The following is a 70,247-nucleotide window of genomic DNA, read 5'->3' on the forward strand; positions in this document are numbered from 1 at the left end:
TAGCTATGAAGTTCTTTGACATTGTGAAGGATGCTAATTTGAACCATATATAGTATGACTTTGGATCAACGTATTTTCAATAAACATTTACTGAGTGATAGCTTTATAGGTTAGATATGTTTGTTAAGTAGTGAGCTCATCAAATCAAATTAATCATTGAAAATCGAAAGTGCACATGCTAATGATTGCTATTCATACCCTTGTCACAAACACTCTTGCATGCTAGTACAGAAATGGCAATAACACACTTTCTTTTTTTGGTGCAGTAGGGGCCGAATTAGCCCTCCAATAACACACTTTGATTAGTGATATTTCTACTCCCCGCATACATATAGGGAAACATGAATAATAGCACTTATATATAATCTTGATCTCTAAGTTCCTTAAAATAATATTACGAGAGTAATGAAAAACTTGTCAAAACTTTGTTGGAATTTTAGTTGAAGTACGGATTTCAAAATACATTTTCAGATTAATGCATGTTAATTAGTGGAGTCATTTCCTTCCTACATTTATCAGTAAATCAATTTGTAATAATTAAAAGCAATTGATTTGCTTTATCTCCAAACGGCTTTCTATTTAACATTGAGCTTTATAACCTATATCGTTTGATTCTTTATTGCAGCCATTCCATTTAGACGTTGGCTTGGCAGTTTTGTTTGCCCATTAAATTCTAGTCTTTTAATGTCCAACGTCTAAATGATCATCTACTTGTATAAATGTAAATCCAATAGTGTATGTGGTATGTGATAGAATTAGAACATCCAATTCAAAATCAATTGGCAATAGGTGGAGAGGCCCAAGACTTATAAGCACATATGCTAAGCTATAGTTTTCCGATGTGGGACATTGCTCCACATTACTCTCAACACGCCCTCGCACGTGTGGCGAGATTTTGAGTCTTACACGTGAACAAATTGTATTGGGTGACGTAGGAGCACGTGTGGCCGTTGGGCCTTACACGTGGATAACCAAGCTCTGATACCATGATAGAATTAGAACATCCAACCCAAAACCAATTGGCAATGGGTGGAGAGGCCCAAAACTTATAAGCACATATGCTAAACTCTAGTTTTCCGATATAGGACATTGCTCCACATTACTCTGAACAGTATGTGGCCGAGCTGATTTTTAGAGATATTCTCGTTCACTCAGTTGTCTTCCCTCTTTTCTTCTTGAGTGTTCTTTGTTTTTCCTATTGTTATTCAATCTATTGCATCTCTTCAATGCCAAAGAAAAGAATCAAGTTGTTCAGAATGATCTGAGTATTGTGAGTGTACATTTATAAGGATCACTGTTGTTGTATCCAAGAGGGTAGGGCGCCATAACATGCTACACTGAAACATTGTCTTCGAGGGGCGAAATCTACTCTTAAGGACAGTGTATTCACATGCCTCAACCTATAAGTTTTATTTACACCAAGATAACTATACAATAATTTGAAGGGAAATATTAATGATTTCTATTATTATTTAATTTATTTTAGTATTATTTTAAGTACTATTATCATTTGATAACGTTCGATATTTGTGGAGTTTTGTAGGAATTCATTTTCAATTCCAAAGTAACATATGTATCAACAATATTTCCACCAAATTCAGACCTATATTGTGCCATTGATAGATCTCTTTCAACCAAAGCTACAACTATAATCTTGAATGACTTGATTTATGTATACATGTTTTCTTTAGAACCATCTGCAACAGGAGTGGCCATGACTCATGAGGGTATGTAAAGTAGGATACCGTCTCGGGCCTAGAAAAGTTGAGGGCTCCCAAATTTTATAGATGCCTTATTTATTTGTTTTTATGTTAAGCGCAAGTAAGGTATATGAATGATGGAGTGTTTCATATTTATGCATGGTTCACCTCGGACTCCCAGAATCTCAGGGCCGGCTCTATCTGGAAGGATTGGAAAGAATATGCATGGCGGTAGGCCTCACCAAAAAGCCCAAGGCCCAAAGCCCACCCGAAGCCCGCCCGGCCCATTAGGCCAGAAGCCCGATTTGGCCAAAAATTTGGGCCGGCCCGGCCCGGCCCGAAAGTCTCTTGGGTTGGGCTTGGGCCATCCCCTTGAAGCCCATGGGCCGCCCGAAGCCCGGCCCAAAGCCCAATTTGGGAATCATAACATATTTAATAGGTTTTTCGTTTGTTTACTCTAATAAATTATTAATATGCTTATTAAGTTATTATATAATACTATAATGTTAGTAAATAGTAATAGTGTAAACTATGTAATACCATAAATAATAAAATAATAAACTTTTAAAATTATATATAACATTACAACTATTATAAAACATAAATGTATATGTGTATATACAACTATAATTAAAGTTTTTAAACCACGATCGTCAATTCATTAATTCAACGATCTGAACCGTTCATTTTCTATTTTCATAGTCAAAGATTATCCTTACAAAAAATCGGCTAAATCGGAATTCATCTACCAACTCGATTATCATTAGAAAAACCACGACTGTTCATTAATTCGACCACTGTTACGCCACTTTTATATCTCCGATTAAGCTAATTTTTTGCAAAAAATCTATTTGAGTGGGGAACTAAAACTTGAACGGTTCGGATTGTTGAAAACACGATCGATATGTGAGCTTGTACATATAAATACACTTGAAGAATATAATTCTAATAACTGTCTCGTTGAAACCTTGTTGTTTCCATAATTATGAAGACCACAACGTGATTTCAAAAATCTGACCCGTTCATTTTCTATGTTCATAGTCAAAGATCATTCGTACAAAAAATCGGCTAAATCGAAATTCATCTACCCATTTGATCATCATTAGAAAAACCACGATCATTCATTAATTAGATCACCATTATGTCACTTTTACATCTCCGATTGAGCTAATTTTTTGCACGAATTATCTTTGAGTGAGGAATTAAAATTTGAACGGTTTAGATCGTTGACAACACAATTGCATCATTGGTTTATAAAAATATGTAATAAAATACATAATAAAACATATGTACATTTATGTTTTATATAGTTGTAATGTTGTATATAATTTTAAAAGTTTATTATTTATGGTATTACACTATTACTAACATAATAGTATTATATAATAACTTAATAAACATATTAATAATTTATTGAAGTAAACAAACGAAAGAGCTATTAAATATGTTATGATTCACAAACTTGACAAATAAACTAGTCAGCTCAGTTGGTTGAGAGTTGAACCTTGTTATGTGAGGTCCCATGTTCAAATCACAACATAGCCAAAATTCTATATTTTTTTTGAAGATATATATGTCTAAACAGGCTTTGGGCCCATTTTGGGCCGCCCGTTCGGGCCTAGCCCGGCCTGGCCTTCCAAGCCCGATGGGCGGGCCTTGGGCTTGTGTATTAAAGCCCAAGCCCGGCCCGGCCCGGCTTGAAAATCCTATTGGGCTTCTATAATTCAAGCCCGAGCCCGGCCCGAACCCGAAAAATTTGGGCCAGGCTAGCCCGGCCCGGCCCATTGCCGACCCCTACATGGCGGTAGGCCTCACCAAAAAGCCCAAGGCCCGAAGTCCGCCCGGCCCATAAGGCCCGAAGCCTGATTTGGCTCGAAAATTAGGCCGGCCCGGCCCGGCCCGAAAGTCTCTTGGGTTGGGCTTGGGCCATCCCCTTGAAGCCCATGGGCCGCCCGAAGCCCGGCCGGTTTAGGCCGGCCCAAAGCCCGACCCAAAGCCCAATTTGGAAATCATAACATATTTAATAGGTTTTTTGTTTGTTTACTATAATAAATTATTAATATGCTTATTAAGTTATTATATAATACTATAATGTTAGTAAATAGTAATAGTGTAAACTATGTAATACCATAAATAATAAAGTAATAAACTTTTAAAATTATATACAACATTACAAGTATAATAAAATATAAATGTATATGTGTATATACAACTTTTATAATACAAATATAATTAAAGTTATTAAACCACAATCGTCATTTCATTAATTTAACGATCTGAACCGTTTATTTTCTATTTTCATAGTCAAAGATCATCCTTACAAAAAATCGGCTAAATCGGAATTCATCTACCCATTCGATTATCATTAGAAAAACCACGATCGTTCATTAATTCGACCACCGTTACATTTAGAAAAATCACTTTTACATCTTCGATTAAGCTAATTTTTTGCAAGAATTCTCTTTGAGTGGAGAACTAAAACTTGAACGGTTCGGATCGTTGAAAACAAGATCGATATGTGAGCTTCTACATATAAATACACTTGAAGAGTATAATTCTAATAACTTTCCCGTTGAAACCTTATTGTTTTCATAATTATGAAGACCACAACGTGATTTCAACAATCTAACCTGTTCATTTTCTATGTTCATAGTCAAAAATCATCCGTACAAAAAATCGGCTAAATCGAAATTCATCTACCCATTCGATGATCATTAGAAAAACCACGATCGTTCATTAATTTGACCACCATTATGTCACTTTTACATCTCCGATTGAGCTAATTTTTTGCACAAATTATCTTTGAGTGAGAAACTAAAATTTGAACGGTTTGGATCGTTGACAACACAATTGCATCGTTTGTTTATAAAAATATGTAATAAAATATATAATAATACATATGTACATTTATGTTTTATTATAGTTGTAATGTTGTATATAATTTTAAAAGTTTATTATTTATGGTATTACATTATTACTAACATAATAGTATTATATAATAACTTAATAAGCATATTAATAATTTATTGAATTAAATAAACGAAAGAGCTATTAAATATGTTATAATTCACAAACTTGACAAATAAACTAGTCAGCTTAGTTGGTTGAGAATTAAAGCTTGTTATGTGAGGTCTCATGTTCAAATCACAATATAGCCAAAATCTTTTTTTTTTTTTTTGAAGATATATATGTGTCTAAATAGGCTTTGGGCCCATTTTGGGCCGCCCGTTCGGGCCTAGCCCGGCCCGGCCCTCCAAGCCCGCAAGCCAAAGCCCGATGGGGGGGCCTTGGGCTTGTGTATTAAAGCCCAAGCCCGGCCCGGCCTGAAAACCCTATTGAGCTTCTATAATTCAAGCCCGAGCCCGGCCTGAACCCAAAAAATTTGGGCCGGGCTAGCCCGGCCCGGCCCATTGCCGACCCCTACATGGCGGTATCCTTCAACCTTGCTTCAATACATGACTCTCTCTAATTGATGTATAACTTGTCGAAGCACTAAAACAAGGTTGTCTAACTTGTAGTTGTAGTAATCAGACTCTTGAGAGTCATGTAACTTACACGGGATGGATGGACAATTGCTGCTCCCTCCCTTCTAAGCACCACATGGAAACACAGAGAAAGATATTTAAGCCTGGGCCTCTTTAATTGGTACAAGTGGGGGTTGATTATGATTGGCTATGCCCTTATTCATTGTTTTTTAAGAGACCTAAAACAATCGGATCAGGGTCAGGTTGGGCCTCTACTGAGGCAACCACCATAAGCCCACAAAATTCTTTGGGTAGTCAATCCTATGGGCTCCAAATCCGAATTCAAAAGTAGTTGGGTTACTCCTAGGTGTTTCATGTTTGGGTTTGCAAAAAATAAAACTAAAGTAATTTGAGGAGGAAAAAAGGGGAAACGAAGGGTTTTTTATTTTTATTTATTTTTTATATAGGCCAAACAAGGTAAATACAGTTGTAAAATAGGTAAGGTCCTGAAAAACATTTTCCCCAATAACTGAATACGTTTGCCTGTAAATATTGCATATTTGATTCTATCCGTGTATCTATTTTCTTTCTTATAAATTTAGAACTTAGACTTGTATGTTGAATATTTATTTGTTCGGATTTGGGATGCATGGATGATGATTGAATGTTAAGGATTTGTATGCTTAAAGCCTTAAAGTATGTTTAATGTGGGAATATTAAATGTACTATGATTGAACGTTAGGAATGGGCCTAAAAAAGAGTTAAATGTGGGTCTTCCTAAATGTCATACCAACCATGACGGTTTGGTGATGAATTTAGCTCAAAATCCAACCAAACCAAGCAGTGCCCACACTTAACTCCCTAGGCTTGACATTACAAGATTGTAACTCAAAAAAATAAAACGACGTAACAAGTTAACAACCACCTCTTTGCTTTGCTTTGCGATCAATCATGTATTCATGTCAAACCCAAAAAGTAAAAACCAAGCCCACTCATACTCACTATTTTCATCCAATAAATAAAGAATAAATAAATACAAACCATAGACTCAGAAAACTCCGCCTGGGCTCCCATCCAACTACAACCCATCATGAAGAAGAAGAAGGACATCCACAGCACCACTTCTTTTTGTTCCAAGCCAATAACCCAAACACCAAAACTCACTCTTTTACTCTTTCTCTCACTCTCACTCACACCCAGCTTGTCTTTCTCTTCTTCTTCTATATCAGCACCCAAAAAGCCACCTCCTCTTCCCATTTTGCCCCTCCCCTCAGCTCCCCAGCTCCAATGGCAACTTGGGCACATGGCCATGTTCCTCCATTTCGGACCCAACACCTTCACGGACTCGGAGTGGGGCACAGGCCACGTTGACCCTTCAGTCTTCAACCCCACCAAGCTCAACGCCGCTCAGTGGGTCAAGTTCGCCAAAGACTCGGGCTTTTCGCGCGTAATTCTCACCGCAAAGCACCACGATGGGTTCTGCTTGTGGCCCACTGAGTACACCAACTACTCAGTCAGCTCAAGCTCCTGGAGGAATGGTGGTGGTGATGTTGTGGGTGAGCTGGCTATGGCTGCTAGGGACGCAGGTATCGGACTGGGGCTTTACCTTTCGCCGTGGGACCGCCACGAGCCGTCGTATGGGAAGACTTTGGAGTACAATGAGTTCTATATGGGGCAAATGACAGAATTGCTCACAAGGTAATTTTTGGTTGAATTTTGGATGTTCATAGTTTTTGTGAATTGGGGTTTGTTTGATTTTATTCATCCATTCTCTAAGCCTGGTTTAATTGTTTTGTTTAGTTCTGATCAATATTGCATCTGTGAATAATGTTCTGCATTGGGTATATTGAATTGTCTGCATTTTTGTTCATTTGGGTTTAGCATTCTTGTTTCATGTGAATCATGTTATGTTATGGATTTCAAGTGTCATGTGCTTTTATGAGTTATCTACAATTTTCGGTTTTCTGCCTGATAGGGTTGTGTTTTAGAATTTCATCTTCTGTATAATTCATTCATTTGTGTGCTCTCTTGAATTGAGTTGATTGGTCTTTTGTCACATTATTGACTATAGTTGTAGAGGCTTTGTTTCCATATCAAGGTTTATATTTTAATTCATATGTCTTGGTTCAACTTTGCTGATTCTGCTTCTTAGAGAATTCCTATAATTTTTTGCTTCTTTGATTTATGATGGATTCCATGGAGAGATATTCAAAAACTTGGAGTGGTTTTTACATATTGGAACAGGTATGGGGATATCAAGGAGGTGTGGTTGGATGGTGCAAAGGGGGACGGGGAGAAGGACATGGAATATTTCTTTGACTCTTGGTTCAGTCTCATTCATCAACACCAGCCTGGGGCTGTCATTTTCTCTGATGCTGGTCCTGACACCAGGTGGGTTGGGGATGAAGCTGGTATTGCTGGGTCTACTTGCTGGTCTCTTTTCAATCGGAGTTCTGCCGAGATTGGTGACACTGATTCCCAGTGAGTTCACTTTTCTACCTTCCATTAGTTTTTGTGTGTATATGTATACATGCATATAAAAAACACACACATTTGTTTATCTACAGTGGTGTCCTATGTGCTTCAAGAACACCATGACACATGACAAAATAAGAGGATAGAAAGGAACCTGTGAGCAGAGGCTTCCTTTTTATGCTCTATCTTCTCCTCTCCCAAGTATTAAAGAATGCTATGAGTTAATATGATCGACATATTTAACAGATATTCAAGGGGAGGAGACCCAGTTGGTCATGATTGGGTACCAGCTGAGTGTGATGTCTCAATTAGGCCTGGTTGGTTTTGGCATTCATCAGAAGTTCCAAAATCTGCAAGGACTCTTCTTGACATATACTACAAGTCAGTAGGCAGAAATTGTCTCTTGTTACTAAATGTACCCCCAAACTCTTCAGGTCTCATATCCGCGGAAGATGTTCAAGTGCTTCAAGAGTTCAGTGAACTCCGGAGGTCCATATTCTCGCATAATCTGGCTATGAACGCCCTTATCAGCGCAAGCTGTACACGAGGAGGAACTAACAATTCTTGGTTCAATACTTCTAATGTCCTTGAAGAAGGCATTCATTCCTATTGGGCACCTGAGGAGAATCGGTCTGATTGGGTTTTATACTTGAACCTCCAAGAACTAATATCATTCAACATTCTGCAAGTTCAAGAGCCAATTCACATGGGGCAGCGGATTATCAAGTTCCACCTTGAAATCATGAATGGAGAGGGGGAGTGGAATGAAGTAACTAATGGCACCACAGTGGGATATCAGAGGCTTCTGCAATTTCCAACAGTTAAATCTCACTACTTGAGGTTTGTTATTGATGAGTCCAGAGCAGATCCACTTATTGCCTACCTGGGAATCTATATGGATCAATTTTCTATTTTGAGCAACGTATCTCATACAACCTCACAAACAAGCATCAATGGTAGTCAAGTTCTTCACCATTTTGGATTCAACCATTCTCAAATTGCTGTGGCATAGCCGCATAGCGTTGTATATTTCCAATTGCATGTAAATCTTTAGACACTTTCATATTCATTGTTTCATGTGTAATTTTATTATGAATATAAAATTCATTGTCAAAATACTCATATTTTGAATGTTACGTATTTTTTTCCTACATAATTTGATATTGATCATGAGTCTTGTTTGGTAAATATGGAGAAATGTTTTTCAAAAATACAAATTTTATGTAAAACACACATGTAGATTTAAAATTTGGAACTAAGAGAAAAGAAATGGCATGACATTAGTGAAGGCTGATAACTTCAGTGGTTGTGAATGAACAATACTTTATTTCTAGTGCTGTTGGAGGAGCTCCTCCAACCCCCTCTTACAAAAGCACATGCTTTTGTAGTTTTCCATGTATGAATTAATTTTTGGGCAGTATTTGAGTACTCAAAAATGAGTACAAATTTGTTCTCATAATCAATCATATAAGTTCATATAGAATTCACCACAAGAGAGCAGGTAGTGGGCCCCATCATAAGCTCATGTGATTGGTTGTAAGGACAAGCTATATTCATTTATGAGTATTCAAGCATTTTCCTTAATTTTTTACTTATGTGAACTATAAAGACTAAAAATGACATGCTTTTGTGAGAGCCTCCTTTTACATAAGCAGGTCATTTATTAGTTAATTTTACTTCAGAAATATTGATTAAAGCGAGAAACTTTTCTTGTAATCTAAAACTGTAGATTTATTTTTAAATTGAGTTCAACAATTCATCATACAATCAAGAAAAATCAACTATTCATTTTGTTTAAATGAATTTTAATAGATAGGATTCTACTAGAAAAAGGAAAAAGAAACTAAAAATTGGAGAATCCAACTCCATTAAAAAAAATCAGACCAAAGAAAAAAAACACTCCGTTAGAAAACTATACTTATGTAATAGTCACATACATAATAAGAATTGGAGAGAAAAAATCTGTCACTAACTATATATGGCGAAGAACATGCACAACACCACCTCTCACTCTCATTCTCACAACCCAGCAACCCATACACCAAAACTCACAAATCCCATTTCACAGTTTACCCTTTTGATCCTTCTCTCACTCTCACTCACACCATTGTCTCTCTCTTCTTCTTCTTCTTCCCCAACACTCAAAAAGCCACCTCCTCTTCCCATTTTACCCCTCCCCTCAGCTCCTCAGCTCCAATGGCAACTTGGGAACATGGCCATGTTCCTCCATTTCGGACCCAACACCTTCACAGACTCAGAGTGGGGAACAGGCCACGTTGACCCTTCAGTCTTCAATCCCACCAAGCTCAATGCCACTCAGTGGGTCAGAGTGGCCAAAGACTCAGGCTTTTCACGTGTAATTCTCACTGCAAAACACCATGATGGGTTCTGCTTGTGGCCCACTAAGTACACCAACTACTCTGCGAGCTCCAGCCCCTGGAAAGGTGGTGGTGGTGATGTTGTTCGTGAGCTGGCTATGGCTGCTAGGGACGCAGGCATTGGATTGGGGCTATACCTTTCGCCATGGGACCGCCACGAGTCGTCGTATGGGAAGACTGTGGAGTATAACGAGTTCTATATGAAGCAAATGACAGAATTGCTCACAAGGTGAAATTGTTGAATGCTTTTATGAGTCATCTGCAATTTTTCTGCTAATTGGAGATTCTGAGTTTTTCATGCCTATTCATTCATGTGCTCTCTTGAATTGAGTTGATTTGTGTTTTGCCACATTATTGATTACAAGTTGGAATTATTTGCACTTACACTTGCTGAGATTCATCGTTTTTTTACATACACCCTATGAGATTTTAAAAATTACACATACACCCCTGAGATTTCAAAACTGTTACATATAACTCCCTCAAGAGAAAACAATAAATAAACAAAGAAGAAGATATTTGTATCGAGCTTGAACCTTACATCTTGAGTAATCTTGTTAGGCCATTCAACTCCTTAGCATGCCTTTTTGCATATCTTCTCATCATTTTTCGTCTCACTGTAGGGAGTTATGTGCAACAGTTTTGAAATCTCAATAGGTGTATGTTTAATTTTTGAAACCCCAGAGAGTATGTGAAAAGACGATAAACCTCAGGGACTGTAAGTGTAAATAATTTCTACAAGTTGTTGGATTTGATGATTGTTTTCACTGCTTGTTGAGGCAGTGATTGTTTTCAATGTGATGAATAAACCCTATAATGTTCATATGTTTTGGTTCAACTTGGCTAGTTCTGCTCTTTACAGCTTTAGAGAATTTTTATGGCTTTCTGCTGCTTTCATATTTCATAAATTGGACCAGGTATGGAGATATCAAGGAGGTGTGGTTGGATGGTGCAAAAGGGGAGGGGGAGAAGGACATGGAGTATTTCTTTGATTCTTGGTTCAGTCTCATTCATAAACACCAGCCTGGAGCGGTCATTTTCTCTGATGCTGGTCCTGACATCAGGTGGATTGGGGATGAAGATGGTGTTGCTGGGTCTACTTGCTGGTCTCTTTTCAATCGAAGTGCTGCCAAGATTGGTCGCACTGATCCCCAGTGAGTTCACTTTTCTAACTTCCATAACATTTTCTGTGTTATCTAGCTGTTGGATGCTGTATATAAATAAATGTTCTTTTACTACATGCTATATTGCCAAACTATCAATAACTTACACAAGTCGTTGAGAAAACTACAGGAAAAAATGGAACCTTTGAGCACAGGCTTCCTTTTTATGCACTCTCTTTTCCTCTCTAAAGTATCAAACAAAGCTATGAGTTAATATGATGGGCATATCTAACAGATATTCAAGAGAAGGAGACCCAGTTGGTCATGATTGGGTACCAGCTGAGTGTGATGTCTCAATCAGGCCCGGTTGGTTTTGGCATTCATCAGAAGTTCCAAAATCTGCAAGGACTCTTCTAGACATATACTACAAATCAGTTGGCAGAAACTGTCTATTGTTACTAAATGTACCCCCAAACTCTTCAGGCCTCATATCAACAGAAGATGTTCAAGTGCTTCAAGAATTCAGCAAGCTCCGTAGGTCCATATTCTCACACAATCTGGCTATGAATGCCATTGTCAATGCAAGCAGTACAAGAGGAAGCACTAATAATTCTAGGTTCAACCCCTCTAATGTCCTTCAAGAAGGTATTTATTCCTATTGGGCCTCTCAGGAGAATCAATCCAATTGGGTTTTGAATTTGAACCTTAAAAAAGTTGTATCATTCAATGTTCTTCAAGTTCAAGAGCCAATTCACATGGGACAGAGGGTTATTGGGTTCCACCTTGAGATCCTGAATGAAAAGGGGGAGTGGCATGTAGTAACTAATGGCACCACAGTGGGATATCAGAGGCTTTTGCAAATTCCAACAGTCAAATCTCAGTACTTGAGGTTTGTTATTAACAAGTCCCGAGCAGACCCACTTATTTCCCATCTGGGATTATATATGGATCACTTTTCCAATTTCAGCAAAATTAATACACCCTCACAAATACGCTTCAATAGCAGTCAAGTTTTTCACCATATGGAATTCAACAATTCTCAAGTTGCTGTAACTTAGTGTTATTATATTTCCATTGCATGTAACCATATACTATCAAATTCATTGTTCTCTTTTTGCCCTTTTTGGATAAATAAATATTCATTGTTGAAATACTTCTAATATGCAATGGCCAAAAAAATACTTCAAATATGCAATATTACATTTTTTTTTCCCCAAATTCCTATATCCTACTCACACCTCCAAGTGTGAAATCATACATCCTAGTTGATATTGTAGCTAGTTTTTCCCAATCACTTTAATTTGATTTGTCAATGCTAGGTTTTCCTGCTCATATTTCAGACTCAATGACCATGAAAAGTTGTTGACTTTTACACATAAGAAACATCTTTATATTCTGAATAAAGTCCTCAAGTTATCAAATCAAATGCACTTCAAAATTAAAAATAAGGAATCCATGAAGATAATTAGTGATCGCTTTATATATAAAACACAACATATACATCAAGACTCTTTGGAGAATGGCATTCCACAAAAACTGAAGGAAGCCGTTCTATTTTTAACTAATGAACATTATGTCTTGATATCTCAAGAGCGAACAATAAAGCAAGAAACTAGAATACTAGATAAGTAGACACAACCTGGAAACCAAGTAAGCAACATGATGGCACAAGATAAAATAAAAAAGACCAAACCTGAAAATTAAGTAATTTTGATATCATGCAGAAGCCGTGCAGCCATTGAGCCATATCTTCTAGCTTCCCAATCAGTAAGTTTACCATTCTGAGGTATTGTCACCGACTCACCATCCTCCTTGACCTTTTCAACAAGAGTATCATTTTCGCCATTGTCCTTGCTTGTCTCGACTTCAACAACTTCCTGATCAATTTCCTTAACAGAATTTTCTGCACTTGTCTCCACTTCATCAACTTTCTCATCAATCACCTCAACTTCGTTTTCTGCAGACCCCACTGGAGGCTTTAATGTCATAATGAAAAGTTGTATACTTGGATGTTGGTAGGTACTGTCCATCTGCAAGGGTTTGAGAAAAAAACAATCTTGTATTTAGTAAAATTAACAATTCAATCCATATACTACCATGCAATCAACAGTCCATAGCTATTATTATGATATTAACTGCATGTCATAGGAACCTGGAAAATCACTTCCAAACCTCATGCAAAAAATATAAATACCAACAAGTATTTGAATTTAATATATTGCATTAACAGAACTAAGCTGTACCTTAGAATTTGGAACAATTTTAACCTCAAAGTTTCTTTTCCACATTTGAAGCATTTGCTCGTGGACACTTGTAGAACGAATCTCATACCCCATCTTCCCAAAAGTGAAACAAACCAATGCATCAATTACAAATTTTTACAGGAAAAAAAAAAAAAAAAAACCCACAAAATGAAAACCTATGAGGTATCATACCACAATTGTAGTTTTAGGCCCTGATAATGCAAATATTGTCTGCAATAGTAGCTCTAAAAGATCTTCTTTATAAACCTTGAATCAAAGGAAGTCAGAAATTGATCAGCTCAGATGAAATGGTAATTTGGTACCAACTATAATGTTAAAAAGACTATAACATCATACAGATGACATTGAAGGAACTCAATGTGCATATTTGTTTGTGTCATCCCATAGTAGTAATTAATTGTCAATGTAGGCCCTGAAATTACTGAAGAAACTCAATTTTAAAATTTTCAGCTGAAACTCAATGAACTTACAACATCAGTGCCAATGATGAAGTCAAATGGGGGATCAACAGCTCTTATATGATCATCATTTCCCCAGCTCAACTCTGCTACCTGGACCGAACCAAATGAGTCTGCAGAGAACATAAGTTTCATGAGTGGTTTGGTCATACTAACATTTCTTGTTAAATTCAGTTTCTTATACTCAAAAACTGAAAGAATCGATACAAATAAAAGACTTTTAAACAGCCTAAACAGAACTGACTGACCAAAAATAAAATCCTATCTACACCTTATTCATTCTTAGCATACAAATATGTATGTCAGCCTAACCCTAACACAGCTTCTCACTCATTCTCAATCTATCTCTCTTCCTCCCTATTAAAAAATAAAAAATAAAAAAGGCTCACAAGCGCAGATGCAAGCGAGATCCAATTAATAGGTGAATAAGGTCCAATCTCATCTCATCCATCCCTGCCTACTAGATGCAAGATTCAACATCTCGGTAAACTAAGAAGAAAACTAATCCAACCCAACCTCTCTTCAATCTGGTATCAGTTTTTCATAGTGATCGGTAATAGAAAATAGATCAACCTCATTACAGTGCTTGATTTCATTGAAATCTAGTCAAAACGACCAATGCTCACCCTAATTTTTGTGGAAGATATGAGTACTACACCTACCCAAATTCTATGATGACATTATTGGGTGCTCCAAGTAACGCTCTCTGTCTGACAGCTAAATAATTTAGTAATTATTAGAATCATCATCAATCAACATCCAAATTATAGTCAAGCAAAGTTACAACAATATATGTATATATATCACACACACATTATGGTTCTGCCATTGAGCATATGGGGAGTAATACATGCACATGGTATTGAAAATTGTTTCAAGAGATTCAAAGAAAACCAGAACCAGAATTCATCTGCGTGATCCTTGAAGTATTCCGCTCAACATTTCTCATTAGCAATGGCAAAACTTCCACTTGATCTGTCATAACTACATCACACCCCAGCAATGCCATGCCTGAATGAGAAAAATGAGATAAGACTAGGAAGTAGGAACATAGTATCTGAGAAAGCAAGGTAAACTAGACCCATCTCAAGCAGGAAAAGTATTAAAGGCCATATAGATTAACTCCAATAAGAATTCAACAGAGAAAGGAAACTCACCAAACCCAGCTACTCCACAACCTGCTCCAAGTTCAATGACACGCTTTCCTTTAAGTTTAGATGGGGAGAACCTTCCCCTTCTGCAATTCTTTTCCTGGAAAAACCAAGAAAGTCACATGTAGATTTCTAAACAAAAAACTCTACAAAAAATGTAAAGTATGAACACAATCTGCACTGGAAAGTGCTGGCAACAACAGAAAGGAAAAGGTCCATGTAGCTGCTGTGCCTGCTCCCTTCTTAGTCAATGGGGCCACAGGTTCGGCATCTAAACCTCTTCCGATTAAACGATGTAAAACGTAAATGTAGAGTCCTTTGCCCCCAAAAGGAATGAATCAGATATCCTTTTTAATTCTTAGGAACAAAAAATAAGTTAAATAGTAACTGCACAAAAATGATTGTTGCAGTTTTGTATCACTGTATATTAGTTTTCAAATTTACAACAAATTGTCTAATGGGAAGATCAATCTGAGACTTCTATGTCCTAAACATCCTGCCTTCTTTTCTGTTCCCTTGATCCAATTCAGATTCATCAATGCATAATCACATCTAGATTCTATATAAGGATGAGTACAGCCTTGCTGTTCCTTCCATATCCAAATAATGCATTCAACTGGGCCCAAACAAAGTTTAAACCCAATCATAATAAGTCACCTACATACATCATATCCCCAGTGTAGAGTTAACAACATGTGGAAGCTAAAAAATGGGAACTTTACAAGAGTATCTTGGGGAGATAACAGTCATTACCAGAAACTTGGCAAATACCAGTGATGCGTCCCAAACAGTAGTTCCTAAATGCTTTGAATTGGGATCCTACGGAAAATGATAAAAACTAGCCACTGTCAGGGAAGAAGTTATTAAGATAGATGCGATGACGAAAGAACTATTGTAGTTGATAATGGATAACTCATGCAACAGATATAGGATACCTACATGCTATGGTATGCAATACACATGTAGATGGTAGATCGGTAAAAATAATCATACAGAAAAGTAAACAGAAAAACAGTTGTACGCATAAAAGTAAACAATAAACATATAGATGGTAGATCTCTATAATATCTGATTCTAAAGATCTTCCTTACCATGATAACAATCCCAAAAACAGAAACAAACAACAAAAAAGAAACAGAAAAAACCTGAGCGAACTGTAAGTCATGGCCCAAAACTTCTAAATTCATATTAAATGTAGTCGGCGAGTTTAACCTGAAACAGAAAATCTGAACAGTTTTAACAAACAATTCTTTAAAAAAAGGAAAACTATTAGCTCTTCGGATATATAGACAATATAGTACATATATATATATATATATATTGGAAAATGGGAATAGAGAAATCATATCAAAGAGACTGCCCAGGTAATTCAATCTTCAAACTGAATAAGCCTTTTTTTTTTTTTTTTTTCTCTATAATAATTTAATAAACCTTACAATTTGAAAACTAGACATAAGTAAGTAAAAGAATTAGAAAGTAAAGAATGCCCATAATACCTGTCAGCTTCCATTTGATTGCTATAATACTCCTCAAGAAAATTGATATTTCCAGAGCTGAACTCAACTCAATAAGCCAACTGAAGTACCACCCTATAAAAAAGTATTTAAAAACAAAAAACAAAAAATGAGCTTCAAGTGTAAATAAGTGAGAATATGTGCTCTCCCCAAGCAGCAAGAAGCTTTCTCTAAAGGAAAAAAATAATAAAAATTTAATCACTTCTTTTTTGGTACAAAAACTTAATCACTTTTAGCTGTAATTAGAGAGTGTGATATGTTAATTCAAATGTCAATATATTAGGCAAAATGTCATTAATGCTATATTTGATTATTCTAGAAATCTTTTTATTTTGCACCTCAGGACCCAGAAAGAGAAGAGCAAATTTAAAGTAGAAGTGAAGAAAAATAAAAATTGACGGAGGAAGTGCTTACCTGAAACTGAAATGGGCGATCTTTTACAGCAAACACAGTTCGCACTTTGCAGTGTTCAATGCCTTCGAAACTCTGTATTTCTGAAGAGACCTTATGTATAAATGAACCGAATTGATAATGCCAAGGCCATTTTTGATAGTCCAGGCAGCCCAAGTGCGGCCTTGTACACAAATTTAGGGAGGCTTTTTTTTAAAAAAAAACCATGATGGGCTCTTTTTTTGGGCCGGAGACCGTGGGCATGGATTGCATATTGCAAGCCAACTCAAATATGGGAGAAAATTTTATCACCAAAAAAAAAAATATGGGAGAAATTTTAAAAAGGGCAAACTGCAATTTAGTACCTCAAGTTTGCCCTTTTTTTTAAAATAATTTCTTTGTATTTTATTTTTACTTTTAAAAGTTTCTTATAATTTATTTGTCCACGTGGCTTTTTCTAACAAACTATATTTATGTCAGCAATGCGCCACGTCAGCATTTAACAACCCTCATGACGGAAGATCTAATGGAGATATGTATTTTCCAAAAAATCAAAGTTGAGGTATGCGAAAATTGAAATTTAAACTAGGGGTACCAAGTTGTAAAAGGAGGTAAAGTTGAAGTACTAAATTGCAGTTTACCCTTTTAAAAATTATAGTAAATGTTAAAATATTATCCTCCATAGTTTGAAATGTTAGAAAAAAAATTATGTTTTAGACCATTTTCAAACCAATCATGTTTTAAGTTGAGTTTTGGAAGGCTACTTATGAGCATTTGAACATTGGTGTAACTATTGCTTAATTACATTCTTATTTTAGTATAACTTTGAAGTGTAATTGTTTGTCAATAACATAGAGCATTGCTCCATAAAAAAATTGTATTTGTCGAGTTAAAAATGGACTAAGTTGTGCTTTTTCTTAAAGGTTGATTTTTTTTGTCAATCAACCTCATTCAATCTTACTTAAGAATCCCAAAAGAGAGAAAAAAACCAAAAGTTTTGTCTGTGGTGGTCTTGGTATCTCGGTCACCGCAGGCTAGCGATTTGGAAGTCTTTGTTTGAAGAGTCCCTTTTATGATTTTAGAGAGAACTTATCTATAAACTCTATTTTTGTTATGGAGTCCCTTTATTGATCTTAGAGAGGATTTGTCTAGGTTTCATCATAAACTCTAGTTTTTCTAAGCCTCGCAACAGCTATGGTTATGTCTTAATCTACTCCTATATCACATTTCGTAGCCTTGATGCGAGAATGAATAAATGTTCACGGATAGAGAGCAAATTGACAAGGAGCCTATTTTGGTTTTCCATATTGAATCAAGAATGATTGCGGTTCAATTGAGGAAACTACGTTCATCATTGATGAAGGGTTCTTGTTTTGGATTTCTTAGTAGTCAAACAGTGCGTGCAATTTGTTGTAGGTGTGAGTTATTTGTCTCTATCATGGAGTCATCCCATCTTCAAGCGTTATCAATGATCAATCATTCGGCGGAATATTGGGTCCCAACATGAAACGTAGTTGAAGCGTTAAATAAAGCTTGCTTGTCGGTGGAATGTACCCTTGCGGAGGAGGTCAAATCATTGTTGGCTCAAGCCAATCTCTCAGGTTTTTTTATTAGCCAAGAGAATGTAATATGATTGCTTACTTTTTGTTGAATGAACATGGTATGTTCTTTTGGTTACAAATTAGCCTTGCATGGCTTATGAATTGTATTCAGTATGAGTATCTTATATATTCAATATGGGGTGAGATCGAGGCTTCTGCAATATGTGTCCTCCTTTTTTCTTTTTTAATTCTAGTTTTTTAGATGTGAAATGACCTAAAATTGTCCCTCATTATTTTAAGAAAAATAGTTATCTAAAGTGGCGATTTTACTCTTAAAAATTGATCACGTGTGTTTATGTGGTCAATTTTAACACAAAAATTATAACAAAGTTGACGAAATATCCATATTTGACCTAAAATAAAAATTTTAATTCCCAAGTTCAATCCTCCCTTCACCTAACTCAAAAGAAAAAAATGAAAGTTTTAATTCTACACAATGTCACATCCAAACTTGCAACATAAGGCCATTTTTGCTAAAATTTTCCCCCAAAAAAAAAAAAAAAAGCAAAATTTTAGTTATTTTTTAAAGTTTTCTCATTTTCCTTGAACTTCATTTTGAGAAAAGAAGGAAGCGAGGATTGAAGAGAACCCTGTGTCAGCAGGCAGAAGCCATGGAAACAAATAAGCCAACAACGATGATGTGCACAGTGCTTGCCATGGATCACACCGGCTTCTCTTACAGAGTCTGCTCCATCTGCGAGAGGACTCTCCCTGACAACCCCACTTCTCTTTGTAAACACTGCAACTTCAATGCCTTCGACCCTCGCTTCTCACGCTCCAAACGCCTCTTTCGCCTTCTTGTAAGCACTGCTTCTTCAATTTTTAAACTTCTCTTTACCCTTTTCTTGGAAACCTGTTTGCTCATTTCAATTGGGCTTTTCAAGAATTTGCCTTTCAAGCTCTCTTTTAATGCAATTCTTTTTGGGTTTCATTGGGTTGCTTTGGCAGATGTCAATAGCTTCAGATACAAAGGTGTTCACGGTGATATGCTTTGATAGGGCAGCTAAGGTTCTGTTTGGTTGCTCTGCTGATGAGTTTTTTGACTTCGCCAAACTTCACCCTTTTGCTGGTAATCTTCTTTCCCACCTCAATTTTCATTCTCATATAACTCATTTACATTGGAAATGTGAATCATTGTGTGTACTAGTATAACTAGCCCTCCAACCTCAGCCTTAATGTTCTCATTTCATGCTTTCCTGTTCAAGTGCAAATATGTTATGCTTCTTTGGAGTTCTAGGAGATGTAGTTAAATCTTCTGTATATACAAATTAAAGCAATTTTTTTCAGCAACCATAGCCTACTTTCTTTCTTTTTTTTCTTTCTCAGTTTTATTGTATTTCCATGAATGATTTCTTATTGTCATCTCCGAGCAATTTTCCTTTTGGTCATTGGCAATAATACAGCATATTACCATGGGCATACTAATGAGTTCAGGTTGTTGGTTTGCTCCATTTTTTACCTACTTTTTCTGGTTTTGGGATATTTTATACAGCTGTTAACGCTAGCAAAATTCTGGAGGGAGAGATGTTTAAAATGACACTATCCAAACCAAAGAATGCGAATGCACAACAACTGCGAGCGGTTCAAGTTATTCCATTGAGGTCTGGTTTTCAGCCGGCAATTGTGACCTTAAGGCAATTGTATGGAGTAAGAAGCTCTTAATGTTCTTTTCATCTACTGTATGCTATGTACTTGCAACTACTATTGATTTGCTTTTGTTATTTTCTTATCATTATATTTTTTTTGACCACTTATCATTAGTTTATATATTCGGGAATTGCAGTGATTTCCAAATTCCAATGTACTCAATCCATTTTTTATCACTTAAATTTCGCAGATGTTAATGCCCCCAAATCCCAGTTGGTACTTTGATTGGTTGCATTTGTACTACGAAAAGTTACCCTATTTTTTTGACCAGTACCTATTTTGTCTAACAATGATGCTGAAAATGCCTGGCCTTTTTTTTTATAGCTTTTAAAAGAATTATCCATGCCAACTGTGCAGTATATGATTGTCAAATTTTGAAGACAAGAAACAACATCAAAATTTGTAAAGTAGTATAGTGAATCGTTTTGGCAGAAACCTTGACTCTGCCATAGTTGTGGACAAGCATATGATAAATATTCCTGCCTAACAGATCATTTTGAAAACCACAAATCGGCAGGCTGAGAAAGATCTGAGCTATCACTTGGGAGCAATTCTATCGCCTGACTCAGCCGTGGCCAGTTTTCCTTGCATCCAGTTTGTCAGCATCTGTAATGCAGCTTTTGGTTGATCCATTGGAACCATGTGACCGGCATCATGGACCTTGAGGAAAGTTAGAGGTCCATGGCTTTTTAGCAGTCCGGCTTCTGCACCACCAACCCTGAATGGAACAGTTGGTGATGCTCCGAATGCTTTCTGACCTGACCATTCCATGGCATGAACCCAATTTGAATTCCCTGCAAAATAGAGAGACATCATGATATAGAAATTTCTGAAAGTACTTTATCCTCTAAAATACATATGAAACATTAGCTTTTTGCTGGAGTGAAGAGACTCACCAAGCCAATTGCATATAAGATCATACTCCCCAGCATACACAAGCATCTTAATTCCGTCTTCAAGAAGGGCAGGAATACCCACTTCCAGATTTCTCATCCAGTCCATCAACATAGCCTCATATACCGTAGAGCTGCATGAAACAAAGTCTATATCCCCTACTCCTAGGGCGTCCCTAACTGGTTTCTTGTTCAAGAATGTTTCCATGTTTGAGAAGTCATAGCACAGGTCCCCCTCACATTTCTTTCTGATATCATAGTACTGCACGCCAAACATAAAACAAATTCTTGTCATACTTGAATTTGCATTTTGGTTTCTTTAGAACTAAGTGTTCCAAAGATAATGAAGATTACTGTGCTTGCTTACATTTGTACCACCAACGATATTCATGATCTGGTTGAATATGCCGGTGCAAACACTATATGCAGACACACAAGCTTCTCCACCATCAGAGCCTGACAGTTTCAAATATCAGAAAGCCTCATGAATCAGATAATCTTGTACAACAACCATCAAGCCTCATATGAGATTGTTACCAACAGAAATATGTGATAAACAAAAAGGAAAAGGAACAGTAAATACCACAAGTCTTAATTGCTTGTTCACAGGCTGGAACCATCTTAGTAATACTGTCATGGTCAGGTTTTTTAATCAACCCCATCTCTAGTGCATAATCAGGGTATGCCTTGTACTGGATTTCAGGATTGGTTAGCCCATTACCTATGGCAAATCCCTATTCAAACATAGGAGTTAAATCAATTAGATCACTAAGACTGATGAAGCAGCCAAATGCAGTCAACCCAGTATAACAAGTATTAGAGATACCTTGAAGTTTATGTGAATTCCTTCCTTTGCTTTGTTTCCTTGGTGAACCCGAGCAGCAAATGCAGGAATGTAGTGCCCAGCATATGATTCTCCAGTTATGTAAAAGTCATTTTTAGCAAATTGAGGATGCTGAGCAAAAAATGCCTGGGATTATGAAGAGAAGTTAGCAAGTTCATGCTAAGGTCTCTAGACTGAAAGATCTTGAACATGTATTACTGTATTAGGAAAGGTTTATTTGTTCTTTTCTTGTTTTCAGGGGACAGGGAAAATGCATATGCTATCAAAAATTTAACAGCAGGGTTGAACAAAGGTCTGCATTCCCAAATGCATTTTCTGAAAATTTGGAAACTGAACTAGTGCCTTCATATTTGATATGGGAAATTCTAATGACAGCAAACTTCTGTTTGACATAAAGGAATCGTTAGAACCTGCAAAAAGTCATACAAGTCGTTGCTGACGCCTCCTTCATCGTGACGAATGTCACGGTCATCTGAAGTATAGCTGAAACCAGTTCCAACAGGTTGGTCAACGAAAAGAAGGTTTGATGCCTGCCAAACAAAAACTTGTTCAGAAAACCTCCAAGTGAAAAAAGAGTTTTACAAAGAATTGCAAAAATAAGACAATGGTCAAGCAGCAGTATCATACCTTGTCCCAGCCATAGTCATTCCAAGCAAGAGACAAGTTGTTTGCAATATGAAAAGGACCATTTTCATAAAACACAGCCAGTTCACTGCTGCACCCTGGCCCTCCGGTCAACCAAATGACAATAGGGTCATTCTTATTAGTCCTTGATTCAAAGAATAAGTAAAACATCCTGCAAAAAAAAAAAATATTAAATTAACAATCAGTACATGTATTTCCTAAAAGAAAGCACAGCTATGTCTTTCTTTGGCAACCTAATCAAGAATTGATTCAGACAAATCAAAACCTGGTACAAGCAGACAAGCAAAAGATTTGGACCCATGAAACCATACAGAAGCCTACAGAACTAAAATTAAATAAGATCCATCCCTGTTCAGAGTGTGTCCTTGTTTTTATACAACAATAAACGCCAATCAATTGGCTGGTTTATCTCTGTATGCACAGTGGTCACAGTGACAATGCAAAGCATTTGGCTTTATCAGGTTTGTATCAGAGATTGAGATTTGCATATATACCAGAAAAATTCATTGTCATTGAAAAATTAAGATAATGCAAAGAACAATTATTCGCAATAGTATCTTGATGTGATGTGTGATGAGATGAACCAGAATTTGAATAATAGTATGAAAAATTGTGTCCTGTGAGTCTGTGACATGAACTGGTATGGAACCTTTCAATTTCCCAAATCAAATTTGAATCCATAAATTCAAGCACTGCTTAATGCTTTATTCCCTTTTCATCTACAAATTGTGTCCAAACTGCAATGACCCCAAACAAATGCTGAAATTTGAAAACAAGCCTTACCTTGCAGCTTGGGAATGTGGAAGCCGATAGTACCCGGCATGGTGTCCAAGCTCTCCAACAGAAGGTCCTCCAGAAGCATCAAGATAAGGCATTTGAAACCGCTTTTCGACAATCTTAGGAGCACCCAATGAAGGCTTATGGGGTACAGTGTTGATCTCATCATTGGGGAACAAGTTGAGGCCTCTTATGAGCTTCTCTGCTTGAAGTTTTGGGAAGTATGGCGATGAGGATAAGTGAAGGTGGTCATTGTTGGGAAATGCTGCAGATAACAATGGTAGGAGAAGCATAAGAAAAGAAAGAGGGATGTGAGAAAAAGTTGATGCCATTGTGTATGAGAAAATGAGTGTTGCTATGGAGGGAATATCATATATATAGTGTTCGCTGTTCAGTGTGGACAAAGACAAACTAGTCTTGGCTGATAAGGCTAAAAGAATGGTGGAGTGTAAAATGCCCAACTCTGTGAGGTGAGAGAGAGAGAGAGAGAGAGCAGTAACGGTCTTTATATCATTACTTTTATATTTGATTTTCTTTTCTTTTTCTGGCTTCCATCCGTGATTATTTTCTTTTTTTTCTAGCTTCATTCTTACTTCTTTTGAATTTTGTCCTTTTTGAATTTTCTATGTTTCTTTTCTCACACTTGAACCCTTTTTTTCAAAAAGAAAAAAAAAGGTAATAAGGCAGTTAGCAGATCAACAGACTCAAACCCAACATATAATTCTTGGTTTTAATATAGATTATAATTGATTTCATATAAAAAAATTTTATTTTTTATTATACAATCCTGTATTTTAGGCTACACAGTCACAACCCACCTTAAATCCTTTCCTTCTGAGAAATGAAACCTAATCCCTTCATAAAGAATGGAGGCATATCAATCAGTTTTAGAGGCTCTATGCTAAATAAGTAGGTATTGGGTGCAGATTCAAGGAACAAGCTATTAATTTTGTTTGGAAAATTTTCTTTAAGTAATATTATTATCCTCTAATACATTAAAATCATTGAGCAGTGATTTTCAAGTAAGCAAGCCAAAAAAAGGATTGGGAGTTGTATTGCGTGTAAGGCATCAGTGCCTTCTGAGAACTAGCATACGCAAGTTTTATGATGTTAATGAAGATAAAGAAATTCTAAAAGAGCCCAAATACAAGGACAAAGCTTTTTTTTTTTTTTTTTTTTTTTTCTCTTTTTAGAAAAAGAAAAACATTGTGATTTCACTCCAAGTGTTGGAGACTTTGGAGTGACTTGAAAGACGAAGGTTCTTCCTAGGTTCAACCGTTCAAGGGAACCTACTACATCCATATCACATTATTGTATTAAAAAGGTACTAATACAGGATAGGGCTGCCAAATTTATTTGTAAAATTATTTTCATCAAATAATGTTAATAGTATTTCATCTATTTAAATTTCGATTTAAACTTTATATATTGATAAACAAATTTAATGTTTTTAACATTATTGTTGTCCAAATAAATAACCTATTAGAGATCAGATCACCCACCAACAAAATTTAGAGTTCTTTATTAATAAGACACAATATACAACATTTTTTAGTCATAAACTTAAACTTCTAATCTATTTATTTTTAAGCCACAAAATATATTTTTAAGCTACAAAAATTATTTCTAAATTACAATTCAAGAAAAATTAAGTATGGAGCATTCAATACTATTCAAATTCAAGCATACCCAAATTACATACTGCATTTTAGGGTTTAGGGTTTAGAGTTTAGGGTTTACATACTGCATTTTAACAAAATAAAGTATAATTCTTTAAATACTGCATCATAACAAGATAAAGTGTAATTTTGTAAGGGTTACATACGGTGTTGGGAAAAAAGTTTAGTTTTAAGCTACTCATTGTGACTTAAAAATAAATAGATCTTTTATATGAATTTATGAGTGAAACTTACAATTTTTTGTGGCTTTTTACTAATTTACTTCAAAATTTAAAGAAGAATGTGATTATATGATGTGTAGTACAAGCAATGACTTTAGGTTGATGAAAATAACTTACCTGCCCCCGTGTTCTAGGTTGATGCATAATTGCATAACATGGTGTGCTTTGATTATTCAGATTCGTTTCCAGCTATGTCGGCCAAACATATTTGAAGGAGATGATGGTTTCATTTCTATATGACTTGGTTGACTAAGCAACCGGCTGCTTCTTGGATCTACTGCCACAACCCCACCACTTCTTAAATAAGTAGGTTCTAATTTGATGTACCAGACACTTTTTCCACTAAAAACTCTGACACAAGACCAAACTGGCCCCTTAAGTACCTAACAGTCTGAGAAAGAGAGAATTTGAACAGAGGTGAAATCTCATGCATCCCAGGCCTGTATAACTCTGGAACTACAGGGTCATATTATGTCGAATGTTTGGGAAGGGAGAGGATAAGAGTCAGAACTCTCACCATGAATGTAGGTATAAGCCTTTTAGATTATATCAACACCATAACCCTTTGCACCATAATACTTTGCATGAGTAAATTGCAACCTATTTGAGTAATCATACACACGAACTTCAAGGAGAAAGTAGAATGAAGCTCCAGGCAAAATAGCAAAAGAAAAGAATATATGGTTATAATTATCTGGTTGCTTTTGACTTTGCCTCTGACCCTTTATCACAATGTAGGTCCGGGTCACAATTAGAAGCATTAAAACAGGTTATGCTCTACATCTAAAAGATCTCATACACAGTTTCATGAAATCAGTTCCACTTCATGATATATATAGCAAATGCAGGTTACAAAGCATGAAGTGCAACAGGGACCTCCTTTCAGGTATAATAAGTTTGAGATTGACACAATAAAACATATTTTCACTTAAATATTGCACAACAGAAGCTCAGTTGTAAACTCTTTCAGGAGCTGCTTTAATATAATACAGTAGACAATACATCTCTGGGGTTCTCTGTCAGTGGTAAATGGGGATTCACTGCTGCAATCTCAATCTGGTCAAGATGCTACATGCAAGTAGCATGTTCACCTCCTAATGTAATGCCAGGGGACGAGAAAGGAGAGAGGCTGAAAGGCTTAAACTCTAACTTATGACCTAACTTTAGCAAGTCGGGCCCTTATTTCTTCCAACTCTTCCTCATCATCAGCACCCTCAGCTATTGCTTCTTCCTACAAAAGTAAAATAATATATCATAATCTCCTGCTTCTTTCAAACCTGGAAACTTATGGCTGAAACTGGACTTTATTACATGAAGTCATGTCACACATACCTCCCGTTCAGCTTCTGCAGTAGCAGGTTGCTTCAACCTCTCCTTCCTGACTGCTGCTGGAAGCTGTGCAGCAGTCTCACCGGCTATGGCAGTCAAAACCTTGTCAACTTCTTCTTCTATCTCCTCTTCTATATCCTCCGAGTCTAGTGCTGTGTCAAGACTATCATTCACCATCTCTTCAATCACCCCTGCCTACAAATCACCATGATGTATGAAAAATTATTCCCCATTTCCCAAACGCTTTAATCAGGAAAAAAAAAAGGGAGACAGAGAATATTTGGGTAAATAAAAATTCTTCCAATGCAATTTTATTCATGCAGCAATGGAAAGAAAGTATTGCCGCAAATGCATGTTCTATGAACGTGATACATCTGAAACTACCAAAATGAAAGACTTAGTTTTATGCTTCTTCGTAAGTGAAAGATCAGTAATAAGAGTACCTTGGTCATCTCCTTGCTAAATTCTTGCATCGTAACAGCCACTTCTGGAGCCTTCATGAGGTTATTGACAAGCTTCATAACCTCGGCACTCTTGGATAGATGCCCCACAGTACGGGCAATAGCTGCAAAATCAACCACAAGTATGAAAAAGAGAATCAAAACCAAATCAATCAACAATACTCACGTTAAACAAACCAGAGTTCCCAAAGACAATTATTGTTAAGCAAATTAAGTTATAGAGAGAAAAAGGAAAAAGGACCCCAAGAGTACATATTATTAGTAAAGGTAACTACAGAAAACTAAGTTTGTCCTTGCCATCCACTTACTCTAAACCTTATTCTTAACTCACCACTTTTTCCAATTCAACATCCTAGTAGAACATATTGGGCTATAAAAAAATGGGAATGGGTAGCCTCGCACAAAATAAATAAAATAATAAATATAAAATAAATATAAAAGGTTAGTAACCACTCCCACAAAAGCTAAGTTTACCCTCGTCATCCCCTCAATCTAAACCTCATTAACTAACCACATTTACCAACTCAACATCCTGATAGAACATATGAATTTTCTATATATTGTGCTATAAAAAAATGGGTGGTCATGTCTTATAAGTTAACTTCCATTGTGTTCCAAAATGGATAGTCTAAAAATCATTTCCTATATGGAGGTCCTAGTTGTCATTTAAACCCACTAGAAAGGTTCCTTCATCAACCTTATTATAAGTTTACAAGTAAGACCCTAAAAATTATTTCTCATTTTAGGACAGGCTATGACATTAGTCTTAATAAAAAAATAGCTATTAAGTTCAAATGAAAGATGAGATTCTAATTTCAAAATCCACAAGCACATACTATACTTAAACACATAAAAAGCAAATAACAGGTATCTGAGATGAGTGACAATTAGTTTAAGAGCATCAGTTTTGCAGGTGATGGAATGTATACAGGAAAAGTGAGTCCTAAGCTTAGGTATTAGAAACTTCATACCGACACTCTCCCCAAGGTGCATTGATATTGAATTCAGTTGTGCCTTATTTTCATGAAGACGGTTCACTGTCCTTCTAGATCTCACAATTTCTTTAGCAAGTGACTGAAATAATTAACACAAAAAAAAGGTAATTGATTATAAAAAAGGGGAGAAGGATGACCTCAGCGAATAGCCAAACAACAGTTGGAAATTGAATTAATATAGTAATCAGCAATGTGTTTTATCAAATTTATAACCTTGATACAAAACAGAACCAAAGGGCAGTGATCAAAATCAAACTGGTGGCCACTCAGCTCACTAATTTTAACATTCAATTGCTACAAGCATAGAAAGAAAACCTCAGTTCTCAAGCCACATCTTTTCAATTTGGCTACCTCATTTCGATTTGGTTCAATTTAACCAAATTATGTATTCTGATGGAGCCTATTAATATAATCATTATAATTTACTGTAAAGCAAGGATTTTTAATCAAGAACAAGGTCATAAACATCAACAGAGCTAAAAAATGCACAAAATTGGGAAATTGTAAGTAGAAAACAAAGGCTCAGAAGAAAAATTTTAAACGAAAAAGAAAGAAAGTACCTTTGCAGAACCCATGTCATTTCTCTTGGCAGCATCTCTAATTGCTTTTTGCACACTTTTCTCTTCTCTTTGTATATCTGAAGCAAACCCATCACAAGACAGCCAAAATTGAACATACCCATTAGTCCAAATTCATGATCCATGAATATAAACCATCATAAAAATGACCCAAAATGCAATTTTTTTTAAAGAAAGTGAAAATTTAGATGAAAATATGAATTGGGTAAAAACACAGAAGAAAAAGAAATTGCCTCGAATTTGGCGCTCGATGTTGCGGCACTCTTGGCGAAGTTTACGCTGCCAATCTCTCAATTGCTGCTGTGGGTTTGGCTTTGGCTTTATGATATTCATCACCTTTTCCATCTTCGTTATTTGTTTTATCTTCTTTAGGGGTCTCTGATCGTGAGGAATCCAAATCTGCGTTGCTTAACGCTTACTTGCTTTTCTTCCACAGAGGACGATGATCAAACTCAAATTAAACAACAACAACAAAAAAAAAAAGTGGGTCTGGGTTTGGCTTGCAGGCCCAATTTACAGAGAACTAGTGGTTAGAGATGTTCATTTAAGCCCATAGTAATCAAGACAGAGATGGATCAAAAGGCTACAGCCCAATACTGAGGTCTGTAGGTCTTGGCCTAATTGAGATTATAATGTGGAGAGCCAAGGATACAAGATGGATGGATCAATGAGTTTACACCCCAGTAAGAAGAAAGGCCCATGGGCTGGCCCATAGTCTTTCTGTTTTTCCTTTTTTATTGCTCCAGAAACCCGCACATGAGGAGCCCAAGACTGTTTTCTTTATGAATTAGCATTACCTTCCGTGAAACTCTTGAGTTTAGCTCAACTGTTGACGGAAGGTAGAAAGATAAAAGAGGTTTTTAGGATACAGTACTTTAACACTTTTAGTATTAGACTAAAGGCCTATTTGACTCTGTTTTTAGAATTGTCAAAAGCGCTTTTAGATTAGTAAAAGTGTTTTTGGTAGCGTTTGGCAAACATAAATAAAAGTGTTTTTATATTATAAAAACGTTTTTAAGAAATTTTTTGAGAAGCATATGACAGATACTTTCTCGTGAAGCACTTTCAAGTGTTTTTGCATGAACCACTTAGAATTTTTATAAAAATATGTTTTTGCTTCTTAGTAAAAGCGCTTCCAGTAAAAGCACTTCCAAGAAGCATTGCTAAACGGTTTCGAATTCTTTATTACACTCCCCCGTTCAAAACATGGTGCTACCTATAAATTATAGATAGGTTAAAAGTTCAATTCTCTTCAATATAACAAAAATAAAAAATAAAAATTTTAGCGTACGTGAAGCATATGAAGGCTCAATTACATTTGGTTCTATTTTTGGTGTACACATTTGGTTCTATTCAACCGTAAACAATTTCTTCTTTTTTTATATAGATAATTATACTTTTCATCGTGATCATTTTTTACACAACTTAATAACATGAGTCAAACCCAATAAATACAACAGAGTTAGATCGAATTGATCTACTTGACAGAAATATGACAATCACACAACTTATAGTAAATATGTTTAGTAATGTCAAACATGCATAACTTGATTTCGACTCCATAAATATGTTTAATTGGTATATAAATAAAATGACTCTTTTTTTTTTTTTTTTCTATTTCATGATCTGATCGTATAAATCCTTGAAATTATAGTTTTATATATTCTTAGTTTGATGCATTATTGAGCAAAATTTACCCAACACAAATATTTCAAACCGACACGATACACTCGACTTCCATGCTAAATTTATCCGCATAGTTGTAATTTAAACATTTTACCATTCTCATCTCCTATACTTGGATTGTATCCTTTGTTCCTACTCTAACTCTTATCATATTGCATGATTATGCATGAACACGTAGAAGCTATGACTACAAGTAGAAGCTAGCTAACCTTATGCATGAACACGTGCTTAATTAGGATAATATTGCAAAGTCGATCGGACTATTATTAATTAGTATTTTTTATAATTGGCATGTATGGACTGACTTGACTCCATGATGATTGATATGCTTCTAAATAGCTAGTGATAAAGGGATATGTAAACAACCATGCATTATCCAAAATCATATTTTATTATTCTGTAACCAAAACTGATAATATATCTATGATCAGTCGACCCACTTTTATTTGGTTCACTTCATTATGAATGGCATCAAAGGTATAATATTGCTTATTTATACACATATATAATTAGTACATAATGTATGAAGGAAAGTAAGGGCCTACAAGTTCGAATTGGAGATTAGGGTTTACTACTACATGCAAGTCTACAAGTCTACATTGCAATTGCATTGAAGGGCACCGGCAATTCATATTGTCGGTAGGTAGGACAATATTCCCTATGTTTGATAGATTTAATTTACTTGCTGTATATTATTATTATTATTATTATTATTATTATTATTATTATTATTATTATTATTATTATTATTATTCATTTTCTTTTTCTATATATATAGTGTATTCCTTGACCAAAAAGAAAATCCCAAGGTTCATTAATTCAAAATTGAAGAGGACATATAACCCTAGCTAGTTTTTTGTACGTTGAAATTGGGTCTTAATTAATTTAATTGATTGCTCATGCATGCATATATGATTATATGCATGTGTGTTAGCTAGACATCAGCACATGCTTGGCCGTCCTTATTAATCCAAGGCCATAGAAAAGCCAGAATTTCGTCTTGCAGAAATGTCTGACTACCGGCCATAATTTATTTGCAAAATCTAAGGCATATATTATGCTGAAATATTCAAACACATTTTCTTGGTAAATTTGATCAATGTGTACGGACTTGTGTCTATTTGTATGTATGTGTATATAAAATGCATAAAGTATGTATATATATATATATATATATATAATAATATGCATGACATAGTGGGTAGGTAGGATGTAAGATCAAGAGGTTGTGTACATAGATTCGGAGTCTGTCGTATACATATATATGTGTTAAACTGGTAGTTTTCATACAATCTTGAGAAAAGATAACGTGAAAGCAAAGTATTAGACAGGAAATTAAATCGACCATAAAATTGATGAAAAAGTAACTGAACCAAATCCTGGTTTAAACATTAATCTATATGGCATAATGATAATATTATATTAGTGGGGGGTTTATTTGGCTTTATACAAAGCCGTACCTCATTTATCGGGTTTACATCATTATTGTACGTGGGATCCAAAGAATCTGTCCATGATTGGCGCTGTGCTAGCATTAGCATACAATATTTGTGTAACACATCCTTTTCCATTAATTTTAATCCCTCCTAACTATAATTGAGCAGTATAAGAGTATATTATTAGAGATAGAGACCACATTTTTTTGTATCATATGTGTACCGCTTCTTTAATTCTTTCTTTTTTTTGTCTGTTGAGGGTAAATCATATCATTGTATTAAAACAGCCAAAAAAACAGAGAGAATACAAAATATGAGCCCAAAGGCTTACAAGAAAACAAAAACCTATAGAAGTGGAGCAGAAAAGCACACAGAAATTTCAAGATCTCATAACATCGGCATCGAGCAGATACTATAGCCACCAAACGGAGCTAGGGAGGCACCGTAGAATTAGCGAACTAGTTGTGTTTGGTTTCAAGATCCTACCAACATCTCTAAATCGAGGCTGACAGTAGCTCAAAGTGACGAATCAGGCAGTAGTAACCAATGGAAATATGACCGGTACCGACGAAAATAGTAACTCCCTAACACCTTATGATGAGCGCCAGAGAAAACCTGAAAGCATCAAAACACAAAGCAAACCGAATCGCACTGCCGACAAAACAATAAATCGGAAAAACTCTCACAAAGAGAGGTGGAGAAACTCTTGCAAGGAGAGATGAAAACGCTCTCACTTATTAGGAGGAGAGAATCCCAAAGGACAAAAAATAAAACACAAAAAAAGGAAAAGAAAAACAAAGGAGAGGGGACGAAGGGAGGAGCAGTCTGTGAAAACACAGGGGCCGCCCCTCCCCCACGAAGAGGGTGAGGAGAGGAGAGAGTTTTTTCTTTTGCCTCTTTAATAAAGATAGAATTCACAAATATATACAAGTAGGTTTTATATATGTATTAGAGAAGTAATACATATGTGATAAAAAAATGTGCATGGTACTATATATTTGCTTGATTTCAGCCAAATAGATAGACTTAGCATCATTGGCAGAATATATGTGTGTTTCTATAAAATAAAATAAATAGTAAATGTGGGACTTATATATGTGAGTCTCATCTGTGTGAATTTAATATAAGATAATCAATTCCATTAAAGAGAAGGTACATGCATAAGATAATCAATCAGTTAGAGATCAATCATTCAAAGAGTTATATATATATATGTATATATATAAGTGCTCTAAAATTAACTAGTTAATATGTTAATACAAAACTAACCATACTTTTGGGCCCACCACATAACTAATTTCATAATCCGAACCATCCATTTTGTAGGTTATACTTCAAAAATCATCATTGTAAAAAATCAACTACATTAGAAATCATTTAGTCATCTAATTGTGATCAAATAAATAGACTATCACTGTTTTCGATAAAAACATATAAATAATTATTATCGTAATCAAATTGTTAAATGACTTCCGATTTTAGAGATTTTTTATAGAGATAATTTTTGAAGTATGACCTAAAAAATGAATGGTTCGGATTTTGAGATTACATTGTGCAGTGGACCCAATATGATAGTTAGCTTTGTATTAACTTGCTAACCAGTTAGTTTTAGAATATTCTTATATATATATATATATATATATATATATATATACAAGCTTCTCAAGTGTGTGATCCCACATTTAGGCTTATTTGTGGGATTCCTCATAAGCTCACTCCACATTGTATTTCAATAATCAGAACTGTCTACTTTTTTTGTCTCCATTGAAAGATCGTGTTTATAAAAAATTAGATTAATCGGAAATTATTTGACCATTGATTAAATGATCACTATTTCAAATGTTTATCAAAAATATTTTGTTCGTCTATTTATTTGATCAAAATTTGATAGCTTAAGGGTTTCAGATTTGCTTAATTTTTTGTAAGGATAATTTTTGAATATAGACTTAAAAAATAGACGATTTGGATCGTTGAATTAATACAATGTACAGTGGGCCCCACATTGGGATCTCACACTTGAAGCAATATACGGTGGCACAAAAAAAGTGTGGACCCTGTGTAAAAAAATTTCTAGCGAGCGCTCGGCAATCCCACCAAGCACTCGATAGTGTAAGTCCGCAAAAAAGAAAGTGCAGGTGTCCGCCCTAGAGAAGGACCAATGGACCATATATATATATATATATATATATACTAATAGAAGAGATCATGAATTTAAATTTTATCATAAATTTTATTTCAAAATACGTACACAATGATTTTTTAACATGAAGATATGTCTTGTATGTCCAATCTGTTTGAGCAAGGATACATATTATTACATATAAATGCCCCACTTCAACGAGCGACTTGAACTTAGTTTATTTATTTTCCTTACAACGAGCTACTTGAACTTAATTAGTTTATACCTCTTCCACTGCCCCACTTCAATATATGCATGCCACTTGACTTGAGGAGGGAAGGGTAGGGCTGATGGACGTATACATGCATATGCATATTGCTATTGTTTTGTTACATAAGTTTACCCTACTAATTAAAGTATAAGATTTTCACCTAGCTCCTCTTATCCATATTATCTCAATGAAATCTATAGGACTAGTTGGGCTAGCTCATTATCTTGTGTTTATCCTTCTAAAATCTTGTAGCATAATAATAACAATATTAATAAATATTAATATTATAAATTTATAGTGTGGCATTGACTAATTAAAGATTTGGATGACGATTCAATTAGCATGGTTAGTTGCCATTTCATTTAATATAAGTGTGTAAAGTGACGAAAGGAATTTATGTATTATATAAGATGATCAAGTGGGGGTTAACCATTTTAACCATTAATTAGTTATAATAATATTAGGTTAATTAAGTCTAAAGTAGAAAACATTATTATTTAAGAGTGCAATAGTGATTTTCTCCAACGTAATAACGAAAAAAAACATTATTATTTAGGAGTGCTATATAGTTTTGATTTATTGTTACCGTGTACTTTGCTAAGCTCACTTAATAAGTCATAAACGTCATGAGAGCTTCTGGATTAATTTGTCGGCCAATGGACGGTATCCATGGACCCATGTATTCAATCGCATAGGCCATTGAGGCCAAAATAATCAAACACGCCCTTTTGTCTAATCTCAAGCTAGATTTAAACATGAGAAATATGGCTCTCAAATTTGTTGTCACCAAATTTATTAATCATTGAAATGTTATATACTTTATGACAATAATTGTCTCCTGTATATAATATCACCACCTAAATATCTAATGCATGTGTACAAGTGCAAAACAGAGCAATTTGCAATTTGCACTTAATTATGGTGTGATAACCAATCCTAAAAATTTAAGCTATTAAGTGAAAAAATTTAATGAATATTTAATGCCTTATTAGATCTTCGTCCATCCAATGTGAGAATAATGCTAAGATAATGTATTATCCTCTGGAACACAACTTAATATTGCGTGAACCATATGTAGAATAAAGATATATGAATGCATGCATGAACTTTTTATTGGTTACAGGAGGGAATCAAACCCTATACATATCCTAATCCTAACACGTTACCCTACCCTACCCACAGCTTGGATGCATGAACTTTGTTAAGTTACAAATCAAGGTTGTAACTGATAAATTCCAAGCATGTACTTATAAATATAAATCAGAGGTTATTACATGGTATGCAACAAATTAAAAGTTTACCGCCATGGAACATTCTCTCACAATGAGGTGGGACTTAAAATTTATGGGGTCTACCTCATTGTGAGAGGATGCCCTATTGGGGCAGCTCCATTGAGGACTAGAGGCCGAACCTGTCCTTGATAAACCCTAGTTAGTTAATGTTGGGTTAACAACAAAGCAGGCGATCATTTGTTGTTGTTTTCTATAATCCCCTACCCATCAATACAAGAAGTAGTTTTTTCGATCACTTGTTGTATTATGAGGCTATGAGCTTGTTCAATTCGGTCTTAAGCTGTGGTTAATATGGTTATTATAATAATGCACTTGCTTGCTTGGTGCTTACATAATACTACTAATATATGATGTACGTTTTGTTGTCTACCAAGTAGACTTGCTAGGCGGCACGACCCCTCTTTAAGGTGAAAAGAGTGGGTCACCAGTGGCATTGTTTCTTTATCTTCACCTAATATTCAGCCCAAGAATTTGATGTTTAATCTAATCAGAAAATGGAAAAGTTGATGTTCCACCTTTATAAGGTTATAAACAAATTGCAAGTCAAAGAAAAAACATGTGCTGGCCTTTGGTAAGACCTCTAGCAAATGCAAAGGTTGTTCATCAAATACTGATTCACATTACCTACCTCCAGGATTGTGAGCTACTTTGACTCTGCAGAGTCGCCAAAAGTCCATTAATTACACCAATTACATACATATATATATATATATAAGACATTGGTTATTTATGTATGTGATTAATTTACAGTAGGTTCTGCACAAAGTGACTGTTTTGCTGCTTAGTGAATTAATGTTAAAATGAATTTATTCTTTATTTTTGGCCAATATGTTAAAATGAATTTAAAAGAAGTGTAAATAGTCATAAATGATTAAGGATTACACAGTTTGTCTTTGACTGCATATTTATGTAATTGATTTGATCCACACAAAACTATGTATAACTAAAAATTGAAAGAGAGCTGAGAGTCCAAAATAGTGAAGGGTTTGCAAAAATTGCAGAAACTTGAGATAGTGAGTGACTTGGACCTATAGAATTTTTCTAGTCTTATCTATTGTGTGTATAAGTGGCGATCAGATCACCTAAAACTTTCTACAAAGTAGGAAGCTTAACATAATTAATTTCACCTAATTAAGCATGATAAATCTTATTGACATGGTAGTGAAAAAATAAATGTAAAATTTTGGAGCAGGTTTACCACTTTTCTTTTTAAAATTATTAGTCTTGCTCAAAAAAGTTATTGCAGTAACCCAGATCTGAACCAAAGTTTGGCCACATCAACATCATGACAACATGAACAGAAAACATGACCTATCTCAATAGGTTTGTTTAGTGCCTTAATACAATTACAACAACCCTTTCCCAAGTGTTGCAGGCCTGCAGATCTTTGATTCCTAGTAAATATTTTTTGAATGGTCAGAAAAAATGGGTTTTGAACCAAAAAGTCATTGCAATTTGGATGGTTCTGGATCCAAAAAATAAAAATAAAATAAAAGACCCCATTACAGTAAAAGACTGAATTTGGTGTTCATAAGTCATCAACTAAGATTTTATCATTAGGCAAAGTAATTGGGTACAAGATGACTTGCCCACTACATGTTCCCAAAAATGCATAATTTCAAAAGCATGGCGATGCATAATTTCCCACAGCAATTTCACTTTCATACCATATCCACAAACACCATCATGATTGGTCAGGATTAGCCAGAATGCACATACATATCCAAAGAGGCAAAGACCAAAGCCACTTTGGCCATGTCTGTGATTCTGTCACATACATGATAAAAGGTCATGTCATGAAACCAAACTAACTGTTAATGCCTCTCTTTCCTCCCTCCCTATCTTCACTTTTGCTTCCCCCAGTGAGCAACCATAACTAACAAGCTTTTTCTCACAAAAAGGAGGAAAAAGGAAAAAGCACAATCCACAAGTTGAACCAAATTTTCATTCATATTCATCCCTTAATAGTAAACTTTTTGTCTCTAAGTGCGACTCCCTCATCAACCAACTTATCACATTTTGCACTGTGGGACCTATAGATCCCTCTATTTATACCCAACTGTAATGCCATACTCTTTCATATGCCTACCTACCTTTAGTTCTCTGTCCCACACCTCTGTGCTAAGGCAGAGTCACTCTGTTTTTGCTACATTGCCTTCTCATTCATTCCCTTTTTCATCTTCATCATGGCTCCTCGCCTCTCTTTAATTTTGTTCCTTTTGATTTCTTCAAGCACTGCACAGGGTCCACCCTCGCCTGGGTACTACCCAAGTTCCAAAATTAGCACAATAGGGTTTGATCAGGGTTTTAGAAACTTATGGGGTCCTCAGCACCAGAAATTAGACCAGGGTTCTTTAACAATCTGGCTTGACAGTAGCTCAGGTACTCAGTCATACAAGCTTAACTTCATGTCCCATTTGTGTTCTTCAACCCAAGTTTCAAGCTTTTGATCTTATTATCTCACATTAATAGATTATTTTCCATTTTCTGCATTTTTGACACACTGCAGGAAGTGGGTTCAAGTCAGTTCATCCATATGGTTCTGGATACTTTGGCTCAGCCATCAAGCTACAACCTGGTTACACTGCTGGAGTGATCACTTCATTTTATGTAAGGCTTGCATGCACTAGATTATATATTTAATTCTTGGAGTTAATGAGAATTGGGTTTTTTCTAACTCTCTTTGTTGGTTTGAGATAGCTCTCAAACAATGAAGAACACCCAGGAAACCATGATGAAATTGATATTGAGTTCCTTGGGACAACCCTTGACAAGCCCTATACTCTGCAAACCAATGTCTACATTAGAGGGAGTGGAGATGGAACCATCATTGGAAGAGAGATGAGGTTTCATCTCTGGTTTGATCCAACACAGGACTTTCATAACTATGCTATAGTATGGAACCCCACTGAGATCATGTGAGTAAAGCATGCACTAGCTGCTACCAATTCTTGTGCCTTTGTGTGTGTTAATTTATGTTGTACATATATGCCACATGTGTGTTTGTACCTATGTAAGGTAAACATCAAGCCAAACTGTCTAGTGTCTTGTACTCGGTGGTATAGTTTAGGGGAATTAATGTGTCAAAAGACTTAAAGACAACTGTGACTGATTCTTAAAGGAAAAATGCCAACTTTTTCTGTTTCTGTTTTATTCTTTCAAGAATTTTTTATTCACATCAATTTAAATTATCTTAAAATTACTACGCTTACTTTAAAACTATTATTTTATTCTTTAAAAGAAAATTATCTTCTCCATATTTATTGATAACATTATTGATCTTTTCTCTCACAATAGTGAAATTCACGTTTAACTTATTTATGCAAATGAAAATCAGGTCTGTAACTGTAAGAGCTGTGATCAATAATTTAATTAGTAAATATAGTACATTTAACATCACTTATAATTGGTATCTTTATAATTAAGTTGTATTGCGTTATTGAAAGTTGTGATGAGTTGAGAACTTGAGATATGCATTTAAATTAAGCTAGCATTGATGTCTGTTGATGACTTATATATGATGTAATTAATCTACAGATTCCTAGTGGATGATGTACCTATAAGAAGGTATCAAAGAAAGAGTGATGCCACATTTCCATTGCGACCGATGTGGGTTTATGGATCCATATGGGATGCTTCATCTTGGGCCACAGAGGATGGAAAATACAAAGCCGACTACAAGCACCAACCATTTATTGGTAGGTACCACAATTTCAAACTAGATGGGTGCACCGCCGGTGGGTCCACCTCCTCGTGCCTCCCATCCTCCGTCTCGCCCACCAGCGCAAGCGGTCTGAGTCAGCAGCAGTCCTCGGCCATGGAGTGGGTGCAGAGGAACTACTTGGTCTACGACTATTGCCATGACTCCAAGAGAGACCATACACTCACACCTGAGTGTTAGATTGTTAGGGTTTGGTTTTTTTGGTACGTCATATTATGAACTAGACTATACTATAAATATTACAAAAGTATTTCTCATTTCAGTTATCAACCGTTGGTTTGGAGTTTGGAGGGGGGCCTTGTGATGGATCCCACTTGCTAAAAATAGGTGCAAGAGTAGTTGAGCGTCCAAGCCCTCAGGATTATTGTATTTGCAGTGTGCAATTATCTTATTGCTTTTTTTTTTGTATCAATGTAATTTATCTTTTAGTGCATATGCTTTAATGAAGGATTCTGCTTTTAATAAGGTACCGACTTTAATATTTGGATTTTAGTTGCTCATAAATGAATTATTATTGAGCCACAATGTTCAAATTGGAGTTTTCTTTAAAAATACGTGGATTGCTTCTAATTTGTAAATACATGTCAATCTCATTATAATAGGGTGTACTACTTAACTTAAATCAGTAACAGACAGTTGCATGTGCGTAACCAAAAACTTTGTTTTCATAGGGTTTGATGGTCCTTGATTGAAATAGATAGCAACTCTCTTAAATGGTTAGTATCTACATAGAGAAGAGGATCTCATTACGCCATCTTACCTAAAGTTCAGTACTAAGGACAGAAAAATGGACAAAACAAAAGATGACGAAGTAAACAAAGGAGGGCAGAAGATTTTTTCATAAAGCAAAAAGTCTTATCATTTTAGCATAACCTGTGAATAAACAGTATACTAATAAATGGGATATTAAATAGACTTTGATGTGTTTGGCTTGATTGGATGAAATAATTGTATCATTATTTTGTTTACTGTATCAAAGCACCTATGATCAGTAAAATCACTTTTTGGTCTTCCACAATCTGTACATATTTTGAGCACTAAATCAAGAGCCATATAGTTCCGGGGTTAATTTGGTGTCAAATCACCCATTATGAGGATATAATGAACCATATGTGTTTAGACATGGATGATATTGTCAAAAACACATTATTTAGTGAATAAAATTTATTAAACAATTTTGTTAATCAAACATTGAGTGATATGGAATTAGAGCTTGGAATCTGAAGTACAGAATAAATGCTTTTAATAAGTTGAACTACAAGTTTTCACTTGGTAAACGAAATTAGTATGTTAATTTTATTGAACATAGTTGATGTGGACATTAAAACAAATCCCGGAAAAGTAGATGAAGCTATTAGGACTACATAACCACCTGATTGACATCAAATTGCAAAATAAATTCACCAATTGAAAATGAGTTTTGATGCTGATCAAATCAATAATTGTCACAAACACAGCACTGAATATTACATAGTGAAGAACTGGACTTGCAGGCTCAAGAATCAAGTGGCCGAGAGGATTTGACTAGTTTGGGCCTTAATCTTTGCTCAGGCCTTACCCATTTGATAGGCCCCTGAAGATAGTTGCTTTAGTTCCCTTCGTCTTGGGCCTTTGGGCCTTCCATATACCAAACCCTACCCAGCATGGTTCTCTTTACTTGTATTAGATGCCATATCCGTGACCACTGAGTGACAGATCTCACCAACAGGGCAACGTCATCTCATAATTGCATATCATATTTTCATGCATATATCTATCTAGGGCCTCTAGGCCTTCTTCAGAAGCTAAAACACACGCTCACCTATTTCTTTTCTGAAATAATTTCACTTTTTCAAGCTCCTGACAAATTTCTCTAACAAGTCATTCCTGCTTTTTAGCTTTTCAAATTTAGTTTTTAAAATAAATAATGATATTGTTTGAGTGGTCAAACTTATTTACCAAATTAGTTCACACATATACAGCAATGCTCTGCTGCGAGACGTATGGAGGAAGATTTTGCGCGACTGATACATCCCAGCCGTTCATTTGCTTTTAATTGAATCTTGTGGCTGGTAATTCATGTAGTGTTAAAATAAAATAAAATAAAATAAAATAAAAACCCTTTTTTCTCTCTCTTGCCCACTCTCTCTCTTGCCCAGCTACCCTATCTGATCTGTCTTTTGCTATTCCCCCAAAATTTCAGCAGTTTTCTCCCGCCTTTTCCCTCTCTCCCTCTTGCATTCGTCAAAAACCCACAATACCCAGAATATTTTAGCCATGGCTACCAAATAGCATTCTCTCCATTCGAATCCAAAAATTGAAAATCTCTTCCTCCTTCAATCAATGTTAGCTTCTGCCCTCTCCACTCTCTCAACACACATATTAGTTTCTGCTGTTAATACCTTAAATTGGCGCCGGGTATGCTTTTTAATTTTTGGATTTGAATGGAGAGAATGCTATTTGGTAGCCATGACTAAAATATTCTAGGTATTGTAGGTTTTTACGAACGCGAAAGGGAGAGAGGGAAAAGGCAGGAGAAAACTGCTGGAATTTTGGGGGAATAGCAAAAGACAGATCAGATAGGGCAGCTGGGCAGGAGAGAGAGTGGGCAAGAGAGAGAAAAAAGGGTTTTTATTTTATTTTATTTTAACACTACATGAATTACCAGCCACAAGATTAAATTAAAAGCACATAAACGGCTGTGATGTATCAGTCGCGCAAAATCTTCCTCCCATACGTCTGGCAGCAGAGCATTGCTGCACAAATATATACCTGAGGGTGGGCACGAGTTGAGTTGGGTCGTTTTTGGGCCCAACCCCAACAAAATTATCATGTCCTTCACATTCATAGTCTAACACTAATTTAGTACATTTCAACTAAATTTTTTGTATAATTCATATAAGCATTTTTGTAGATAGTTTTGTATTTTTAAACCCTTAATATTTCTGTCCACACGTTTTAGACTTATCTGAAGAGCTCATTTTTGCTTACTACAAAAAAATAGTGGTAAACATTAACTCCATTATGGATGAATAGTATGTATGCCATTATCATAAGCAAAAATGAATCCTTATTTGAAGGCAATTGTCCCCTTCATCTACCAAAATAAACAAACAAATCGTAAATACGATGTGATGATACCAAAAGATATTTCTAGCAATATATTACGATGTGACAATGGACAGAGGGATGACGAAGATAGTGGTCATGTCGATGCATGCAATGAAGCTACTGTTCACCATATCACCACCATCAGTACTGCATCAATGCCCCAACTTCCCAAGCACGCATAAGATTCCCATGTAGCTAGCTAGATCAAGCTGCCCTATATAACCACTCTCTCTCTCTAGTCATTTCATCCCAAACAACCCAATCTTCATCACACATTTTCACACACTCACACAATGTCAAAACAGCCTGAACCAGCTTATGGCTACATTGGGCACATTGCGACGGTGCCTTCCTCGACCAAGAGATCACATTCACAGCTCAATGAGTCCAGAGGAGTAGAAAACAAAGTTCGAGCTACGTACAAGGATGAGTATGGAGGAGGTTCGAGCAAGTTCACTGACAGTTACAAGGCTGAAGAGTTTGTGGACAAGAGCACCGGCAAGTTGGGTTACAAGGAGGAGGCTAAGTACACTTGCACTGAGAAGTATGTGGACAAGCGACAGGGCTATACCGCTGAGTATGAGACCCAACTGAAGGTCAAAAAGTCTGTTTACCCAAACAAGAATGGTGGTGGGAGTGGAACCAAGTACTCTAACTACAATAACGATATCGACTATTATTAGTTAGTTAGCTATAGCTAGCTTGCTTTTTAATTATGTGTGCTTAGGATTTTACATGGTTTCTGCTAGCTATTGTGAAATATTATGTATGTTTCTTTTTCTTATGCATGTTGGCTTGTTATGAACTTATGTGTTATGTCTAGCTTGTTTTTAATATTAAGGAGTGTTTTCCTTTTCTTTGTAGCTAGTAGCTATGTATGGTTATTTTCTTTAAGGGATATGAGTTATTTATGCCTTCATAGTTCATACATAAGCTTATTTAAGAGATTTTTTATAGGGATTATTTTTAGAAGTTGTTTCATGATGGCAACTTTATAATTTTAAGAATCATTCTTACAAAAAAAAATTAGACAATTAAATCTCATTAACTATCAAATAGCGAGAGATATATGTACCCAATAAATATATATAGTCGTTATAAAGTTCATATATATTTTATTCTATATCTTTAACTGTGTCTAAGGAGAATTGTTTACAAAAACATTATACCCTATTTACTACAAATATATGTTGATCATAATCATCTCACGCTTTTTGTTTTTTTGGCCATTAAGTCCATTCTAGCAATTTAAATAGAGTTAAATCTTAAACTATATATAAACTCTAGAGAATATTAGAAGTAGAAGGTAATTCATAATTGGCCGTGGATTTGAAACCCCCTTGGTTGTTGGTGTAATAACTCTCTAGCTAGCTACCTACTATATCTGCCACTGTCATCACTCATCATTGCACTTTTGGATTCTTTCATTTGTCTTTGCTGGTCTCAATATCTTGATGGATAAAGCTATTCCAAAGCATAACCCAGCTAGTTATACTATTTTAATTGACTATCTAAGTAATCGTCTCAAATTAAAGTTAGTATGTAATGTTAGAGAAACTACGTTGCATTACCACTTTTTTAATGAGGAAAGTTTCGTGGACACAAAGTAGGTCTTACTTTTATTAAAGAGATAATAGATATCTAGTAATTAATGTATGTATCTTTAACATTATTATAGGTTAAAGGAATTAATGACAATTTTGTTCTTAAACTATTATATTTATAATATATCAGTTTAGTCTCTACATTTCTAATTTAAAAAATTTAGTTCTCAAATTTTTTTAATTTTGTCAATTAAGGTTATTCAGTTGATTTACAAATTTTTCGTCCAAATGTTCAGTTTGCATAGGACCATGTGCCCTCATTTTTTAGAACAGAATGATCATTCTAAATTATACTGTAACTCTATGTGCTTTTCAGTCCTATGCATATTCATTTGATTTCAATCAAAATTGACTAAACAACTTCAATTAACAAAATTGAAATTGAAACAGTATGTGGACTAAATTTTTTAAATTAGAAGTCTGTGACTAAACTGATACAGTATAATACTTTTGGGATCAAATTGGCATTAATCTCTAAGTTAAATTATAGAATAAAGAGTTAAATTTAAAAATGATTCACAAATTTTATAGTGATTTTAAATTTGGTCCATTAAGTATAAAAGTGTCAATTTGGTCTATAAATTCTTAAAATTGTACAAAATCAATACAAACGTTAATTTTCATCAAAAAAGTTGACAGAAACTGGTCATGTGACCATATTTTTAAAAGCATTTTAATCTGTTCATCACATTTTGATGTGAGCAGTTCTGTTGATTTTTTGAATGAAAATTAACATTTTTATTACTTTGGTACAACTTGAATAATTCGTAAACTAAATTAACACTTTTTATAATTACTGGACTAAATTAAGAATTATTGTAAAGTTCGTCAATCGTTTTTGCATTTAACCCTAAAATAAATTATTCACAAAGCACTAAAAATAAAAATTTCTACACTAAAAATACACCTAAATTTTTTTAAGATAAATGACATATATATGCGTGCGTATGCATGTTTGTGAGCGAAAAAAAGATTCTCAAGCGCTTAGCAGATATAAATACTACCTGCATTTACATTTGAGCTGATTTTTGAGTTGCATAGGCAGTTTTTGGGTTGCATCTGCAGCTTTCGGGTGCTTAGCAAGAATTGCGTAGCACTCAACACCACTTTTGTCATAAGAGGTAAATTTTGAGCGGAATAAATTGAGTTAAGTTTGTTTTTCATTTTGACGTATTAGGTAAAGTATTCTAAATTATATCTTAAACTAATGCCAAACATGTACATAAAAATATAAAACATAACATATACTCACTGATAACTTGATAAGTAATAAGTTGAACTGTTGAAGTCAAGTAAAGAGAGAGCTGTCTGAGCTTAGACCTTAGACCTTATTTTCTAAATATTCTTTTTTCCTTCATTTTTTCGTTGGTATGACCGTATGAAGTTTGGCATAGAAAAAATGAAGAGTAAAAAAGTTGGAGTAAGTATGATTTTCCAAATCGAGAAACCAATCCAGCATGGCTCACTTTGCTTGGATACCGTATCCGTGATCACTGACACCACCCACACCCCATCACTTAAATTTTTATACATTCAAAGCTCTGACACACCCTCAGCTGGCACCTCTGCTGCCTCCATTAAACCTTGTCTGTCCCATCCCATCCTCTCTCTCACATCATCTTCACGGCTTTTTTCTTCCCTAAATATTTCTAAAATAATTTACCTTTTTCCAACTCCTCAAAACCTCCTTCTCATAAGTACTTTCAGCTTTTCAGCCTTTTCAATTCAACTTTTTAGGTATAATACATTAATACCCAGGCGTTTTGTCTAAAAACAACCGAAAAAAGCCAAAATAAAATACAACAAAATTATTTTACATAAAAAGCTCCATCACTGCACAATACACGAGACACCCCCATTCCCAAAACTAAATAAAATATCAGTATAAAATGATTGGCCCATATTTTTATACATTTCAAAATTCTACATGGATCTAAGATAAAAAAATTTCAAAAATCGGCTTATTTATTTGTACGTAATGGTAAAAAATTGGACTTATTTGTACGTAATGGTAAAAAATTGGACTTTATACAGTATTGGTTTGCAAAATGTACAGAGTATTAATTAATTATATTTACTACGATTACCGCACAGCCAATGGAGCCTCGCCATGTCAGCGAGCAGACACACGTCCGTGAAAATCCACGCGTTAACTCCGCTGGGTCCCACCGCATACGAAAAATCTAGCTGTCCTCCGCTATACAAATGAAAGCGCAACGCAGCTGATTGGCTGGCGCGGACTATTTCTTTTTGTCCGAATTCCCCTAACCGCCATCCACGCGTCGAGGTCCTATTCGCTGGAAACCCTCGAGCTCCGATACGACCTGGCCAGCTTCTTTGCCAGCGCAGATAGCACCTGCCACGTGGCGTCACCTTCTTGGACCCGGTCATTGAACAGTAGGGCCCGCCGAACGCCCTGGCCCCACAGGTTGTTTTGTATGGCGCTGAGGTTGGTGGCCGCCACGTGTTCGAGTATGCTTCCCAATTTGCCCACATCCCTCTCCGCCACGGTGAGCGATATCTCCGCCCACGGAACGGCGTCGTCGAAGGGCAGCTGAATCCCGTCCGCTATGATCACCGGCACGCATCCCAAAACCACCGACTCGACCAGTCTCGGACTCCACGGGGCCCACCCCAAAGGACACAAACAAAACACCGACCGTACGATCTCCGACTGGTAACCGGCAAACCGAGTCCTCTGTAAGTAAAACCTCCGGTCGCCATTGTACTTCCGCCACAGCGCCGTCCTCACCCGCCTTTAAACAAACAAAACCAAGGGCAAATCCGTAAATTCACAACCCAATGATTAAGAGTTTGATTATTGATTAGTTGATCATCAATTAATAATTGATTTAAGTTTTAATTATTACTTGCTGTAGAATCGTCCGCTGATATTCTTTGGGTGGACCTCCATCTTCCCCCGGAAGAACGCGAAGATGTCTCGCCGGCCGGTGACCGCAGAATAATTTTCCAGCGTCTTCCGTACGCTTTCCGGCGACACGTAAGGTGGTATGACCACATTCTCAACGTCTTGACATGGGTGCTTTCCTTTCACACCAAAAGTCTGTAAAATGATCGAGTTCTTCAAAAACTCGGGTACACCATCTTCAACTGCCACATTTTCCTGAAAAAATCGAGAACAGAAACACTTTTAAAAACCGAAAAACAAGAAAAATGTTTTCATTTTTTGTTTTTGTTTGGTTACCATGGTGTGGAAGCAAGGACCGAAGTCGTGGGAGGCGACGAAGACGTGGTCGGAGCCTTGGGTCCGATCCCAAAACGGGTACTGGGTTCGGATGTGGGTAATGGCGGAGGAGATGAGGGAGCGAGCGTGGCCTATGGCGGGGAAGCCATTGACGGTGCTGAAGTTGCAGGACACGTAGACGGGGACGAAGAAGAAGTCGGCCGAGTGAGGGTCAGCGGTCAAAGCGTCGCTGGTCAACAGGGCTCTATGGATGGCGACCTCAGAGGCGAACAAGTGGGTGCTGCACCGCTCGTTCGCGAGCCACTCCGTGTTGTATTTCGTTGGCAAATCGTACACGTAAATCTTCAACCCATTGAATAATAAGCCTGTAAAAAAAATGGGCATGGATTAAAATTGGTCAATTTACGAAGAGAAATGGAAAATGAAAATATGGGATTTGTGCATTGGAGGGATTGGAGTATAGACCTTGATTTTTGTCAAGGATGGAGCTATTGGTGGTGGTGGTGGATTCGAAGAGGGCACGAGAGGCCAATGTTGATTTGGAGACATGGGTTTTGGAGAGAGAGGTGGTGGTGGGTTTGTTGTTGTTATTGGGGTGATGGCTGATGAGGAAGGAGCTGAAGAAGTAGAGGGAGAGAGAGAGCCAGAGAACCCATTTGCAATATCTGTAAAAGAAGCTCTTTTTTTCTTGGGGTAGTCTAATTCCTTGTCTGCTGCTGTTGGGTAAGAGCTTCATTCTCACATAGAACCCTCTGTTCTGTGGCGTTCTCTTGATCTTCTGGTCCAACATCTTCTCATTTAAAAACCCAGAAAAAAAAGATAGAGATTTGGATGAGATTTGGGAAAAGGACGAGAAGGGTTTTAGTGGTTGTGGGAGGGCTTTCGGTTCTTGGTCTGTGATGAAGTGGAAACGAAGGAACAGTGATATGGAAGATGATGATGATGATGTGGGTTTGTTGGCGTTTCGTTTTTGCTACCCGAAAAATAAAGAAATAAGAGGAAAAGTTCAAATCTTTGGATCAAAATTTGTTTAATTAATGAATTTGGAATAGAATACTAAACTAATTATAATAATTAAAGAAAAATGGTGGTACAGTTGCAGACAGAGATCAGAGAGGCTGAGCTGGGTTTCAGGGGTCACATGGTGATGAGCAGAATGGACCTCGGCGAAGGTCTCGGTGTGTATATGCTTATTTTGGTCCCTCCCAAGTCTTTTCAGAATTTTGACAATGCAAATGACGAAATTGCCCACTGTGTTTTACCCCCCAAAGTCTTTGACTCTGTTGTGCTTAGTAGTTATTTAGTAATTAGTTAGCTTTAGCATTATGCTAAAGCCTAAAGTAGAATGTTTATCTCATATTATCACTTTATCAGATACGCCAGTCTGTAAGCAGCTGTTTAATCAAACTGTAACATCGTCATTAACACGCTTGTCTTTTATTCTCTCCGTTGTTAATTAACAGAAAACACTGCATGTTGCATATATTTTCTCAGGAAACAAACAAAGGGATATGGATGATTGGATGTAAGGGCAAAGTTGGGATAAAAAATCAAGGACCTAAGGAAAAGTTTCACAGCGTGGAGACATTGAAAAGGAACTTATTTTTTGGGGAAATAGGGCACTTATAAAGTACCTTTGAAGCACATCATGTTAAGGAGGTGGTGCAAACTGCAAAGGTATCAAACTGAAGATCAATAGAACATGGATAGATGGCTGGTTCTGAAACCTAGTATGACATAGTTGTTGGTGGTTTGGTTTCAAAGCTTTCAACCATAGTTTTAATGGGACTTGATAATATACAACAGGAACCGATTAATGTCTTGTGTAAGAAAAAGTATTTATAGAACACTTCATTTTTAATGATCCATGGATTAACTAAAGTATGATTGGTGCTTTATGATTTCTTTCTTTAAAAAATTTCCCCATTGCATAGAGTCATTAGGCAAATGACCCATTTTTGGAATTTTTTGAAAAATGACTTTTTTTGTTGAAAAGATTCTTACATTGGTAATTCATTGTTTTACATAACAGTTTATAACATATTAAATTTATTTACGAATTATTAATTTATTCTAGATTTGATGATTTAAATCCAACATGTTATAATACCACCAAATATAGGTTATCCGTAGCATAAATCATGCACGGTTTGTCTATGTGAATGATCACCTAAAAACAATTTTTATTTTTTTGAGATTTCTGAAAAGAGGTTTTAACTCCAACAATTTTAAGCCTTAAAATACCAAACTACTCCCTCTTAAATCCTTCATTTTTTTTTTTTTGGCACTTGAATCCTTCACTTTGATGAAACTAAATGCTCACTTATCTTATCTGAAACGCTCAAATACTCTGACGGTATTGGGCACCTCTTACTTGAGGCACCAAACCAATCTTAAGGTGCAAGCACCATCAGATTATAACTATTTCATCCATATCTTCTTCTTTTGGCCAGGGATTTCATCCCTATCTTCAAAGAGACGTAACTTATCCATATATATCTCAATGAAATATAAAATCATGTGATTAAGGTGCATAATAATTCATGGACCTTATAATTACACTTATTGGGTAACTACTAATATTATCGTCTCAATCATCAAACCGAACTTCTATTTTATTTAATGCAACGTGCTAATCAATAGAAGTGCAAAATGCTTACATATATTTTGTAGGAAACCACTTACTTTATTTACTGGCCCACAAACTTCATTACTTAATTAAGATTGACACACACAGAGAAGCACTTGGTTTTGATTGGCTTTAAACATCTCTTGCACGACAAGGTGTCGTTTATTTTGCATTGGTTACGTGCAGCAGCAAAAAAAAACCTAATAATGAAGGGAAAATAAAGAAAAATGAAAAAAGGAAAAAGAAAAAGAAAAAAGAAGTAAATGCCACAACAAAATCAACTCCAGCTTAAATATTCAATGCCCATAAAATGATGTCATTTGGATGGAGGATTTGGTGAGTATATAAATATTCATTATTACCAGATTACTTGTGTGAGTAGCCAAGCCACCCCCCAATATGCTTCATTGAGCTTTCATAAGTTGTTATCATTATAGTGGTCTACCACGTACGTGTGGATGCAGCATAGGAGCATTTGGAAGCATTTAACAATAATATTAATTAGATCTATCAAATTTATTTATTAAATAATTTATTGGTGTATATGTTGGTATCTTATTTATTAAAAATAAATAAGATTTAAAATAAAATTATATTTAAATAATGAGAAATTAGTGAAGAAATTTAATGAGTGTAACTGACAATCATATATTATGCCATATTGATGATATTAAAGTAAAAATAAAAAAGCTGTCTATCACATTTACCGGAGACTCCTAATTTCGAGATCTTTTTTAGGCATATTGTATAGCTAGCAAATTGATCGAGTTGGGTTAAATAAACTGGACGTTGTCTTTTGGTCTTTCTTAATCAAGGAAGGGCCTGCTGAAAATGAAGGCTGCATAAGATAATCTAAATTTGTGAATTCATAATTTGGTGAAGGCCTACCAAACATATTGTAAGACCTTGTTTCGGTGAAAAGTTTAATTGAAAAGATAAGAGACGTTTTTGTAATGATATTTAAAAAAAAAAAAATTAGAAAGGAGATTTGAACTTAAAACATTTTAAACATTATAGAAATAAATATTAGTATACGGTATACCCATAGCTACATACTGTTGTATCTTTGTAAAAAGGTCCAACTAGTTTATTTATTTGTTGTATTTGGATGGCGACAAAATCTCTAGGACTCATTTGCTAATCCGATACAATGCTTATTTATAATATCCAAATACTTAAAAAGAAACTCAAATGTTAATATTTATGAGTGTAAAAATTTAGGATTAGGCTAGATATAGGATTTGATTTCCTTCGATATAACAAAAAAAATTGTTAATATTTATGAGAGTAATAATTTAGGATACTTTAATTTACAACTCATTGCATTGCATGCTACTTTTTATTGCTGGCCATGCGGGTTAGCTTGTTGTAGTAAGTACTTGGAGTTGCATGCATCTGAGATTTTGCAAATGTAATCCGGGAATCATTTACTGGTCCCATTTTCTTAATTATTATTGTATTATCTTGACCAATTAGATAACATGACAATGTGGTTGGAGAATAGATTAATAATGAGCTAAATGATTGAGCTTTGATTGGAGTTTAGACATGAGTATCATTATTGTGGTGGTAATCTTGGGTGTAATTATGTGGCCATGACCTTTCTCCAAATTTTGAACAGATAGATGAAGCTCTAGACTTAAAGTGCGAATTGTGTATAGTAACTTAAGCAATTATCCATCATTAATTTGACTGCCTCTTTTGAGAATTTTCAATTTCATTATTTTTTTTTCTGGAATTTTGTCTTATGCTAAAAAAGCATATTTTTTGTCGAACGTTTTTGCTTCGTTGGGTTATTCTCAAAATTTTTCTAAAATTTGCGTTCACTCTCTCCTTGTTTGCTGTTTAAGCTTTTATTTTTGGCCGATTAAGTTTAGATTATTATTGGAGTTTTATGGGCCAAAATGTCCTTTGAGAAGCTTGAAAATCTGAACATTTCCTCTAGAAAAAGGAAAGAAGGTTTAGTCTAAATATTGTCCCTGTTTAATCAAGAATTGGTGTGAATTTCAGATATATATTCCATGTTCCACCATGAGTGAATTGTTCCCTGAAATAAGTTTCCACAAAACATGGTAACCCATTCAATTATTTTTTCCTGAAAAAAAGCATAGGTTATTTGAGGAACATGGACCACAAGACAAGGCCACATGTTCTATGCCCAAATTAAAAAGTGGAAGGTGATATTAATTTTTGGGTTTGAATCCAATCATGTTAGGGCCATTGCTTGTATAGTTTATTTGAAAGCAGGAAGTTAATAAAGGCCCATTTGTCCTGTTTATATGGATAATATTCCTTGGTCACATACTCACATGAGGCATTTAACAATATTGGTAATGTCCAACCATCCATGTCCTAACAATGTAGGCACTAAATGTTATGTGGGGCCTGTGCTGTGCCATACCCTGCTGGAAGTCATGCAGAGATTAGAGAAGGGATTATTGGAGGGTCCCAATGTAGGACCTAAATTGAAGTGGAACAGCTGAAACGATTAAGGGGTCATTGGCCCTATTACTATAAGGTATGAGCTGTATGGGCACATGCTTGGTCTCTGTATAATTAAATTTGTGTGTTTTGTGTATGAGAGAGAGAGAGAGAGAGAGAGAGAGAGAGAGAGAGAGAGGGAATATGCTGAGGAATTATTGGACAACTATATACCAATTACCAAGTGCCTTTGGCAATGGAAAGTTGGAAACAAGTTCAAGCTTATATATGCCAGGTTGTGTGTGTGAGAGAGGGAACAAACGAGGGAAAGTACTGTTAAATTCGTAATGATCAGTGTAATATTGTGCATGGCATGGCATGTATTCTGTGCTATATGTGGAATCGATGACTATGTGAGGTGGCTTCTTGTTGATAGAGTAGGGAACTAGTTATGTCGAAGATGTTTCCTTGGTTAATTAGGCTACATGCTTTAGAATGTTTGCCTCGTATAGGGAATGTGGTGGAAGGTGTGTGAAGGAGCTATTTGGGAAGCTAAGGCCTTCTACAATGGGATCCGCAAATACCTAATACCCAAATCAATTTTGGGAATCAAAAAGTGTAAAAATATAGATTTTGGAGATCATTAACATAATGGTGTTGATGCCCAAATATAGGAATATTAATATTTAACTCATTTACTTAATCTTAAAATTGATTAAGTATCATTTAATTAAATATTTAAAATATTTTATGATTAAGAATATTATATCATTATTAATAATTTAATTAGCTCTTCAAAATGACACCTATATTAATATTAAAAACGTTAAACACAATACAATTTATTTCATTTCACAATACAAGCACATAAACTAAACCACAAACACATGATCTAAACAACATTGGCCCCTCAATCATGTGGTGCGCCTCCCGCTTGGATCCATACGTGCTCAATCAAATTTTTTTTCAAGTGTTCATTCACACGCCTATTCTTAATCAAATTGCGACATACATTCTCCTCAGGTAAAGATGATGGAGGCCAACCTTGTATGCTTGGTTCCACGCCGTCATACTCTTATTCTGCTCTTCTAATCGCCTCTTCCACGTTAAACTCCTGCCAGGCTGGATCATCTTGCTGTCGCTCATTATCGACAATCATATTGTGCAATATTATGCACGTTTTAATGATATAACTCATATCATCCATATCTCAATAACGAGCGTGTCGTTTGATAATCTATCATCGGGCTTTTAAAATCTCAAACGCCCTCTCCACATCCTTACGGAAGCCCTCTTGTTTCCTCGCAAACAACCTGTGAGGTTCCGAAACTGAATTGCGTATTGATGAAATTAGAGTCGCCCACTTGGGGTGGATCCCGTCAGTAAGATAGTGTGGGATTTTGAATTCCACATCATTGACAATGTATTTCACCCTGTGGGCTCTTCTAGATATCTCTCAATCAAAAAGGTGTGAGCAGTCCAACACAGTAATGTCATTGTTAAAACCTGGAAATCCAAAGTTTGCATGCCAAATCCACGTGTCGTATGAGGCAACTGCTTCCAAAATAACGGTAGGTCTATGATAGTGCCCACGATAGTGAGCTTGCTTAGCCCATGTTTGTCAAGTCTTTGTCCATAATCTAACCTTCCTCCCATTTTATCACCCTTTCAAGCTTCACCTATTCTCTTGCTTCCCTCGCTTTTTCTTTTGCTTCCTTCGACCTTTCTCTTACTTCCCATGCCATGTCTCTTGCCACTTCTCTTTCTTGCCTCGCCCTTTCTCTGTCATGTCTCATTTCCTCAGCTACACGTGACCTATCATTATATTCGTCAATTGCCTCCAACATATGAATTTGGTGAGGATCAGCTGCTTTGGCCCGCTTTGCTTTATTTCTTCCTAGTGGCCTTGAGCGTGATGGGCCTACCGGTTGCCATGATGGTGGGTCATCATTTGTATCAAGGCAAGTCTGATCTTGATCATCCAATGTGTAATCGGTCGGTACGTCTTGATCTCTGACCCGCACAGTTGAATTTGCAGTTGAGTGCTCGCATTCTTTTAAATCCTTCCAAACGTGAAGCATGCTAAACTTTTTTCCATTGTTCTTGTCTTTATATATCTTAAGTGCATCCGCAAACTATAAAAATTATGGCACATGAATAAATTATCAAGTATTAACAATGGAATAAACATACAACATTCAATTAAATATATACATTCATAAAATAAAACTTACCACATCGTCTGAATTTGCACCGCTTTGACGTCTCCTTTCGGCATCCAAAAACGAGGTGTTTGTGGGAAAACCCACACCGATCCAAACAGCCAGTCAGGGCTCGACACGTGGCTGGTCAAAACCAACTTTGGAGTTGACTTTCAGTGGTCAGACTTTGACCTCCATATCATCACTACTCAGCACTTCCTCCGCCAGCTCAGCTCGGGTCTCCATGCCGAGTCCTCCATGTCCGGTCGATTCGGGCAGGTGGCCGAGGGCGGAAACATTCGACTTCACTTCCGAGCCGAACCCAGAATCTCGGCCCCTTCCCGCCGAGGCCTGGGAGGAAGTGCCGATCTCGGACGATACCCCGGATCGGCTCGTCCGAGTGGGGACTCAGGTCAGTCCCGAGCAGCGTTCTGCCATAATCGACTTCCTCCGTGCCAATGCGGAGGTGTTCGCCTGGTCTTACGATGACATGCCAGGCATATCGTCTGACGTGATCACCCACAGGCTGAACACCGACCCGGGATGCAAACCGGTCCGTCAGAAGAGGAGGTCATACGACCCGGTCCGATACGCCGCCATGGCTGAAGAGGTAACTAATTTGCAAAATAACGGGTTCATCCGGGAGGTCAACTATCCCGACTGGCTTGCCAACGTGGTCATGGTGAAAAAGAATAATGGGAAATGGAGGATGTGCGTAGACTTCACCGATCTGAACAAGGCTTGTCCCAAGGACAGTTTTCCCTTGCCCAGAATAGATCAGCTCGTCGATGCAACGGCAGGACATCAACTCCTCAGCTTCATGGACGCCTATTCTGGGTATAATCAGATCCTCATGCACAAATCCGATCAGGAAGGCACATCTTTCATAAAGGATCGCGGCATGTACTGCTACAAGGTCATGCCCTTCGGTCTCAAAAATGCCGGAGCCACCTACCAAAGGCTGGTCAACCACATGTTCAGATCTTCCATAGGCAAATCCGTAGAGGTTTACGTGGATGACATGCTGGTTAAAAGCATAAAGGCGGACGATCACGTCAAGGACCTCTCAGACATGTTCGGAGTCCTAAAAGAATATCAGATGCAGCTGAACCCAGCCAAATGTGTCTTTGGGGTTCGGTCAGGAAAGTTCCTTGGCTACCTGGTCAGCCAACGGGGGATCGAGGCCAATCCAGAGAAGATCCAGACCTTGATCAACATGAAGTTCCCAAAGACACGCAAAGAAATCCAGAGTCTGACTGGAAGAGTCGCCGCCCTGAACCGGTTCATCTCAAAGTCCACTGACCGGTGCCTCCCTTTCTTCAAAGCTTTAAGGGGAGCAGGGAAGGGCATAGAATGGACCCCCCAATGCGAGCAGGCCTTTCAAGATCTGAAAAGGCACATGGGGGAACCTCCCATCTTATCCAAACCAGAGGAAGGTGAAGAACTTTTTCTCTACCTCTCTGTTTCTGACTCGGCTCTCAGCTCAGTTTTGGTGAGAGAGGTCAGCTGTGTACAACACCCGGTCTTCTATACGAGCCGAGCCCTCGCCGATGCCGAGACCAGGTATCCAAAATTCGAGAAGATGGCTCTCGCCTTGGTCAGCTCGGCTCGGAAATTAAGGCCCTACTTCCAGGCTCACTCAATCGTCGTCTTGACCGATCAGCCGCTCAGGCAAATCCTGGCAAAACCCGAGACTTCGGGTCGGCTCATCAAGTGGTCAATCGAGCTTGGCGAGTTCGACATCATTTATCGTCCTAGGACGGCAATCAAGGGTCAGGCCATGTCGGACTTCATCTGTGAGTCAACCACCTCGACGGAAGACCCACCGCGCGCCAACGCTACGCCAACAGCGTCCGATCCGAACACAAACGACGAACGCAGCCAGGCTGATCTCCTCACCTGGACCCTCTATGTGGACGGATCTTCCAACGCAATGGGAAGCGGAGCCGGGCTTGTTTTGATCTCCCCAGAACAAGTTGTGATGGAGTATGCTCTTCGCTTCATATTTCAAGCATCCAACAATGAAGCAGAGTATGAGGCACTCATCGCCGGACTCCGATTGGCAAAAGAGCTCGGCGCGACCAAACTGAACATCTTCAGCGACTCCCAACTCATCGTCAATCAGATATTGGGAGAGTATGAGACTCGAGAACCTAGCATGACTGCCTACTTCGAGAAGACTCGTTTGCTGCTCGGGAACTTCCACGAGTACAAAATATCCCAAATCCCAAGGGCAGAGAACTGCAGAGCCGACGCCTTGGCACGCCTGGCTTCGGCCACAGACACCGGATCCGCTAGACACGTTCCAGTTGAAATCCTGGACAGACCTAGCACCGCCGAAAACGAGGCCGCCGTTATGCAGACCGAGGCCGAGCCGAACTGGATGACGCCGATCATCAGCTACTTGGTCTCTGGGATCCTCCCCCCCAGAGAGGGACAAGGCACGTCTCATCAAAACGAGGTCGGCTCGGTTCAGCATGATCGATGGTCAGCTCTACAAGAGGAGTTTCTCCCTACCCTACTTGCGGTGTGTCACCCCCCATGAAGGTCAGGATGTGCTGAGAGAAATTCACGAGGGGATATGCGGAAACCACTCTGGAGGAAGAGCCCTCGCCTACAAGACGGTCCGGCAGGGCTACTTCTGGCCGACGCTGAACAAAGACGCGGATCATTTCTCTCGCGCTTGTATCAAATGCCAACAATTTGCCGCAGTCCCCCATCAACCTCCCCAGTTGCTGACCTCCATATCCAGTCCCTGGCCATTCACGCAGTGGGGACTCGATCTGATCGGCCTATGCCAAAGGCGAAAGGGCAAGTCACCATGGCCGTAGTAGCAGTCGACTACTTCACCAAGTGGGCCGAAGCCGAGCCCCTAGCCACTACCACAGCCGAGCGGATGGAGACCTTCGTCTGGAAGAACATCATATGCCGGTTCGGCATGCCGCACACCATCATTGCGGACAATGGCAAACAGTTCGACTGCAAGAAATTCAGGAGTTTTTGTTTACGTCTGAACATCAACTTGCGCTTCACCGCTCCTTACCATCCGCAGTCGAACGGACAGGTCGAGGCCATCAACAAGATCATCAAGAAGACCCTAAAGACTAAACTTGATAGTGCTAAGGGAAATTGGCCTGAACTCTTGCCAGAGGTGCTTTGGTCTTACCGAACTTCCTATCGCAACTCCACGAAGGAAACACCTTACGCATTGGCATTCGGAACTGACGCTGTCGTCCCGGTCGAAATGGGGACTCCTTCATTCCGGACCGGTACGTACAATCCCGAGACCAATGACATCGGACTTCGGCTCGGCCTGGATATGATCGAAGAGAGGCGAACCGACGCCAATCTCTACCGAGCCGCTTACCAACAGAGGGTAGCCAAATACTACAACCAAAGGGTCAGGCCCAGGAGCTTCGGATTGGGCAGTCTCGTCATGAAGAAGAATCCCCTTGCCGTCAAGGAGAGCTCATTCGATCCGAACTGGACCGGACCATACAGAATTACAGGCATAGTCAAGCCTGGCACTTACAACTTGGCCACTCTGGCTGGGAAGCCTCTCAAGCATAGCTGGAACGCTGAACACTTGAAGACTTATTATCAGTAAAAGTGCAGTTAGGATCGGGGACTGTCCGACCTAACACTCATTCCAATCAATGAAAGGATGAACACATTTTGACTCATCTTCTTCTTATTTTTCGAAGCAAACACTGGGGACTCTACTCCTAAACACTTTCAACAAAGAGGAAAGATCTAAGTGTTTCCTTCGAAAAAGTAATAAACCCATGTGCCGAGCCGAAGTGCCATTTTCGGCCCAACGCTCGGTACATTACAGACTCATCAGGTCTATAAACTCATGTGTCGAGCTGGCGCGCCACTTTCGGCCCGACGCTCGGCATATTACAGACTCATCAGATCTATAAACTCATGTGTCGAGCTGGCGCGCCACTTTCGGCCCGACGCTCGACATATTACAAACTCATCAGGTCTATAAACTTCTGTGCCGAGCTGGCGCGCCACTTTCGGCCCAACGCTCGACATAGTACAGACTTATCAGGTCTATAAAAATCTCTGTCCGAGCCGAAGCGACTTTCTACAGTCCTAACGTTCAACAGGATATTTCTAAAAGAAAAATATACACTCCAACCAAAACTTTCATCGTGCATGCCGAGCCGATCTGAAAGTAGGTTTGAATATTTTTCTCAAAAAACAAAATTCCTAAACATCTCAATGGGTGTGCCGAGCCCATCCGGGATCACTAGTTTTTTTCAAATTCTTACTTATCTTCGTTATGCTTATCAAGCTGATCCGAAGACAAGTTTTAATTTATCATTACCATTCATTTCATTGCGATCGGTATGCCGAGCCGATCTCAAAATACCTTTATGTTTGTTACTTTTATCATTTTCTTATTCATGTGTTACTTGGTTATGTCTTTAGCTTAATTTCCGAGCTGAACTGACAACAACTTGGTTCATAAAAAGAAAATACTGAATAAATTAACAAGTGGTTCAAAAACATAAATAAAATTGTTCAAACATACATCAAACCCGAGCCACACATCGGCTCGGGAATAAACAAAAACAAAAATACAAGTTTGGTTCAGGCAGATCGCTCGGCGGGCCCCTCCTGGATCGGTTCTACGGATTCCTCGGGCGTCTCCTCCCCAAGCTGCACCACCTCAACTTCGCCGATCTGCATCTCAGCATTGGGATCGGATTCGGGGACTGGGGGGATTGGGGTCGGCTCGCAGTCCGGCAACGGAGGATCCTCCTGGGTCGGCTCGGCCGCGGCTGCCACCACCTCGTCGGGCACCTGGTGATCGGGAGGGGGAAGGTCTTCCTGCCGACTTCCCTGGGTATCCTCCTCGTCATCGGACTCGCCAAGGAACGAGACATCCCAGTCCGGCCTCTTCGACCGGATCGCCTCCAAAAGCTCCTGATACCCTTCAAAGTGGGCATCAGCCAGCGCCTAGACGCTCGGAAGCCCTGCCCGGCGCCGAGACTCAGCCGCCCTTCGATCGGCCTCCTCAACATCCTGCTGGAGTTGGTCGACGAGTTGCCCCAGGTCAGCCACTTTCTGCTCCGAGGAAACAAGCTCCTTCCCGAGCCGAGCGACCTCTACCTCTTTCTCGGCCAGCTTGGACCGCAGACCCGCCGACCGATCGCGCTCGGCCTTGATCGCCCGCTCGGCCTCGGCCAGCTTCTCCTTGAGCTCCAGGATTCGCTCCCGAAACCTCCCCATTTCGCCTCGGCCTCGACAGCGGCGTGGGCAGCTTCAAACTGCCTCAAGGCGAGCTGCAAAAATAAACAGAAATTATTAATCCGAACCGAGCGGATAAGCATAATCCGAGGTGAAAAAGACTTACCAGCATGGCTTGGCGGGATGTGCTCAGAGCCTTTTGGCTGAAGCTCGGCTCCTCCTGACCGGCCCAGAGCCCTTCCAGCACCTTTGGCGTCATCACGCGCTTAAGGCCCGTGACGAACGGTTCGATGGAAGGGTCTACTTCCACCGTCTTCAAGGGTGCCGAGCCAGACGCTTCGGCACCAGGACCACTGGGCTCGGCCCGAGCTCTCTTTTCCACCCGGACTTCGGTCTGAGGAGCCTTCCTCTTCTCCCCTTGCCGAGCCGACCTCGGCACAGAAGGTCCGGGCTCAGCTGTCGCTGCGACAGGAGCCTGGACCGGCTCGGCAGGGGCCCGCCCCGCGGCCCTCCTCTGGACGCTCCGCGCCGCCTTCTTCCTTAGGCGAGCCTCGATATCGGCCGAACTCATCCCTCTTTCCGCCCTCGGATTCCACCTGGGTACAAACCAGGAAATCCCGCTCGACCTGATCTGGGTCTCCCCGAGCAGGAACTTTGTGGATAGGTACTCTGCTGGCGAGTCCCTGATCGCGGCGATCTGGTCCTTGAGCTCGCCTCGGAGTTTGTACTTGCCCCAGCTGACTGCAAAGACGAAACCAAAAGGAGTTAGACAAAGGAAAACACAATTATCACAAAACACATACAAGTTATCTTCGGATCGGCCCCAGACGTCAAATGCCCACCTGGAATCCTAAAGGCTCTGGGGACCCGAGCCGAGGTAGCGTTGTTCGGATCGGCGAACTCCCAATCCCCAGAGACAAAGAAGTATCTTTTCTTCCATGTCTTCTTGGAGGAGGGATTCCCACCGAAGAGTGGCCCCGAATACGCCTGGAGGTTGTAGAATCCGAGCTCGCTCTGCTTCGACCTCAGCGCGTAGTTGCAGAACAGGAGATCCTTGTCTGGCACACACTTGTGCACTTTGTGCCACAAGATGTGCATAGACAAGATTATCCTGTATACGTTTGGGTTCAGCTGGTGTGGCGCCGCGCCGATCGTCGCGAGCCAGTCCTGCAGGAAGGGGTGCAGGGGAAGCCGAACCCCATTCTCGAACATCTCGGGGTACATTGTCACCCATCCTTTTGGGGGTCGGCTCGGCTTCTCTCCCCTCATCGGCAACCTCGTCAGTACAGATTCGGGAACTGAGTACCTATCCCTCAAATCCCCGAGATGGTACTCGGTTATCTCATTTGGGATCTGATCAGCCTTCCATGCCAATTGCTCATAGAAGTCCGGGTCGATCGGACTCCCCGTCACCTGCTGAGCCGAGGTCGAGGCATCGTGACCCCTGTCCCTTTCACTTGAGCCCGAGGTGAGTCTACTCGGGATGGTCGCGATCGGCTCGACGTCAAGAGGTTCCTCGTCATCACCTTCGGCCATCCCTTGTTCCCGATCGGAACTCAACACTTCGGGGTTCTCCTGGTCCCCTCGGGCTCGGCGCTCCTCGCCTGGGTTGCGATCCAGCGCCGAGCCGACCTCGTCCAACTCTTCGGACAACCCGTCCCAACTCGCCTCACCCGCAGGTGGGCTTCGGCTCAGCTCGGCGCCGCTGTCCCCATCAAATGCCTCTCCCGAGCCGAGCCGACCACTCGAATCAGTTGTCGACATGGCAAACACTTTTTCTCACTCTCTCTCTTACCTTTTTGAATCAAAAAGTGTCTTTTTCAAGAACACCAAGAACAAACCCAGAAAAAAACCCGAAAAACACAAAAACTCAAGAATGGACAGAATCACTTACTGGTTTTTGTCCGGCCAATCTCTCCACCCCTCACACACTCGGAATGGCTTCACCTATGGCTACGCTTGCCCGGAACTGTGACCGGACTGCTGCACTGACGACAGAGATAGGAGGAGATTTACGGCGGAGGAGGAAAGAGTTTGCAGAGAGAGAGTGGGGATTTCTGAAAAAATTGGAAAGTGAAAGGGAAGAGAGAGAAAGGCATGATTTATACCCCATGCAAATCAGATCTCAGCCCTTAATTTTTGGCGCTTCACATGCCAGATCTTGCCACGTGTCCACGTTTAAAAAATACCCATAAATGAGGTGACCCTTACGTTCCCCCATGCAGACACCAAACGTCCTTTCACCTGTCACTGAGATATCTTGGCCAATCACAAGTCTTCATGTGTTCGGATCTTCGGGAACATGGGCCTGTCGGGTTCGGCTCGGATCAAGCAACATGCTACCTTTAGGAAAGTCCTCACAATTCAACTTCCAATCCACCACTGTCCGCTCGGATCGGAAGCTGGGGGACTCATGTTTGTGGGAAAACCCACACCGATCCAAACAGCCAGTCAGGGCTCGACACGTGGCTGGTCAAAACCAACTTTGGAGTTGACTTTCAGTGGTCAGACTTTGACCTCCACGTCATCACTACTCAGCACTTCCTCCGCCAGCTTAGCTCGGGTCTCCATGCCGAGTCCTCCATGTCCGGTCCGAGCCGAACCGATGACCTTCAAGGGATTGAGTGTTCATCTTTCCATGGTCATCCCGGTTCGGCTCGGCTCGGCACAGAGATAATCTCCTTTCAAGTTCTGACGCCGACCAGTTAGGGCTCGGAGGGACCCCTATCTACTGGACCGGCTCGGTCTGGAATCCCATGTCCGATCCGACCACACATAGGCTTCATGCATACGCATAAGGACATGTGTTCGGTTCGGCTCGGCATCCCGCCGCCACTCCGAGGAAGATCGCGTTGAGACGAAACCGCCACACTTAAATGCACCTGACACAAATCCTCTGACAAATGGAATATCCAGCCTGCATCCATGACTATTGGAGGAGTTTGTCTGAACCTTCTAACCTTGCATTTAATGGAGCATTCAATGCAGCATTGAATGCTGAGGAGATGAGTAGTTGTGCATGCAACTAGTTCTGACCAAACGCGTGGGTCACTGGCAACCATTCATTCACATGCAGGTAACTTATTCATCAAGTCTCCCTTTGCTTATATATATCAACTCATATGTGCAAAACGCCAGAGAGCAATGAATCCACAAATCTAGCCATCAACCTATCTATAAAACACTTACACAAAAATTCTCAAACACCCAAGAGCATACCCAACTTGCTGAGAATAACCCAGAACATTTGCCTTGTTCTTCCTATTCTCCCAAGTTCATCCTTTGTTCTTCCTCACCTACCATCAAACACCATCACTGACTTCATCATCGGAGCGTGTTTGGCTGGTACCACACCGGTCCATCTCCTTTGATCTTGTGTTTGTCTACAGGAAGATCTCACGTCATCATCCAGCAGGACTTCGGATCAGCCAAGTCACCACCTCTAAGTTGCTGCATCTCTCTTACGGAAATTTGCATCAACACGAGGCATAAAATTTGTTGCAAAAGGCGGAAATGTCCTTCCACCGTGATCTAATTGCGCCCATCGTTATGCCTGTTGGTGTGCCCAAATTACGCTGAAAAACAATGTAAACTTCGGCTCAGAATACATAATTTTTTTGTTGTACACCGAGTTCCGAATTTGGAGACTTCTCTAGCCAAGCTTGAACTAGAGCAATATCTTCATCTTTGGCCCAACCAAGACCTCTAACCATATTGAATTCACTAAATTTGATGAAAATGTGGTGTAAAAGAGAGAAAGATGTGAAGAAAAAAATAAGAAGAATGAGGTTTATATATAATTTTTGGTGTACTGGTCGTTATAAAATTAAAGGGAATTTAAAGAAATTTTTTGGGATTTTTTTTCCATATTTATTATTATTATTATTTTTCAAAAATGACATTTAAATTTTTTGGGCCGTTGATCTTCAACGACACGTAAATCTCCACCATTCATTTTCAAATGGCCCGCATGGCCTACCTTTTTTAGGCTGACCATTCAATATGGCAGGGAGCCGTTGTAGCATTTCATTGCAAGGAGGGGAATTGATTAAAGGGCATGCAGGAGTTGCAGGGGGCTGTCGGCTGATGTGGCAGCTCCCTATTCCTTCATGCTCCAATGGGTCCCGCAGGTTGCTTTCATGTGAATGAGAAAGAGTATTAACTTTTTATTTTTTGTGGGTCAACCATTCATTTTGGTTTTGGGTATAGTTTTTGGGTCTCAAAAAATTATGGGGATCACATTCCGGCCTATTGTGAATGAGATATACCCATTTTATACCCAAAAATTGAGTTTGAGGTTCAGTTTCAGACTGCATTGTGGAAGGCCTAAGGAGGACACATATTTTAGACTACTATATATTGAGAACATAAAGGTTCATGTCAGGTGTTTAAAGCTTTGCAATTTGCATCCTAATATATAAAATCATAGGTCTATTTATTATGAATTAATTAATTTTAAATTGAATACTCTAAATATAAAAAATACTCTAATTATAGGTGGTTGCTACAAAGTTGACCTTTGGTTCTTTTTCAGTTGAAGAAACAGAGTTATTTGCAGGGATTTTTGGCTTACAACTTGCACATGAATTACCTTCCGTTGAGGTATACGTTATCTTAAACATGATGATGTATGACTTGTGAGACCCACTTCGTATTGTAATTCAATGATCGAAGCTGTCTATTTTCTAAGTCTCTATATAAGGATCATCTTTGGAAAAAAATTAGTTAAATCGAAAACCATCATCTAATTGTGATAGAATAAATAGACAAATATATGGATTCCGTTAACATTTGAAATGATGACACTTTAATCAAATATTTAAACGATTTCAGATTTGTTTAATTTTTTGCAAGAATGATTCTTGTATAGAGACTTATAAAATAGACGGCTTCGATTATCGAATTACAATGCAGAGTTGGTCTCATAAGCCATACCTCATTAGAAAGGGTCTATATATATATTTAAATATAGCTCACCCACCTAAAAGTCTAGTTAGCCTCATTTTTGTGTCCAAGCCCATCTTTGAGTCTAAGCCTACAAAATTAGGCTCGTTTTGGATCACTCCAATTTTGAACCTTTTTTTTTTTTTTTATTGTTGTAAACTCTATTGCCAAGATTATGTCGTTTTGACTTTTGAGGCAGTCACTTTATTGTTTAAGAAGAGAAAAGGGACTTCTTGGCCAAAAAAAAAAAAAAAAAAAAAAGAGAAAAGGGACTAACACTTCCATGCGGCAAGCCCGATGGAAGTGTCTCTCAAGAAAAGGGGAGGGAAAAAAATTGGAGAGCATTCATATAAATCTTATTCATCTAAAGTATCAAAACACATAATTATTAGTTATGCATGAGCAACTCATAGCATCATTGATTATATGAAGAATAATTAATTAATTAATTAATGAATTAATTACGGATATAATAGCTTCATGTCAAATTGTCATAATTGTACTTTTGGTCTTATATCTAAAAAAAAAATTTCTTTAATTTGATAAAATAAAGTAATTTCATGCAAGTTTTGTGAAAATAAAATCAAGGATTTTGATGGCTCGTCTAGGGGTGTTGTGTGATGAAATCAATTCAATGCTACATTATGTATGACTTCTGTATAATTATTGGATTTGTTTAATTTTTTCTTAAATCACCCCTGTAAGCACTTTTGAGTTTAACTAAAGGCAAATCTACTATGTGGGATCTAGATTCAACTGAGTCTAACTCTCAAACTTTACAATTCAAGCCCACGAAATTTTATTTTTCTGATAAAAAAGCCCAACAGATTAAAAGAGAAAGGCCCAATGAATCATGGGACTTAATCACTGAAATCATGTTTGAAGGAATTTGTGACCAAATACAGCATTATTCTAGGCAATCATGATGACATTGAAACTGTCACATGCCAAATGTTAAAAATAGTATATCCCACTTCCAAAAGAAAAGAATAAAATGATTGCACTACAGTGTGGACCTGCATGTATCCGTGAATTGTTTACACACATAATATTATTACGATTATATAAAATAAATTATCCATAATCAGATTTTATTAATAAGCATAAATTTAATTTAGACACATAACTATATAAGCTATTTCAACGGGGTCCATAAACTTTAAGATATTTCAAATATACACCCGATATATTATCTAAATTGAAAAATGAATTTATGTCCATTGATTCGTTGAGAGATTAGTTAAATGACAGCTTAGCTTTTACTGACCGGGATTACTTGACGACGTGGCACTATCTCAGCAAACATTTCCCGCCGAATGAGCGACATGGACCCACAATTTAATAATAATAGAGAGAGTGAGAGTTTGTGGGCCCGTATCAGGGGTTAGGTGGATCCGTGTCGCTCATTTCCTGCCAAATGAGCGACACAGGTCCACCTAATCCCTGACACAGGTCCACAAACTCATCATCTCTTTCTCGCTCGTTGAACACAAGTGAGAGATTTATATTCGAATTTAGGAGAAAACGTGATGTTTTTTGGAGACTAAATGGTCAGGAGAGCGTTCGACGAGCGGGAATGAGATAATGAGTGTGTGGGCCCGTGTCAAGTGGACATATGTTGCTCATTTGGCGGGAAATGTATGCTGAGTTGGTGACACGTCGCCAATTAATCCATGTTAGCAAAAGCCAAGCTGGCATTTAACTGATCTCTCAATAAATTGATGGACGAAATTTCATTTTTCAATTTACATAATAAATCAGGAGCATATTTGAAATATTTGAAAGTTTATGGACCCCGTTGAAATAACATATATAGTTATGTGTCTAAATTAAATTTATGCCTTATTAATATTTAGTAAATTTTATCCATAAAGCCAAGGCACGGCGTCACCCACCACCAAATGAATGAACTCCCTCAATTTATTCTGCACCCGCCGCGCTTCCTCCTTCCCCGCCACCATTCTAAGAATCACGTTCAGACTCATGTCCCCAAACCACTGTTTCAACTCCACCAACACCCCGAGGCCACGTCCATGTCGTTGGCAATCTCACTGCTGCTCACCACCAGAGATGGGAAGACCCCAAGGCGGATTGTGAAAATGGGTCCGTACTTTGTTAGCCATGGCTCCCAAGGTTATGTGGGGAGGTGTGGATCCTCCTAACAAGGGAAGGTGACCAAATACAGGCCATGCACCCTTGGGTTCAGGTGCTATTTCGCCCTTATTGGAAGCTCTAGTCCACCTCCTTTTTAACGATGCATAATACAAAACCACGATTATTGCTAACAATGCAGATGTGATGTAGTTTAGATAAGGGAGAAAATCCATTGCAATTGTGGTTAGATTGCTAGAGGGTACGTATGGGCAACTTAGGGCCCGTTTGGTACCCTATTTGAAAACCGTTTTTCATTTTTAAAACCACAAAATCATTTTTAACGTAAAAAAACTCGTTTGGTAGCACTTTTTAAAAAATGAATATTTAAAAAAGATCTTAAAACAAGCTATTTTATGAAAACGATAAATTATCGTTTTTCAAAGTTTTTTTTTTTAGTTCGCGCACATCGTTTTCTTCGTCCTTCGTCGACTTGACCTCTGCTTCTCTCATGGAGCTCTACACAACATAGCTTCGTCAGTCTCCTCCATCCCTCTGCTTCTCTCCACCTCTCTATGCAATTATTGTAGCTCTCTCATCTCCTCCGATCAAGTTCATATTGGAGTTTCTCTTTCAGCAAGGTTAGATCAATCTCTAGGTTTTGGTTATCTATATGAAACAAAAGAGGTGTTAATTTCCTTGCTTCATTCATCTCTCTCTTAGACCAAAATGACCTCGATTTTGAAGGATGTATCTGGTAATTTGGGAATTTCTTTTGGGTTTTTTTCTTCTCAGTATTTGGTGATGTTTCAGCGTGATTTTTTCCTCGTTTGTAACATTTCTTTCATTTATTTGCTTATATGTGCTTTGTATCTTACTGAGTTGGTTAGAAAGAATCAATTCACAATAATTGTTTGGGGTTCTTAGTCTTGGTATGTAATGTATGGTTATTTGGGCATCTGGGTAAGTTTATATATTTATATGGGTATGTAATTTATGGTTATTTGGGCATCTGGTTTGTTTGTTTGTTTGTTTGTATAGGATATATATATATATATATATGATCAGAAAGAGTGAAAGAGTGAAGGTGGTATCGAGTCACGAGGCAGAGGAGGCTAGGTGAACTTAGGTGAATTGATTCTGCACAATTAATTTTGAAACCTACTGATACATCCCACTGTGGTTGAGCTCTTAGTAATTGTCATCTGCCACTGTGAAGTGGGTGCCAAAATCTGTGCCATTTTGGCCTACTCCTCACTGAAAAATAGTATAACCATGATCAAAGACTTCTTAGTAAATGCATCAAGGCATCTTATTACCCTCAAGAACTACAGAGACTCCAGTATTGAACTTCGGAAGTTAGATTAAATTAGGTAAAACCAAGAAAACATGAAGTTATCATTTGGTTTTGCAATAAAAATTATATAAAAAGCTTTCATGTATGTAAACATGAAGTTATCATTTGGTTTGCAATAAAAATTATATGAAAAGCTTTCATGTATGTAAGGATATTGTTACCTACTCAAACTTTTGCTGTATCTGCAGTTAAATATGACATATTGCTTTATATTATACTTGGCATGCATTATTTCCTAGATTCTTAAAGCAAGCAATTGGTTTGGTTCAAACCCTGCCTCTTACACACCATTCCTTCCATTATGTAACATGATCAAGTGTGTTCTAATTATAGACAGCTGTAAATTCATCTATTTTTGTTATTCTAAACTCTATTTATATATGTACTTGTTTATACATGATTGTTGGGGCATTTTTGTTCAATTGTGCCATGTATTCAGCTATATAATAATTTGCATAACTTATGTAGCTTATTTCTTGTAAACCTGCAGGGTCCTGGTGGAAGGCTTGGCTTTGGTCGTGGAGCTGGTGGTTTTGGTGCAGGCCCTGCTAGCTCTAACCTTTCTTAAGAGAGTGGTTGCTTCAGGGAAAAAAACAGTGCTTTGTTTCTTGAGTATGGATCTAGGGACACAAAATCAGTTTTGTTTGATTGGTAGTGTCTTAAGGGCTGTATTAGATGTTTCATTTATTCTACCTGGTTTTTGAATCTAACTTTGCAAATGTTTTGTTAGACGTGATTTTTAGGTTCAAAATATCTATTTTTGGATTGATGGTTTGGAATCAGTGTTGCTTTTACTGTGTACTTATGTGTATATCTAATTATATTTGGATGAATATTTGGAAAATCCTGTTGCATTTCCAAGCCCTTTTTTTTTTACAGTCCAAAGGGGCTTCTCAGCATCAGTTGTTGGGCAGATACGATTATATATGTGTTGAGTAACATGTACTGCATGTGGATCATTGGTTAACAGGTTTTGATTTCAATGAAATGGAAGGTATGAGAGATTGAAAAATCGGGTCCAGGATCTCGTGCCCCGGTTCTCGGATCTCGAGTCTCGAGGGTTGGGTATTGAGTCTTGAGTTCAAATTCTAAGTTTAAATCCTTATACAAATATATTGAAAAAAAAAAATTATTTTAAAAAATATCAACCAAACAAGTTTTCAAAAATTTAAAAATTTAAAAACAATTTTTAAGTTTCATACCAAACAAGTTTTCAAATTTAAAAAACTGGAATTAAAATCTCATATTTTAAAAATGGATTCATGTTTTTGAATTTTTTTTTTGAATTAGATACCAAACAGGGCCTTAGTTTCATTTCTGTTATATCCCCCCCCCCCCCACCACCCATCACACATATATATACGAGTTAATTAACTGATCACACACACACACACATATATATATATATAGGAGTTACGTAAGGACTAAGGACTATAAAATTATGGACTATGAGATCAACTTGTGTACATATCACCATTATTAGACATGTAGTCTGCATCATGCAGATATAATTTATCTTCAATCACTGGCTCATATCATATAGATGCAGAAAAAAATTAGGGTCGGGCATGACATTTTTAATTAGTACTATATGTAAACCATTTTTCTAATAAATTGAGATCACATATATATGGCACTAAAAATATATATAATACCTTTTGTATTATTCATAGGAGTAACATATATAATTGCCAACATTGATGAGCATGGAAGATGGGCACAAAACGACAAGGTTTGAACAACTTTAACAATTAATTGATGCTAACCTGCAGGAAAAGATCTTGAGAGACTAGTACTTAATTTGGTAATTGACCGACTACGGTTTACTTTTGGTACGTGCTAAACTTCCATACGCATGTACAGATGGTTATGGAGGATGAAGCACGCAGCTATCGATAAAAAACTATGTAATGGATCGAGGATGGAGCACGCAGCCATTGATAAAAAAACTATGTAATGGAGGATGGAGCATGCAGCCATTGATAAACTATAGCAAATTACAATTTAATATCTCAATTTTATATATTATTTCAACTTAGTATCCTGACTTTGAAAACTTACAAAAAAGTACCTTACTTTTAATTTTGTATTAAAATAATACCTCCGTTAATATTTCTGTCAAAAAAATCGTTAACTGTTGACATAACATGGGTATTTTTGTCTTTTTTCTTATATTTAAAAAATAATAATATTTTTAAAAACTTTTGAATAAAAAATTCTTTAAAAACTTAAAACAGTTAAAAATTTTAAAAAATTTTGGGGAGGAGATAGGTAAGGGGGTGAGGGGGGCTGGGTTAGGGTGAGGGAAGGTGGGTCGGGGAGGGGCTGGGTTGGGTTGGGGGGAGAAAGGCAGGGGGTGGTTTTGGGTGGGGAATAAGAAAGAAGGCGGGGGGTGCGACGGGGTTGGGGTT

The 70,247-nt window shown here is 37.7% G+C and overlaps 8 protein-coding genes across 9 annotated transcripts; 4 read left to right on the forward strand and 4 right to left on the reverse strand.

Annotated features, from left to right (window-relative positions):
- Positions 1-6,165: 6,165 nt before the first annotated feature.
- Positions 6,166-8,795, forward strand: LOC147298875 (alpha-L-fucosidase 1-like). The gene is made up of 3 exons (XM_086250095.1): positions 6,166-6,862; positions 7,409-7,645; positions 7,886-8,795. Exons 1-3 carry the CDS (start codon positions 6,255-6,257, stop codon positions 8,649-8,651), a joined length of 1,611 nt encoding a protein of 536 aa, XP_086106221.1. The 5' UTR covers positions 6,166-6,254; the 3' UTR covers positions 8,652-8,795.
- Positions 8,796-9,842: 1,047 nt separating this feature from the next.
- On the forward strand, positions 9,843-12,178 carry LOC147298876 (alpha-L-fucosidase 1-like). The gene is made up of 3 exons (XM_086228821.1): positions 9,843-10,246; positions 10,935-11,171; positions 11,416-12,178. The coding sequence occupies exons 1-3, from the start codon at positions 9,852-9,854 to the stop codon at positions 12,176-12,178; spliced, it is 1,395 nt and encodes a 464-aa protein (XP_086084947.1). The 5' UTR covers positions 9,843-9,851.
- Positions 12,179-12,576: 398 nt separating this feature from the next.
- On the reverse strand, positions 12,577-17,002 carry LOC147298877 (S-adenosyl-L-methionine-dependent methyltransferases superfamily protein). 2 transcript variants are annotated; one of them, XM_086252960.1, is made up of 10 exons: positions 16,922-17,002; positions 16,490-16,582; positions 16,139-16,205; positions 15,747-15,812; positions 15,000-15,093; positions 14,743-14,853; positions 13,855-13,955; positions 13,556-13,630; positions 13,364-13,456; positions 12,577-13,150 (listed from the first exon to the last, which is right to left on the reverse strand). In XM_086252960.1, the coding sequence occupies exons 2-10, from the start codon at positions 16,501-16,503 to the stop codon at positions 12,821-12,823; spliced, it is 951 nt and encodes a 316-aa protein (XP_086109086.1). In that variant the 5' UTR covers positions 16,504-16,582; positions 16,922-17,002; the 3' UTR covers positions 12,577-12,820. The 2 variants fall into 2 exon arrangements, with proteins under 2 accessions (XP_086109086.1, XP_086109094.1); XM_086252968.1 differs by having other exon boundaries at positions 16,139-16,219; positions 16,922-16,964.
- Positions 17,003-19,002: 2,000 nt separating this feature from the next.
- Positions 19,003-20,233, forward strand: LOC147298878 (replication factor-A carboxy-terminal domain protein). The gene is made up of 3 exons (XM_086238099.1): positions 19,003-19,298; positions 19,447-19,567; positions 19,991-20,233. Exons 1-3 carry the CDS (start codon positions 19,110-19,112, stop codon positions 20,158-20,160), a joined length of 480 nt encoding a protein of 159 aa, XP_086094225.1. The 5' UTR covers positions 19,003-19,109; the 3' UTR covers positions 20,161-20,233.
- A 301-nt stretch (positions 20,234-20,534) lies between these two features.
- On the reverse strand, positions 20,535-23,785 carry LOC147298879 (serine carboxypeptidase-like). Its single transcript, XM_086238088.1, has 8 exons — positions 23,311-23,785; positions 22,510-22,678; positions 22,293-22,412; positions 21,865-22,008; positions 21,622-21,772; positions 21,406-21,494; positions 21,042-21,300; positions 20,535-20,939 (listed from the first exon to the last, which is right to left on the reverse strand). Exons 1-8 carry the CDS (start codon positions 23,634-23,636, stop codon positions 20,683-20,685), a joined length of 1,515 nt encoding a protein of 504 aa, XP_086094214.1. The 5' UTR covers positions 23,637-23,785; the 3' UTR covers positions 20,535-20,682.
- Positions 23,786-26,007: 2,222 nt separating this feature from the next.
- LOC147298880 (vacuolar protein sorting-associated protein 24 homolog 1) lies at positions 26,008-28,997 on the reverse strand. Its single transcript, XM_086250317.1, has 6 exons — positions 28,801-28,997; positions 28,550-28,626; positions 27,966-28,068; positions 26,977-27,098; positions 26,537-26,728; positions 26,008-26,435 (listed from the first exon to the last, which is right to left on the reverse strand). Exons 1-6 carry the CDS (start codon positions 28,910-28,912, stop codon positions 26,355-26,357), a joined length of 687 nt encoding a protein of 228 aa, XP_086106443.1. The 5' UTR covers positions 28,913-28,997; the 3' UTR covers positions 26,008-26,354.
- An 8,360-nt stretch (positions 28,998-37,357) lies between these two features.
- Positions 37,358-39,515, forward strand: LOC147298881 (putative xyloglucan endotransglucosylase/hydrolase protein 32). The gene is made up of 4 exons (XM_086250484.1): positions 37,358-37,753; positions 37,881-37,981; positions 38,072-38,289; positions 38,909-39,515. The coding sequence occupies exons 1-4, from the start codon at positions 37,558-37,560 to the stop codon at positions 39,270-39,272; spliced, it is 879 nt and encodes a 292-aa protein (XP_086106610.1). The 5' UTR covers positions 37,358-37,557; the 3' UTR covers positions 39,273-39,515.
- Positions 39,516-45,787: 6,272 nt separating this feature from the next.
- Positions 45,788-48,337, reverse strand: FRA8 (Exostosin family protein). The gene is made up of 4 exons (XM_086246334.1): positions 47,457-48,337; positions 46,992-47,356; positions 46,657-46,910; positions 45,788-46,542 (listed from the first exon to the last, which is right to left on the reverse strand). Exons 1-4 carry the CDS (start codon positions 47,779-47,781, stop codon positions 46,077-46,079), a joined length of 1,410 nt encoding a protein of 469 aa, XP_086102460.1. The 5' UTR covers positions 47,782-48,337; the 3' UTR covers positions 45,788-46,076.
- Positions 48,338-70,247: the final 21,910 nt, after the last annotated feature.

Source organism: Dryas octopetala, chromosome 1, assembly GCF_963921425.1.
Source record: "Dryas octopetala chromosome 1, drDryOcto1.1, whole genome shotgun sequence".
Lineage (NCBI taxonomy): Eukaryota > Viridiplantae > Streptophyta > Magnoliopsida > Rosales > Rosaceae > Dryas > Dryas octopetala.

Excerpts from the sequence above, each read along its gene's own strand:
- LOC147298881 (XM_086250484.1), top strand. The coding sequence starts at position 37,558 with ATGGCTCCTCGCCTCTCTTTAATTTTGTTCCTTTTGATTTCTTCAAGC. Across the intron at positions 37,982-38,071 it reads GAGTGATCACTTCATTTTAT|CTCTCAAACAATGAAGAACA; the intron begins GTAAGGCTTGCA and ends GGTTTGAGATAG. Across the intron at positions 38,290-38,908 it reads TGGAACCCCACTGAGATCAT|ATTCCTAGTGGATGATGTAC; the intron begins GTGAGTAAAGCA and ends ATTAATCTACAG.
- LOC147298878 (XM_086238099.1), top strand. The coding sequence starts at position 19,110 with ATGGAAACAAATAAGCCAACAACGATGATGTGCACAGTGCTTGCCATG. Across the intron at positions 19,299-19,446 it reads AACGCCTCTTTCGCCTTCTT|ATGTCAATAGCTTCAGATAC; the intron begins GTAAGCACTGCT and ends TTGCTTTGGCAG. Across the intron at positions 19,568-19,990 it reads CAAACTTCACCCTTTTGCTG|CTGTTAACGCTAGCAAAATT; the intron begins GTAATCTTCTTT and ends TATTTTATACAG.
- LOC147298877 (XM_086252960.1), bottom strand. Across the intron at positions 13,631-13,854 it reads TCATCATTGGCACTGATGTT|GTTTATAAAGAAGATCTTTT; the intron begins GTAAGTTCATTG and ends CTTTGATTCAAG. Across the intron at positions 13,457-13,555 it reads GGCCTAAAACTACAATTGTG|ATGGGGTATGAGATTCGTTC; the intron begins GTATGATACCTC and ends ACTTTTGGGAAG.
- FRA8 (XM_086246334.1), bottom strand. The coding sequence starts at position 47,781 with ATGTTGGACCAGAAGATCAAGAGAACGCCACAGAACAGAGGGTTCTAT. Across the intron at positions 47,357-47,456 it reads CATCCTTGACAAAAATCAAG|GCTTATTATTCAATGGGTTG; the intron begins GTCTATACTCCA and ends TTTTTTTTACAG. Across the intron at positions 46,911-46,991 it reads GTCCTTGCTTCCACACCATG|GAAAATGTGGCAGTTGAAGA; the intron begins GTAACCAAACAA and ends CGATTTTTTCAG.
- LOC147298880 (XM_086250317.1), bottom strand. The coding sequence starts at position 28,912 with ATGGAAAAGGTGATGAATATCATAAAGCCAAAGCCAAACCCACAGCAG. Across the intron at positions 27,099-27,965 it reads GCACCTTGGGGAGAGTGTCG|CTATTGCCCGTACTGTGGGG; the intron begins GTATGAAGTTTC and ends TTGATTTTGCAG. Across the intron at positions 26,729-26,976 it reads TTAGCAAGGAGATGACCAAG|GCAGGGGTGATTGAAGAGAT; the intron begins GTACTCTTATTA and ends GGTGATTTGTAG.
- LOC147298876 (XM_086228821.1), top strand. The coding sequence starts at position 9,852 with ATGGCCATGTTCCTCCATTTCGGACCCAACACCTTCACAGACTCAGAG. Across the intron at positions 10,247-10,934 it reads ATGACAGAATTGCTCACAAG|GTATGGAGATATCAAGGAGG; the intron begins GTGAAATTGTTG and ends AAATTGGACCAG. Across the intron at positions 11,172-11,415 it reads ATTGGTCGCACTGATCCCCA|ATATTCAAGAGAAGGAGACC; the intron begins GTGAGTTCACTT and ends CATATCTAACAG.
- LOC147298875 (XM_086250095.1), top strand. The coding sequence starts at position 6,255 with ATGAAGAAGAAGAAGGACATCCACAGCACCACTTCTTTTTGTTCCAAG. Across the intron at positions 6,863-7,408 it reads ATGACAGAATTGCTCACAAG|GTATGGGGATATCAAGGAGG; the intron begins GTAATTTTTGGT and ends ATATTGGAACAG. Across the intron at positions 7,646-7,885 it reads ATTGGTGACACTGATTCCCA|ATATTCAAGGGGAGGAGACC; the intron begins GTGAGTTCACTT and ends CATATTTAACAG.
- LOC147298879 (XM_086238088.1), bottom strand. The coding sequence starts at position 23,636 with ATGGCATCAACTTTTTCTCACATCCCTCTTTCTTTTCTTATGCTTCTC. Across the intron at positions 22,009-22,292 it reads ACTTGTATGACTTTTTGCAG|GCATTTTTTGCTCAGCATCC; the intron begins GTTCTAACGATT and ends TCATAATCCCAG. Across the intron at positions 21,773-21,864 it reads GAATTCACATAAACTTCAAG|GGATTTGCCATAGGTAATGG; the intron begins GTATCTCTAATA and ends ATGTTTGAATAG.